General features: G+C 43.0%; 2 protein-coding genes across 3 annotated transcripts; one reads left to right on the top strand and one right to left on the bottom strand.

Annotated features, from left to right (window-relative positions):
* Positions 1 to 39,372: 39,372 nt before the first annotated feature.
* Positions 39,373 to 58,433, top strand: SMAD5 (SMAD family member 5). 2 transcript variants are annotated; one of them, XM_054288180.1, is made up of 7 exons: positions 39,373 to 39,440; positions 48,820 to 49,434; positions 50,669 to 50,920; positions 52,081 to 52,200; positions 52,836 to 53,057; positions 55,364 to 55,620; positions 56,527 to 58,433. In XM_054288180.1, exons 2-7 carry the CDS (start codon positions 49,032 to 49,034, stop codon positions 56,668 to 56,670), a joined length of 1,398 nt encoding a protein of 465 aa, XP_054144155.1. In that variant the 5' UTR covers positions 39,373 to 39,440; positions 48,820 to 49,031; the 3' UTR covers positions 56,671 to 58,433. The 2 variants fall into 2 exon arrangements, with proteins under 2 accessions (XP_054144155.1, XP_054144156.1); XM_054288181.1 differs by having other exon boundaries at positions 39,402 to 39,440; positions 48,902 to 49,434.
* An 8,975-nt stretch (positions 58,434 to 67,408) lies between these two features.
* Positions 67,409 to 70,214, bottom strand: SMIM32 (small integral membrane protein 32). Its single transcript, XM_054288185.1, has 2 exons — positions 70,127 to 70,214; positions 67,409 to 68,874 (listed from the first exon to the last, which is right to left on the bottom strand). Exon 2 carries the CDS (start codon positions 68,084 to 68,086, stop codon positions 67,766 to 67,768), a length of 321 nt encoding a protein of 106 aa, XP_054144160.1. The 5' UTR covers positions 68,087 to 68,874; positions 70,127 to 70,214; the 3' UTR covers positions 67,409 to 67,765.
* Between the last annotated feature and the right edge of the window lie 941 nt (positions 70,215 to 71,155).

The following is a 71,155-nucleotide window of genomic DNA, read 5'->3' as shown; positions in this document are numbered from 1 at the left end:
GCATTTGAGCTCCCTGGTTTTGAGGGGGACGTTGGAAGCAGTGTCTGACTCTGCTGTGTCTCTGCAGGCTCCAACCATGCATGTCAGTGCTCAGATCTGAGGGCAGCTGTGCTGCACAAACCTTCCCACATCAGAATGACTCATTAGCAGAGCCTGGGCTGAGGCCATCAGATTTTGAGTCCAGCTCCTCTTGTCTTGTCTCCAGCAGCCAGGCTGTTCCAGAGGCTGCAAAGGCTGGATGACCTTTCCTCATTAACTACCACACGAACATCTCTTCCCAGCAGTAGCCTTCCACATGCTGAATTACTCACTTGACATCTAAATTTTAATGGAAAATGTCTTTTTTAATACTGAAAGCTATTCCCTTCTCTTATGTTCATGTCCAAACTGTAGCCTTTTGGATAAGCTTCTGGCTGGTTTCTCCAAAGCAACCATTCCCTGCAAAGGGTAAGCAGCTAATGGAAAGAGAATGTTCTTTTGAAGCACTTGGAAAAGGAGGTCAGGAAGGGCTGCACACAAAAGTGAAAATTTTAATGACGGGTAAAGAAACTGGAGTTTCTCCTTGGAAATGCCTATTGTTTTGCACTGGCTGTTCTTTCCAGACACTGAAGTGTCTCCTACAGCAGCAGGGCAGGGAAGGTAGCTGTTGCAGAACGTTGCTTGTCACAGTGTTCTGCACATTTTTGTGTTGTTTCCCTGGGATGGTCTCTCATGCCGCCTGTTCCTCCTTTCTGCTCCATTTTGAAAATGAAAACAACTTGCTATATCAATCCTCACAGCCCAGTGCCATCAAAAATGGCAGTTTTGCTAAAGAAAATATAAGCAAGTTATTTGCCTATTTACATAGGGTTCCTTCAAGCATGTCAAGTATTCCAGTTGTGGAAAGAGCACAGCAGATTTAATATATTCAGACTGTACATTGACAGCCGAGGGATTTCAGAAAACATTCCCTTAAATTTATTGCTGTTTCAAGCTCTCATTTTGTCTACAATATTTAGTGTCCAGGGCTTTCCTTTGCAGCGAACTCCCCATCCACAAAGTTGTTTTAGATATGCTACTGTACTGTGATCCCCTTTAACCAACTATTAACCAATGTTTCATAGCAAGTAGAAGTACCTTGCTTTGCCCTGCAGAATCAGGACTGATTTCACTGAGCCTCAGCCCAAGAGCTGTCAGTTCCCTCCCTTCAGATGTGGCTAATTTTTAATTTAAAAAATTAATTGATGGCATACTACTTGAATAATAATTCTTGGTCAAAACCAAAACCAGGATAGTGCCACTAGGTACGAAACCCAGTAGGATTCCTCTATCATGTGCCATTTTTTCCTTGTTTGTAGTCAACATGTTAAATTCTAAGCGTGACCCTAAGGTCTTGAAGAAAGCATTTAACTCTGATTTTATTCACAAAATATTTTGTTTCTATTGCAACCAAAAAGCCCAGGTCTTTGCCTGGGCCCTGTGGTTTTCAAAGCCTGCGGCTCTCTGTGTGGTTGTGTTATTCCACTATGCAATCTGGAACGCTGGTGCAGATGGAGAGCCAGGCAAGGGCCATGCACCCACCCAGCTGGCTCCTGATTTCACATTTCTAGCAATCACTGGTGGTGGTGTTAAGGCACACTGGAGCCTCAGTCTCTCTGGGACTGAACTGTTCTGGAGTCAGCACTGGCAGTCTCATCAAGAAATCCTTCAAAAATCAACTACAAATCTCAAGTTTCAATTCCTTTATCATCTGTTAAACATCAGCACAAATATGTATCTGTTGCCATGTAATTAAGATTATTTGAATTTATTTAACAGTATCAGGACTTGCTGGACTTTCTGTTACTCCACTGAAAAGTGGAACAACTTGGGTGTGGGCTGGTAAATGGAAAAAATATTCTCTTAAATCCTTTAAATCCTTCCTCTGCCACCAGTTCAGCAGCACCATGTGCATAATAAACTGTGGGGAGAAACTGAGCTCCAGTGTGGACAGATGTAGGTCCCTGGGCATCACCCTCTCTGAAAACAGCCCAAAGGGATGAAGCTCCTCAAGTTTTGGGGGGTTTTTTGGGCTTCTGTTTCTCCTCTGGACACTTTAATATTTTAACAATGGGTTTTTAGCTTTAAAGGCTGTTCTTGAGCTTGTCTGTCCTGCCATTAGTGACCACAGATTGCCTCTGTTCTTGTGTGATGGTAGAAGAATTATTATCATTATTATCTGTGTTCTCCTCTGTGCACTCGGTTTCTCCTGTAACCTCTTGGGCTTTTTGCCCTGCAGATCCTCCAAATCTCAATGAATTTCAGGGTTAAAGAAATTACTCTTTCCTTTGCTATTCCTCTGCTGTACTGTCCCACACAGACTCAGGAGTTGTCCCTTGGCACGACCTGCCCTTGTAATCCACAAACTTTCAAACAAGAGGTTACAGCAGGAGAAAGTGAGGAGAGAGAGACAAATGCGGCTTCCTTTAAAATAAAAATAAAATTAATGGGATGCTGAGAGGATGTAAAGATAAATGTCTATTCTCCCAGCACTCTTGGAATTCCTGGGGCTGCAGAAGGTGAATAGAGAATTAAAGATGCATTTAGACATTGGCCTCCAGGATGGATTTCTCTCTGGAAGGTGTTCTGGCTTCTTCCCCAGTTTAACAAACCTCCTTGCAGTCCTGTTTCATGCAATAGTCTCTCCAGCTAAAAGTGATGCCAAAACCTTCTCTAAGAGTTGAAAGAGATGCAAAATAAAGTTATTTCTGCATACCTGTGCTGGTCTAAATTCTGCTGAAATTACAAGTATTTTACAAGATTTCAGTATTTTGTTTCTGTGTATTTCTGTAGTTCTGTTCCCTGCCTTGTGGGAGAAATTAGAACTGTAAAAATATCAAGGCAGTGGGATCCTCCAGTCTTCTCCTCTAGTAAAATGATCCCACCTTTTATATGACATTTGAATTGTCCAACCTTTTCCTATGATGTGAAAAACATGTTGACAATAATGAAATCTGCTTAGTTTCTGCAGGAATTATTGCTTGAGTTTGGTGCCACTGTAAATTCTGGCATGCTTTTACAAGGAAGATGTCTGGAGTTTCGTTTATAGAAGAAAACTAACAATAAGCATGTAAGACTGATAAGAAAAGATCTGCTTGCTTTTGAGCCAAGCAATTAAAAAAGAGGAAGAATTGTAAATGAAAGGAAATCTCTCCAACTATCTAGATTCTAATTTTGTTGCTATAAATGAATTTAATTTAATTTAATGGAATTTTTCAAAGCTGAGAATTACATTTAAGGTGGAAAATGAACTGTCATTCAACTATTCTTTTAGAGGTAATATTACATTAATATTGATATTTTAATATGTTTTTCTCCCTCAGAGAAAATCTGAGCTCTTGTTTTTTAAGGTGAGGACAATTTCACTTCCAACACCAAGAAATGAGGTGTGGAAGAAAAGCACTGAGGTGTGCAGGGAAGCTGATCCAGGAAGGGGACAGGATCACATTATACACCCAGTTTCCATAGCCTGAAAAAAGTTACTTTGACCATCTCTGACATTATATTGAGCCTCTGGCTGTAGCCTATGAAAAATGGGAGTTCAACACCTTCTAGAATTACCCTTGGCCAATCATGCCGTTAAGCGGAATGGCAGAGTCACCATCCAGAGTCACCATCCCCAGAAGTGCTCAGGAAACAAATGGACGTGGCGCTTTGTGACATGGTTTAGGTGGCAGAGGGGAATTAGGTCAAAGACTGGACTTGCTGATCTTGGAGGTCTTTCCCAACCTTAACAATTCCAGGATTCTAAGCCAAGTAATGCAGGAATGCAGCGCAGCCAGCGAAGTTTGGGCAGGTCCAAATGGGCAGGGATGTGTTTCAGGCACAGCAAGCAGCCAAGCACATCTCTGCTGGAAAACACCCACTAAGGAGATGGAGCTTTTGCATTCCTTCTGTTTTCTGAATGTGAAATTCCCTGACAACACTGCCATTCCCTGACAACACAACATCCCATTCTGCACTGGGGCTGTGAGTCTTTGAGGCCATGGGTCCTCGTGGAGGGAGGGATGTGGCTGGAAAAAGCCTTGGCTTTGACGTGATGTGCTTGATGTACAGCAGCACACAGGTTGGCAAATGAGATGATTGTATTTTCAGGGCACAAATCATTTGCCCAGAAGGATCCCTCAAAGTGGGGGTTGGCTGTGAGTTTCCAGAAGTCCGAGGTTCTGGCAGAAAATGTTGTTTATAGAGGGCCAGTTCAGGAATATGGAGTTGCTGCTTGTCCTCAGACCTGTCCTGTATTTTTCTGCTTTTATTTTAATTGGATAATTCTTGGCCCTAGAAATGTTTCCTTTGAGTAATTACAGCTTTCATTTCTTCCTCTGCCTCAAACACATGGTCTGAGGGAGGTCTCATCACTTCTCAATGCTTCTCTCTCTATTACTTCTCCCTGCCAGTGTCTTCAGCAATCTGGTCCCAGAACACATCAGGTGTTTCTAAATTACTTCAAATTGACTTGAGCGGGAATTTGGGGAAGCAGACAGAGATTTATTTCCCATGTTTGATTGTTTTTCTAGGTGTTCTTGAAGAGCTGTCTTGGTCTCACTTTGCTTAAACCCTTTTAACAGATAAGGCTGCTTATTTCTTTCAAACGTTTTGAAGCTCTCCAGCCACAGATTTTAATTTCTTTTGTCTGGATTTACAAAGCTGGGGGTGTAGCTCCTTCCCTGCTCCCTTGCTGCTCATCAGACTTCAGGTAATGGCTGAGTGCTGTGTTCTGACTTTGAAAGCCATTTCCCATCATGAATTCCAGACATCTTTTTCCAGACTCCACACTCTTTTGTTGTTGTTTAGACAAAGTTATCAGTCAGGGAGGATGCAATAGCTAGCTGGCAACTCCTGCAGCTGGTACAAGCACAGCACTGCTGCAGATGCCAGGGAGCCCCACTCCTCCTGAGTGTGCTCCCAGGAGAAAACATTTGTTTTGGTGCCATCTAAAAAAACCTTTATAAACCAGTGTGGTCTTCTGAAACCCTCTTTCTTCTTCATGGCAATGTGCTGTGTCAAAACAGAAGGAACACATTTTTGCTGCAGAAGGCGATGCTCATAAGGAAATGATGGCATCAGGGTGAACCCATTGCTCTTTAACAAGTCCCTGGAAGGAAGTTGTAGCCAGGTGGGAGTTGGTCTCTCCTCCCAGGTAAAAAGTGACAGGATGAGTGGAAACGGTGTCAAGTTGTGCTAAGGGAGGATTAGATTGGATATCAGGGAAAAAATTCTTCACTGAAAGTGCAGTCAAGCACTGGAACAGCCTGTCCAGGGCAGTGGTGGAGTCACCATCCCTGCAGGGATTAAAAAGTCATGTGGCACTTGGGGATGTGGTTTAGGTGGTGAACTTGGCAGTGTTGGGTGGGACTTGATTAACCTAAATGCATTTTCCAACCAAACCAATTCTACAATTCTATGAAGGAAAAAATAAATTCATGTTCAAGCAGAAAGCTGGGAGGTGATGCTTCATGTTCTGCAACCCACGTTCACCACCCTGAGTGTGATGCCAAGTGTCTGTCATTAAAGTGTTGAGGTGACAGAAGGACAGAGCTCCTTACATAAACAGAAACGACAAGACAAAAGACCTAGTGGAGAAAGAAGCTAAATTTGGCTGTACATATAGATGACTCACACAGAAATATCATCCATTTATAGGTTGTCTCCCGGATAGCGACTGGCCTGGAGCAAATTCACCCTGCAGTCAGTGGAAACACTTACAGGGAATTCAGTGGGAGTTCAACTTGGCCACAGGGAATGTTTTCCCCTTTGAAGCTCTTTGGTTTTTGTTGAATTGTTTCTTTCAAGCCTTCGGAGTGCTAATGGGCAGCACTCAGTGTGATGAGGCAGACACATAATCCTTAGAGCATCACTGCTCTAGCTACTGATGAAACATGACTTTGTGCTGAAATCACATCTGGGGCACTGAGGGAACAGGGCTTGAAGCAGATGTTGGTGCAGGGTTGCCTGGAGATTGCTGCAGGGAGATGTTGCTCAATCACCCATCAAAACAACATCTGCAAACCTGTGCCACTGAGTGAAAGCTGTGGGGCTGGAGAGGGACCTGGAGGGTGCCAAGGAGGAGAGGTAAAATCTGGAATAGGGGTCACAGAATCACAGAATGGTTGGGCTTGGAAGGGACTTTGTCAAAGTCACCTTGTGCAACATCCCGGTAGTGACCAAGGACACCTTTTAGACCAAAGTGCTCAGAGCCTCATCCAATCTCACCTTGAATGTTTCCAGGGATGGGGCATCCACCACCTGTCTGGAGAGCATGTGCCAGTGTTTTATCACCCTCATTGTAAAAATCTTCCTTCCATCTAACCTAAACTGACCTTTTTTAGGTCAAAGGGTAATGGTTTTAAACTATCAAAGGGCCAGGAAAGGATGGGGTGCTTTGAGGACACCAGGCACTGCTGGTGAGGAGAAACCCTTTGCCCAAAGAGGCAAAACTAAGACTAAATATCACCTGAGCTTTTCAGTGGGCCATTGAGGAGTTGGCAAGAGCCTGCTGTGTTCACAGAGCAGCAGCCCCTCAGAGACCCCCCCTGTGTGGGCAGCAAAGCAAGGGAGAGCTTGGGGGCTTTGCTGGGGTTTGTGGGGTGACTCCCCCAACACCACACTGTGAAACTTGGGCAGCAGAGAGCTGGGAACAGCCCTCCCCACTCCAAAATCACCCTCTCCATGGCCAGTACAGAGCAGCCCTGCCCAGCTGCACAGGGATGGCTCCCGTCCAAGTCCAGCAGTTAAAGGAAATTATCATATCAGGAAAGGAAACCCCCTTAACATCAATACAAGAATTAATCTGCACATATTGCAGAGCCCTGGTGATTCTTGCTTGCAGTTATTATTTCTCACTCATGGAAAGACTGCTCATTTTGGACCTTATCATTCAGGCAAGAAATCACAAGATGTGTGCAAAGGCTGGGGGCAATTTTGAGATTGGAGTTTTGCCATCTTGCTATTAAACAGTACAAAGTTTATTATTAAACAGGTGGAGTTGTGCATATGGGTGACTAGCATTTTTTTTGAGGTACTATTTAGAACTACCATTCTTATCACCACTGAAAATTGTTCCATAGCAAAATTACCTTTATATTTAAAAATCTAGACCTGATTTGTGGTGCATGTTTGAATTGTGATGCCATTAGATGTGAGAAAAAAAGTCCCAGCAACTGGTGGATGTTTTAACAGCAGAAATAAAATTTGAAACTCCCAGCCAACTCTTTGGTGATGATGTATGGCAGAGGGGGCATTTTAAGCTAAATTCTGTAAAATCTGGTGATGTGGTTGGGAGATGCAGCTTGGATGGAGGCACCAGGTGATGCTGGGAATGTGGATCTGGAAGGAAACCTCTGTGCTTTAAGCATTTCCAGAAAAAGGTTTTGAAGTGGTGTGCTCCTGATAGCACCACACATGCTGTGACAGAGCACAACCCCAGAGCCTTTCCAAGGAAGCCAGCTGGAATCTGGGCCTAATTGCAGACTTCTGTTCATAAATGTTTGTGTGTGTTACTCAACCCTGAACCTCTTCTGCAAACAGGGTCAGCAATTAAAGCCCATCCCAGCCTTCCTGCTCTGGGGCTGCCTTTGCTAAGCCAGGCTCAGGGAGGGGAGGCAGTGGCTGCTCTGGGTGCCCCTGGGTCACACGTGCCCTCTAACGTGACCTGCAGGGTGCTGCAGGTGTCTGCTGGCACAAACTGCAGCTCCATATCCTCTCCTTGTTCCTGTGGCTCTCCTGGGGATTTGGGGAGGCAATCTCACCTCTAATCTAATTGTTGTAGGAGCCTAATTATACTCAGATTCATACTAGAGAGAAAAAAAATCTCCCACCAGAGCAGCTGGGATTGAGGACTGCTTCCATGGGAGGCTCCTGCTGCCCCTGGGCCCCTTGCCAGCTGAGGGTCCTTTAGGAGAGGCAGGAGGAAATTTGCAGCCTTAAACAGACACTCTGATAATGTCCCCTTGGTCCATTCAGCCTCCAGTCTACCCATGGAGGGGTTAATTGTATCTGACTTCTTGATTCTGGGCATTAATGGGTGTTCCATCTCTCCAAGGTGTGGATGGGAAGATCCCACAAGAAAGTGGGTTGTAATGGGAGATGAGGAATCCATTTACTTAAACCCTTGTATGCAAATGTGCTGATTCAATTCCAGTCTGCAAATCAGAATGAAATCCCTACACAAATGTTATGGTGGGGAGTAGATGTTCTCTCTCTCTCCTTGGACTTAAACTGCAAATGCAAAGTTCTGGTCCAAATGGGGTAGAAAAGGAATGTGATTCCCAGTGAATGGTTATTGGATTTTGGTCTATCTCATGCACTTTCTCTTGCCCACCAAGGTTTGGTTTGGGATGGGTGTGAAAGGGTATAAATTGCTGACATGTTTAAGTGCCTGTGCTCTTGCAGTGGTGGCTCTTCAGCAGCTTTGCCAAGCTGCGAGGCCAAGAGCACCTTGTGACTCCTGCACCTCCTTCCTCACATGCACTGGGGCAGCTGAACAAGGAGCATGTGTCTTTTCTTTGAAAATGAGAGCAGGGCTTTGCTCTCCTGGGGCTTGGCCTTTGTATCCAGAGATATTCACCCGAGCTTAGGCTCAAAGTGAGGGCTGCAGCTCCTCGGCATCACTGCAGGAACTTGACTCCAGCCAACAGTCACGTTTGGGGGATCTCCAATAGCATCGTGCAGAGGGGGCTCAGCCCAGGTGGGGCTGCTCTCTCCCCCGTGCTGCAGGAGATGAGATGCTGCCGGCATCAGCGTCCCACCCCACCCAGAAAATCCTGGCCCGGGAAGAGCTGAACCCAGGCGTGACCCGGGGAGGAGCAGGACAGCACAGAGCCGGCCCTGGGCAGCCGGAGCGGGGCGCTGGGCACGGGGGATGCTGCCATGGGGCACTGGGCATGGAGGATGCTGCCCAGGGGCACGGGGGATGCTGCCAATGGGCACTGGGCAAGGGGGATGCTGCACTGGGGTACTGGGCACGGGGGTGTTGCCCAGCCGCACGGCCGGAGCGCTGGGCACGGGGCCCGGAGGATGCTGCCCAGGGGCACGGCCGGAGCCCGGTGCTGGGCACGGGGGATGCTGCCCAGGGGCACGGGGGATGCTGCCCAGGGGCACTGGCCATGGAGGATGCTGCCCAGGGGCACGGAGGATGGTGCCCAGCCCACGGCCGGAGCCCGGCGCTCCCAGCCCTGGGCAATGGGTCCCTCTGGTGGGGATCTCCGCTGCACAGCCCGCCCGGAGCAGCACCGGCACCGCTCGGCCTGGGCTCCCCACGGGCAGCGCTGGGCACAGCGGGTTTGTCCTTCTGGCCCCACGGCAAGAGAGGCAATCCTCGGCTCCGGGAAAGATTCCTGCCAGCCCTTCCTGCCCGGGTCCTTGGGCCTCTCGCTGGCCCTGCCCGGTTGGTACATGGCGGCTTCACAGAGCGGGGATGTGCCCACAGCCCTGCCAGGCCATCCCGGCACCTCCAGGCTCCGTCCGAGAGCGGCACAGAGCGGGATGTGCCCACAGCCCTGCCAGGCTCTCCCGCATCTCCAGGCTCCGTCCCAGGGCGGCACAGAGCGGGATGTGCCCACAGCCCTGCCAGGCTCTCCCGCATCTCCAGGCTCCATCCCAGGGCGGTGGCGCTGGCAGCATCCCCTCCTTGCGGCACACGGTGAGGGCAGCGGGTCCGCCCTGCCCCTCTCCAACCGCGGCTTCCTTAGCGCAAAACCAGCCCGGGAGGAAAACCAGCACTGGCTTGTTTGCCAGGAAGAAAGCCACCAGGGAGAGGTTTGCGCTGGAAGGAGCAGCTGTGGGCAGCATAGAAACAATCCCATGGCAGAGGTCAGCGGGGAAGTTTATCCCTGTTGCAGTGGGAGGGAGAAATCACCTCTCCCCGCCTTTGGACGCGCTGTCGGTGGAGCCTTGAGCCTTGTGGCTTGCCTGGCTTTGTTTATGATTTCTGCGATGTCCCCACCCTGCGTCCAAGGGCTTGGCAGCCTCGGGAGGGCAGGGAGGCAGGAGCGGGGTGGGAATGCTGCGGACAATGCAGCACGGGCTGCGCAAGTGCCGGGCCAAGGTCACCTATTGTTCCAGCGAGTATAAATAGCTGCGCTGTAACAACGCAAAACCCAGCCTGGAAATCAAAACTTGATTTCTTCTTCAGCTCTCTGGTGAGGAAAGTGGAATAAGTCACCAGGAGAGAAAGGAGCGTCTCCGGGAATGCCCTGTCCACAAAGCAGATGTTTGAAACATTGTTATAAAGTTATGCCCAAATTTCCTGTTTGTACCAGTAATAAGGTTTTTTCCCCCTGCAAACCGCAAGAGGTAAATCTGCTCTGAGCAGAGATGTAAAATAATGTGTTACCCCCTGGATAAATAAATGTGATATTTCTATGTCACAAACACAAATGACAGTATTACTTCAAAATCAGGTTCAGAAAAAAAACCCATCAAGTTTCTATTTGACAGCTTTTCAGATACAATATATTTATTTAATATATCTTTGAATAGCATGGCTAAGCCTCAGCAAAATCCTTGCTGTATTCATCTCGAGTGAAGGTATTGGTTTTGCTGCTTTGGAGAAGGACTGGCTCTGCAGGGAGCTGTCTTCACCAGTGCAGGTTCAAGGGCATTAAAAGTGAAAACATTCTTGTTCAGTGGCTCCTGGAGCCCACTTGCAGCCTGTTCTATGAGGTCTGTGGTTTTAATCTCATCCCCAATGATCTTGCCTAACAGGGTTAATCCCTCCTTAAACCTTTATGTGATACTGTCTGCCTCTGGACTGTCCATGTTGCCCAAGCTCAGGGGCTTGGCTTTGGGACACTAGCAGAGCAGGATATACCTTTTGATTAGTAGGGTTCTCCTTTCAGAGAACAGATCTGAAATCAGTTTAATTGAAACAAAAGAAGTTGTAAATCTAGTCATCCCCTACCCCAACTCTCATATCTTCATTTGGGAATTTCACTTGAAAGTATCACCCTAAAACCCATCCGTACTTTGTAAATGATATATGCATTGAAGGAAAAAGGCACCACAGATGAATTTTCAGTTAGGTAAAGGGCAGGCTGTTTGTGCAGATCCTAATATGGCTGAGAAAAAGGCAGTTTCAGAGAAGCTGTGTAAAATGAATGTCTGTTGTTGTGACAGTGTGAAGTACTTTCATATGTCTCAGAGTCTTTATCCCCTTTCATTGTGCCATTTTCTTCTATTAAAGCATTTATTGTTTCTAGAAATTGGCTGAAAGGCTAGGCTTGCATGTCCACTCTTTTTGTGAACCAGAAGTTTCCAGGGTTATTCAACAGTTTGTGCCTGTCTAACTGGATTGAGGAGTGATGAGATGAAATGGTCTGCGCCATTTAGCATCGATGCTGCTGGGACCATGTGTGTGACCAAATAGAAAGCTGTGCACTTCAAAACTCTGTTTGCAAGCACACAGCTCTGAATTGCGCTCTGGAGTGCTTTGATTGTATTAACGACAGCATTACTGCACCTTATAGCTCCAGTGCATGTGTTAGTTTATATCTTGTCTTCCTCTGTCTTGCAAGCCCAGAACAGATATAATTACAGCACATCTTTCCTTTTTAAGTTTCCTGCTGGGATATTTTCTGCTTGAAATCAATGCCTGCCAGTGTGCCTGTGAAATTTCCTGAGGAAGTAGTTTAAATGGTGCTGTAAAAACCAGGACTGATTTAGTAAGCAGGAGCAATCCAACATTGTTTCCAGAAATCCATTGCACAGAGGGAAAAGGAGGGCAGAGGGGCTGGGGAGTTCATGCCCATCAGTTGCTGCCTGCACTGCCCTGCAAATACCTGCATGGGAAGGAAAATAAGTGGAGAAAAAGGAACATGGATATGGAGCAAAGCAGATGCAGGACATCAGGAAGGATTGTGCTCTTCAGACAGGAAGGTCTAATGAAACAAGGGAAACAGCATCATAGCTTCAAACTGCTCTGCTTGCAGGTGTCCTCATCTCTCACTAGCACAATCTAGACTTCTGTTGTGGGAAATAGCAGAGTAATTCCCTCTTTAACTCCTCCAACTGTCTCCTGTCTCGTGTTAGGATGCACCCAGCCCAGTAGCAATTGTTTGCACTGATCTTTGCTGCCACACACTTGGCATCAGCAGCAAGTGACAGAGTGAGCCCTGGCCAGCTGGGAGAGCCCCCCAGCACTGCTCTGTCTGGAGAGCACAAAGGCAAGCAATAAAGATCTGTCCCTTGCTCTCCTGTCATTCTCCTCTTGCTGTTGTGGTCCCAGGAGCAGAGGATGTCCCTTTGGCAGCATCTGGGGGTGGTGCTGCTCTCTGCACACTCACCAGCAACATCTCTGATGGGGTCAGGCTGCATCTGGGGGCACTGCCAGGCTTGGGGAGGAGGGGATAGACATCACCTCACTTTAAACTGTCACACAGGTGCCAGGCTGCTGCCCTGGGGGTGTTGGACTGGAATTGGTGATCAGGAGGGTCCCTTCCACAAGCAGCTGTGCTTGGAACTTTGATAACATCCCCCTCTAAGCACTTGAGCCTCTGTGCTAAGAGGTGTTTGAACAGCTGGGTGTGGGCATTGGCACCCTGCTGCAAGGCTGCCAAAGGAGCTGGGGTATGGGCTGGAATATTAGAGCAAAGGGCAATTCTAGGGAATTTTACATCAATTCACCATCAGATGGAGCAGTTTTGGAAGCAAAGACCAGAACTGTTCCACTTGCACTCTGCCTGAGGCCAGGATAAGCAGTGCTATAGCATCCTGCTTTCAGATCAGTGAATCTTCAGTTATTTCAGAGCCTTTATCTGTGGGGTAAAAGAGTGGGCTCACAAGTCACTGTTGGTACTCACTCTCTTGGGAAGTGCAAGAGGCAGCTTTCAGTTTCTTCTTGCAAAAAAACAGGAATTCAGCCTGGAGCACTGAGTGCTGTGTGAGTGTGGGGCTGGCAGTGACTGCACCTCGTGGGGAGCTGGGTCAGCAGGAAGGAAAATGGGAGAGGCTGCGCTGGGTCATGGCACCTGCAACAGCTTTGGGCAAGTACAGAAATTGCAGTGGTGTTTCAGCTGAGGTGTTAAAGCAGGTGAGTGAGAGGACAGTGAGGTTTTCTGTGCCTCAAACACAGACCTGTCCTGTCTCACCGGTGATATTGCCCTGATTTTGCCCCTGTGGACATTGGTTCACTTGAGCCAGGCTGTGCTGCTTTGCTCCAAGAGCAATAATCAGCTCTTTAGGGCAGATATTCAAGCTGTGTTCCAGAACATCACTTAGTATTTACTCTGACACTGCAAGAGTAGTACATAAATAAGTGCCTCTATATTTAGGCATTGGTCCATCAAGGGAGGTTTGCTGGAATGGGGTATCTGTGTGAAGTGCACAGTGAGGTGGGGATAAATTCTGGCTGAAGCAGTGGAGAGGAATAAAAAGCCTGGTTTTTGAGAGACTGAAAAAATCCCTTTGCCTCTACAGACCTCTGGGGAGAAGAGAAAGAGTATTTTTCCTTCCAACTGTGTAATTCCAGTTCTAGCAAGGCACAGGCTGTTGACTGCATGCTGTCTCCATTAGCATCTCGAGGGCTTCCCAGAAATACACCTGCTGACTCCTCTGAATAAGAGGAGTTAAATGAAGTACATTAAAGCCACGTTTCCTTGCCATGAATTTCTAGGAGCTCAATAATGCTGTTTTGGCAAGTTAATCTGGCAGTCCTTGTAGTGATGTCTTTAAAGGGTCATTAAAACCTCTTGGTTTTTTTTCTAAACAAAAGACTGAACCAAAGATTTTTTGTGAATAATGACCTGAGTTAAAAGACTTGGTAAACCTGCTGTTGCATCAGGTAGTACATCATCATCTTTATGATGCTGGAACAAACACCCTGATGATGCCTCAGTGTGGGACAGCACCTAATTTTCTGGAGCTTCCCCAGGCATTCCCTGCCCTCAGCAGCTCTCCTGCCCAAGGTGTGCCCCATCACCGCAGGCATTTCAGATTTGATATCACTTTTGGTGACAGACAGTGGTAGGTGTTAGGGGTTAAACCCTACCCAGCTCTGAGCACTCATCAGGAATGAGGACCTTTTCAAAGTGAGCTGGAATCCTCTCCCTCCTCCTTGCAAAGGCTGCTGCAGCTGGGATGCAGACAGGGAAACATGAAGCAGCCCAGCCAGCACAAGGAGATGACAACCTCCCTCGCATGGGCAGCCCTGCCCCCCCTAAATCCACTCTGCTGTTTTTGGCCAGTAAATGAAAGCCAAGCTGAGGCCTTGATCCAAAACTCGGTCCCAGGCTGTGTGGGAGAGTTTGTATACGAACCTACAAAGGACAGACTGTTTTGTTTGCGAGGTTTTTTTGGTGGGTGGTTGATTCCCCTCCTTCCCCCCAGTCAATTCATTTTAGGTTTCACAAACAATATTAAGCCAATAATGTCTGTGCCAACAAATTGTGATTCTAATCCTGCTTCCTGATACTTGCAATCCTGACTGTTTGTCTGGGTGAGCAATTTGTGTCAGTTGGCTTCTTCCCTGCCTCCCAAGTAACTCTCCCACTGTTGGGAAGCCCTCTGCCCAGGCAGGCTGGGAATGGCTCCTCTGCTCCAGCTGCCAGTGGTGCTCCAGTTCCTCTGTGGAATTAGCAACCACCCTGCAGGGATACCCATCCCTGCCCTGTCTGCTGGGGGCTAAGGACATACTGACATGGATACTGGGCTGAGAGTTTGGGTTTAGCATCAGGGGAAATAATGGGAAGGCCACTGCACACGACAACTGGTTAATTTTCAAGCGGCCTGTAGCTATTTTAGTTACAGTCTCTTTTAAGGAGATCAACACTGAGGGCAAATTCCTTCCCAGATAAATCATGCTCATTCCACATGCACGAGAAAGTGGGGAATTTTGTTTTTCAAGTGGCTGCTTTGCATGTTTCCCTGGCTGGCAGCTCGTGTGCCAGTGCCAGGGCTGGGTTCACTGGGAGCCAGGGCTGCTGCTCTGGGGGCAGAGGGGAGGTTCAGCCTCACGTGATGCTCATGGGATAACTCCCTAAGATAACACTCTGAAAAAGCACAGGATTCCTTTAAAAATCCTTTTAGAGAAGGTGTCACCCCTGTGCTCTTAATAATCTTTTGAGCCTTGGAATAAGATGATTTTTTGTTTAGAAAGGAAGGGGAAGAACAGCTTTAGGGCACAAGCTGCTTTTCCTTTGCCCTGACAGACTCATTCACATCCTAAACCTTGGGCAGCTGCAGCCCCTGCACTCCCTGCATGCCCTTTGGATGCCCTGGGCAAGGCAGGCAGCCAACAGCAACACCGGTGCTGTGGCCACCTCCCTGCACAGGACCCAGCTGCTTCCCAGGGCACTTCTGGCCTGAGCTTTGCTGTTCACCTCACCCTGCTCACAAGGCACAGCAGTGGCTGCACAGGATCCCACAGGAGATCCATGGAGGCTGGGAGTGATGCAGTGGTGAGGAATCGGGGTGTAGATGCCTGCAGCTCCTTGCTGAGGCTCTGAGCATCACCTCTTTGTGCTTGGTAATGACAGGTGAGGAAAAGCCACCTCCTTAGAGCTCCAAAATTTCACTGCAAATACGTTGGTGTGGGAGAGGAATGGAGGCCCTGAAATGTGGTGACCTGACCTTTCCTATTCCTACAGGCAGCTGTAGCTGTGTGGAGGTTTTTTCTCTCCCATCTGTAAGCTGTGTGCACAGAAAACAATGAATTCCCAACTGCACACACAGGGGAAGCTCCATGCCTTCCACCAGGACCATTCATGGAGATAATTCCTCTGGAGATGCTCATGAACACCATGAACGTAAACACCACCAATATTTGTCTATTTTATCTAGTGAGATTTATCTGTCTTTCTTTCATGGCTGAGCTGTGTGTTAGCTCTAACGCAGTTGTAAACATGGCTTAAATTTTCCACGTCTGTTACTCTGAATGCGGAAGAATGAAGATGTTTTTGCTAACTCCCTTTAATGCTAAAAGAATTAAGATGTTTTAGTTGTCAGAAACAATGCTGCTGACTTCCATGTGGTCTGCACAGCTTTGTACTGTATGAGGAGGCCAATATTGCCTTTGGATGCTTCTAAAACTCTTTGCATCTTGTATTTGGTTTATAAAATTATGGCAGGCACTGTGAAGGTGACTTCAGTAAATCATTTAGTCTCTTACACTGGCCCAAAGTTAATCTGAGTCTCTAGCCAAAGCAATGGATTTGGCACATATTAAAATCCAGAGTTTTTCTTACATTTGCATAAACAGCTCTAGATTTGAGGATTAAAGTAAATTTGTCTTTGGAAGAGTCAAAACCACTTGGCTTGGGGGGGGATTTCCCCCCTCCATGTGTCTCAGGGACTCTTGTGCTTTGTGTGAGTTTTTAATTTTATACGAATGAGCACCAGCTGAAATGTTCTGCTCCTTGCTGTGGATAACTGCATCTCCAAGAGGAAATGCTGCAGGATTGTTCCCACATTTTTCAGTAGCTCCTGACCTTAAGCCAGGCCTTGTTTCTGTAGCTGGCTCCTTTCTCACCAAGAAGCTGAACATACAGGCAAACTCAACCAGGCCAAGTGAACTTAGGGCTCCTGGGGTGAATTCTGCCTCTTGACTCTGTCACTTGGTTCATTGATGCTTGCTGGAAATGCACTTTCCATGAGCTCTTCTGACTCATGAAAGGGCTCTGATTTCCTGATGTGTGTTGTGCACATTAAACTTCACAAGCAGATCCTGCTTTGGGCAGCATCTGCTTTTCCCAGTCCCAGCCCTGCTGCAGCCCTGGTATTGTTTTACACGAATCTGAAGGCCATGTGTGTTTGTCCCTTCCACGGATAATGTCATTTCTGTTAAGAACCATCATGTCCTTTTTGTTTTGATCCTTTTCCCATGTGCTTGGGATGTACTTGGGGTCATCTTCACTGCAGGCTGAAGATCACTTCCAGGGCATTGAATATTTATTCGCTGGATTTACAAGGAAGGTACTGACTGCAGTTACCATGATTAGTTATTAGTCTGTGTCACTAGATTTCATGATAAAGTATTTTCTTTGCTAGCTCTTATTGCTGTGAATTTCCTTTGTCCAGAGTAATAGGATGTTCCGAGATAAATATATGGCTTCTGTTTCTGTTTCACTTCTAGCAAGTCTGAAAATTTTATTTCCACATGTTCATAGGCTGGCCTTTGATTCTTTTGGGTCATGTTTTTTGTTGGTTTTGGTTATTTTGGTTTTTTTTTTCTCGTTGATTTTCAATCTGAAGGTTTCCCTTTACTCATGTTTCAAATACCCGCGTGGATTCAAGACCTTACATGGAATTGCCAATAATGCTCTTTTCCCATAGATATTTGTTCAAAAATAAGGATTTGGTGCATATTCTTTTTCACTGTGTGTAGATGGGTAGGCACAGACTAAACCAACTGAGAATATTGAAGTGGGCTGGTTATGGGGAGCTGCTTTTAGGGTAATTATGCTTCCCATACCCCACCCACACACATGATGTCTGTCAGCAAGGCTGCATGAAAAATATTCCCAGTGACAGGTCACACATGACCAGAGATGTAACCAGTGCCAGCTGAGCTCTCTCAAGAGCAGCCAGAAATGCTGTGATTGATCAGAAGTACAGAGATACTCAATGAAAATCTTCTTTATCTGAGTTTCTAATTGGAATTGCTGGGGTGCCCTTCTTTGAACAAATTGCTGCATGGGCCTGTGGAGGCAAACCCAGGGTGACACTTTCAATATGTGTTTCTGAAAATCTCCTTGGACCCTGTCTGTTGCTCTCAGTGCTTTTAAAACCCTTAAAAATCAAATTCTAGAAAACCAGTTCTTCTGTTGTCTGAACTTTTCCATGCTCTTGAAAACCTTCCTGTGTATCATGGAGCCAAATGCTCTGTTGAAGTGCAAGTCTGTTCAGAATTTAGTTCCAAGGGGCTGGAAGGAATTCCTGGTCCTGCAAAGCAGGCAGTGCTGGAGGCCAATCACAGCCCCTCCATTGCTGCACGGGCCTGGCCAGAGCCCAGGGGTGGCAAATTGGTGACTCAGAGCACTGGGTTAGTCACAGCCTGATGGGGAATCCAGTAAGATGTCCTGGAGGATTGCACTAGATAGGATGTTCTCCAAACATGGCAAGGAAAGAACAGCTAAAACAACAGAGAATTCAATGCATGCCTTAATTTAACCATGCCTTAGCAACCCTGGCTATGTATTTTCATGACAACTCCATCCACATTTTGAGAACAATCACTCCCAGCCATTAAACTATCAACTATGTACTCAGTGTAACAAAATAATTCATAAACTGATGGACTAAGTGCCAGGAAAAGATGTGATCAAGCAGTCTCATGATACTCCAGAGAAATACTGTCTTGCTCCAATGTGCATTTGAGTTTATTTTTTGTTAAAAATAGATGGAGATGAACATAAACTGAACACAGTGAATGTCTGAGATAATTTACAATGAAATGCTGGGGGGGAGATTGCAGCACCAAAAGGAAAAGCATTGTGAGATCTTACACTTGGATACTAAGATACGATTTGTGGGCTCAGCATTATTCTAGCTTTACTCTCTATATTTCAGTGACCTTGGCCAAATGAGAGCTGATCTCAGAAGTTCTCCATCCCAGTGCCCCCTCAGGAGCACTCTGCAGGGGTTTGATACTCTCAGGTACAGCACTCCCAGTGTTTCTTCCTTACAGGAGTGGAATGAAGCAGCAAAGCCTGGGGCTCCCTATGGGAAGGGTTGGTCACTGGCTTCTGTGCCCAGAAAGCCTGGGACCACCCAGTGAGGGCACCCAGGTCTCTGTCATCCTGTGTCTTGGGCATTTTCATGGTGAACAAGGATGAATATGACTTGATTTCTGAGGGGTTTCCTAAATATATCCTTGGTAGCCTTTACCCCCACCTAATCTCCTAAATTTTTCCAGGGCATTAATTTCTCCTTGCTGATAACTCCCTGGGAGCTTGGCTATGCAGAATGAGACCACTGTGTGCTCTGCACCCCCAAACAAAAGAGGTCTGGTGCAGATGGGGGGCACACTGGGGCACCCCAACGTCCCACGGGCCACGAGCCTGTGCCAGGGTGGCCAGCCCAGCCCCACCTCCACAGCCAAGCATTCCTGCCTGCAATCCAGGGTGAGACTAACCACCAGATGTCTGACCTCCTCACCCTCCTGGCAACACTCAATGTCCCTTCCTGTAAAGTTCTGCAGGGTTTTATTTTCCTTTCTTCCCCCAGTCTCCAACTGCTGGTTATTATCATTATTAAGCATAAATGGGTTCTTTCACACTCTGCAAGGCGAGTGCTGCTGTGAATGAAGCCTAACTAGCGTGAAAGGGTTTGCATGGTGATACTGCACAGGACTCAGAGAGCGCCTTGTAACTAAATTAATAAGAGAAAGGAACATTATGAACACATCCCCTTTCATAAGTGAGGGGATTTTCCCATAGGCTTGGACCAAGAATGTATCCCATACTTTTGTAAATGAAAAAAAAAAGACCAAAGTGAAGTATTTTCTTTAGGATAAGGAAGCTATCTGAAGGGCAGCTAGGAAGAAGGTTTCAAAAACTGAGTAGTGGGAAAGTATTAAGATAATAAATAGTCCAGCTCCCAGCCCAGATGAACAGTTGTTTTTTAGTGGTGAGTGCAATTGCCTGAAAAGAAATATGGCAAAAAAGGCATCTATCTACAGAACCTGGAAAGGAAAAAAAAAAAAAAAGTTTCTCTCTGCCATGGAACAGATGAGTATTGTCCTTGCACTGCACTTTGAATTTATCATCCATCACATCTATGCACTAAGGGCAATCTGAATGCAAATGTTGCTTTTATTTGCATGAAGGGCTGAAAATAACTGGATGCAGGTTACAGTTACGGGCATGTAGATATCAAACCTCCCCTACCCTCATCCTGTTACAATTAATGGGCTGTGTTCCTACCTCCTCCTGCTGCAATGCCCTCAAATATCACAAACTAAGCAGAGTCAAGCAGGATCATTACAAGGAAAGAAGAGCTCTGAAGAATCCTCCTGCATTGGCAGCACGGGTCACTCTGAGCTGGTGTTGTCCTGATTCCCAGCACAGATAAAATAGAAAATACACAACCTGAGATTGGAGTTCAGCAGTCTTACATATATTATATAAAAATTTTTGTCTGTTGCCTTAATTATGATTTGGTGCACAGCTCCTGCATCACGGTATTTCCTTGGTAAGGCCAGGCTGATTCATTTCTACCCCAAAATCCTGCAGAGTTCATATCCAAAAGAGCTGATTAGCTCCTGTCCAGAGGGAGCTGCCTCTAGAATTACATACCACCATCCCTTCCCCCCTGAACACAGGGGTGAGCTGTGACCCCCATGGGTGAAGAGGAAGGAGCACATATTTTTCCAAGAGGAATTGAGAATATAAGTACTGTTTTGGAAAATGCATCCCAGGGAAATATCAAATACAGCATTCCATGGCCAGAGGTAGGTTCAAACCAACCTCTCAGATCTGTAAACCCGCAGAATTCAGGCCCAGGAAGGCCCAGCCTGAGCTGCTGCACACTGCAGGGTGCAGGGATTTCCCAGGGCTGCCAGAAGTCCCAGTTTCTCAGTGTGCTTCATCCACCATTTCCAAACCATTTTGTAGAAGTATCAGGACACATCTAATCATTGAAAAAAAAAGTGGACATCACAATCATTTAGCAAGATTTCCCCCCCCTTTCACTTTCCTTTGTTAGAGTAGAATGAGATTGGATGGACTGTTGTTTACAGTCCCTTACAGGGGACTCTTTTACTGCCAATGCCACAAATGATGTCATTTGTTTAGCGGGAGACTGACTATTAGAAATGCCAAATGTAATTAGGATCTTTCCTTTCAGCTGGGTCTCACAAACACTGATAGTGAGAAATGGCTCCTACCTTTTGAACTTTCAGACTAGTGGCAGGATCCTTGCCCTGACAGGGTTCTTGGCAAGGAATTCAACCTCGGGTGAGAAAAGATTTCACACGGTATTTGCAATTCTCCTCTGAATTTGGAAAGTTCATAAGCTTTCAGCTGGGAGTGACATCACTGGAAATAACTCCTCTCCTGGGTGAAAAAAAAAAAAAAAAAAAAACCTCATTAACCCCTGGAGATCGTAGAGCTGAGGCTCTGCCTGCTTCAGGCCCTCCAAGTCTGGGAGAAATGGGGCTGAGCCTGGCCAGATGCTGCCAGCTGGTTTGGAGCCAGCGTGCTGGGATCCTACTCCACCCATGACACTTAGAGAGAAACAAAGGGTGCAAAGGGTGTGTTAGGGACAGGAAGAGGCGTGATGCTTGTGACTGTACTCCAGCTATTCTCTACTGTCAGAAGCCCCCTGAGGGAGGAGGTGGGAGGAGGCCAGGGGAGGAAGGCCAGGAGCAGATGGCATTAATTTAGCACGGCCCAAGGCTGCTGCACAATATGCAGAACATTGGTCCTTGTTTAGAACCAGCCTAAAAACCTGCAGCCCTGTCCTTGCAGGCTGGCCTTTTACCCATCATAGCAGGAGAGGAAACTGGGCATCTGAGCCAGTCCTGAAATTCACCCAGCAAAGCTCCAGCTGACATTAGTCATGATGCTGTGAGCACCCAGCGAAGCTCCAGGGGCCCATCCAGAGCTTGCTAACATCAATGGAAACCTTTTGGTGGACTTCAATAGACTGTGGATCAGGCCCCTGGTTTGTAACTGGGGGTATACATGGTTCCTTCTGACCAGAGATGTCAAAAGTGTGTACAAGACATGTCTTCAATGGCTCTGGCTGTCCAAGCACCACTCTTGCCCTGATGAGAGGAGCGTGTGACAAGAGTGACACCACACAGACACTTCCACACTTATGGCACCTGCTTCATTGTGGTCACTGCGATTTAGTTTCAGCACACTCAGCATGAAGAATGCCACTCACTATGGCAGCTGGCACTGCTGAGCTCTGGGTGTCCAGCCCTGCCCTCTCCACTCCCCTTCTTCACCAAGAGTTTGCTTCTCAACCTGATGTTGACTTAACTGTAAAATTTACAACCAAGAAAACCTCAAAGATCCATTTTCTATATTAGGTCCTATCTGTTTTTCTGGTCACCCAGCAGAGAGCCCAGCCTGTGACTGGGCAGCTTTGTATTGATGTCAGGGAATTTAACCCAAAAAGTTTTTGCTGCCTGTGATCCTTCAGTGCCAGCTCCATGCTCTCCTCAGACTGTTTCCTTCCTCTTCCAGAGTCCTCCCACCACCTCTTTCAAGGATTTTCGTGTAGGTTATTTGAGGATAGGGGTACTTGAGTGAAAATATGGTGATGAAGCACCTGTGCTTTGACTATACACTATCTTCTGCTGCTGGTTTTAATGCTCTGTACATTCCTGTGTGATTACTTTTTCTGCATTCTCACTCTTTTATTGAGCTTGCAAATGCAAATCAGTTCTGGGTTTTTATTCATTTACTTCCAACTGATAAAACGTCTGTGAGGCAGGAGGGAGCCTGGAGTCTCGTCTGTGTCCTTTAAGCACACACTGCATGCAGCCAGTAATTTTTCCTGCTGTTCACAGTTACATCCATAACAAATGGATCAGAAAAGAAAAGCTGATTTTATTTTGAAAAAACGGAAAATTTGAAAAAATGGAATTTTTCTCAAAATTCTCATAAAACTGAAAAAAAGAAAAGGGATTTGTTACCAACATTGTGGAACTGAAAAAATCCCCAAGTTACTCTTACCTTCATGCTGCTAAATTTACTGAATAGCTTTTGCGAACCTCAGACACTATGTGGACTTCTTAAAAGAGCAGCCTGGCTACATGGTGAAGAACTTCCCCAGAATTTCTCCCTATTTTATGTAAATTTGCTATTATATTTTAGGGTCCTCATTATTACTTCCTTCAGGTTTTGAGGCTAAAGTCCTTTTCAACTCTTCCCATTACAGCAAATCAATAGCAATGCAGCTTGAGGATAAATCCAAAATGTTTTACTGCTTTTCTAAAGCTTTCTGGTATTATTTTGGTGCTACCCTTTAGCTGCACATCTGTGCCACTGAATCCACACAGCCATTTATTTTAATCAGTCCTGAACCTTTTTCTACTCTGTCAATAGGATAATATTGTGTTACCATGCTTAGGTTTTATTAGATAATATTGTGTTATTCTTAGGTTATAGTCCTAGCCAAGGGTGAAAAAGGATTTTCCCAATTCAAGTCATAAGGGGAATATTGTTAATAAACTTTGTCTTTGGGACTTGTAAATCAGCACAGAACTGCAGAGATTTAGGAAGAGGGTTCTCAGTCTCCTGTTTCTGTGCAGGATGCCTAAATCCAGTTCACTGCCATCTTTTCCAAAGAGTAATGGACTGATTTAAAAACTGTGCCATGCCCCTCCTCCCCCCTAGTTTTTTGCTTTAGGAGCAGAAGGTGAGATGGGAAGCTTGTCATTGCATGTAGGTACTTTGGGGTCCACTATCCCAGCCAGATTGCTGCGCACCCACTGGGAGGCAGAGCTCTGGTTTCAGTGTGGGGGTTGATGTGAGACCATTGATTTCTGGAGGTCCATCACAGTGTCCCTGTGACTTTAGGCAAGGCACAGCCAGCACAGTTTGCAGTCTCTGCATGCCATGACCCTGCTTTTCACAGCTGCTGGCTACCAGCTACCAGCATCCTGAGTGAAGTGAAGGAATTTGCACACAGTGCTGGTCAGGTCTGGATTTGCTAAGCACATCCCTGGACAAGCTCCTTGCTCCTGATGCTCCTGATACTAACACCAGGGCTAGCACCAAGGTGAGCAGTCTCAGCAGGGCAGCTCTGTCCCTCCCCTGGATTTCACAGGGACTGATGGGGCTGTGTGTGATGGAGCTCTTCTCCTTTGCCAGAGGTTACCTCGAGATGGGGGGCACGCTTTGTTCCAGGCAGAAAGCTGGTGTAGGACCCACTTCCTGGACACAGGGAGGAAGGAAACCCTAAGGAAGGAAGATGAACAGCACTCTGAGTCATGACATAAGTCTCAGCCTGCCTCTGGGCAGCATGTGTCATGCTTAATATGAGTGGGGCTTAGGGCACAGTGATAACACATGTTCCAGATTCAAGTATTGTGAAGATATTGCTTTAGGTTTTCAACTTAGCATTCAATAATTTATATCTTGACTGGTTTAAAGGTGAACATCTGGAGGAATAATATATCATGTTGTGGCTTAATTAAGCAATGTTAACAGCAAGCACAGGTCAGTGCATAAGGCAAGATAACGAAGGCTGTAGTGCTGATCATGTGTCCTCCTGGTTTGATGCACCATCAGAGCTGGTTGGCTTTGGCCAACCCCTGAGAACTTCCAAAAGCAAATGCAAAAGGGAAATGAGTAAGCCAGAAACTTCTCAGATGGAGAAGACTCTGCAACATTTCTGTGACTTGACTTCAACTTGTGCATATACAAAACCCTTTCATTGCTGATGTACTTGCTTTAGAGATGAGGAAGAGTCAGAAATACTCAGTAACTTCAGGCTTGAACTGCACTGTGAAAAGTTTTGAGGGGAGGAAAATACCCTTTGCTCTTTTCCCTGATGATCCATTCTTGACTGTGTCACAGTCCCTTCCAGACGGGGCCACAGACTAAGGTGAAATGACCTTCACAAATTTGATAACCTAAAAGGAAGTTTGAGTATTTAACTCATCAGAGATGTTCATTAATAAAAGGCTTGGTGCAGTTATTTAGCTGGATGTGATAATGAGATGAACTCTTACAACAGAGTAAAAACGCCAAAGCTGACATTTTCTTGTATTGGACACAGAATTTTGTGAGAAAAATTTGAAGATTTTCAGTAAAAAGGGTACCCAGTAGGGTTTTGACACTTGTTTGGCCATTGTTCTCTCCACCTAAATTCTGACAGATTCAGCCTTCAAAGAAATTACAAAAGAGATAAAATTGTTACAGTTTGAGAATCATCAACACCCAGGTGAAAACAATAAAAAATTTTGAAAACAAGGGTGTAGCAAAACCTTGAACAAAGGTAAAAATTCTTTGCTAACATTTGCTAAAATTCTCTGCCAGCCTCAGATGCCCGCAAAAAGTTTGATAACTTTACATAGAGATGTTCTTGTTTATTTCTTCTCTCCAATCTTTCATGGTCATTTGGAAATTAAAACAGATCCTCCTCCTCCTCTGGACAGTCTATTACAGTGAAAGCAGCTTGTTACAAAACATGGCTAGGAATGTTTAAATAAAAATATGTAGAATAAAGGAAGGAACTATTCATGATGCATCACTCCTCTGACAGGCTGTGAAGTTATTTCACCCCTTCAACACAAGTGCTAAAACATAATGGAATCCCTACTGAGTGTTTTCATGCTTACCAGAACATAAAAAAATGGCATAACAAAATGCCCAGTGTGCCCCTAACTATTAGCTTGGATGAGTAAAGAGGCCAGGGGAAAACAGTGGCACTGTGGGAAATATTTGTGGCCAGGGAGGGAAACAATAACTGAAAGTGATAAAAATGGATTATTCCCCCAGAACCACACACTGGCCAGGCAGCTCTTTGTGCCTCGTGCAAGGAGGACAATCTGTAAGCACAACAGCAAAGTAGATTATGGGGTTTTTCTCTTTGCTATCATAAAGAATTTTAAAAGCCAGATTCAGATTCGGAAAAGGCCTTCAGTCAGGAAAGGAGGCCATTTTTTGGTTACAAAAAAAGTCATTCAGCTTATAAGCAAGACTATGTGTGAGATATTTGTAATGCAGCATTTCAATCTATTCTTTTTGGCTTTTAACTTAGCTGAGAACATGAAATGGGCACAGATGCAGCATTGCAGTGTGGGGCACTAAATAGTGCATTAACGTAGAGCTGAATTCTGTTGCTAATCAGGCCCTATTCAGAAAGAAACAAGAAACTTTTGCCTGCATAAAAACACATATGACTTGGTCTTTAATATACAATAATTCATTTAAATTTACTGAACCCACTGAACTTTATGAACTCAGAGTGGTGCAGGTACACATTAATGGTGAACCAGCTGTAAATGATGATTTGCTCCAAAGAAGTTATTAACTCTTACTGCTTTATTTTCCTCTGATTCACAGCACAGATTTTGAGTGCTTCTGAAGCCTTGCATGTCATTTGATGTTTAAACGCAAAGAACCTATGAAGAATTGTCCTGAATTATTATCATTTACAACAAGGAAGTGAAGTTTTATGGAGGTTCCAAAGCCCTTCTGTACTCAGAAGATGGGATGGTTTAACTTTGTTCTCCCTTCGCATTGATGTAGCTTCAAAATCACCCAACGGGAAGTGATGGTTATAGTGTTGTAAAACTGGTGGAAATAACAGGATTACTTTTGACTAACCACAGGGTTTTCCATGTCAGGAATCTGAACAGCCTGAAATCATTCTGTCCTCAGACTTTTTTACCTTTTAAAAGAAAGGACTAAACAATATCTTTAGGGCTTATATGGAGATTATACAAAGCCTGTGAAAGTAAGGGGAAAGGACAAAAGGCAGGCAATGGGGAGCAGTCAGCCAGAGGGACCTCTTCAAACCAAACCCAGTGTTCCTTCAACTTAGAAAAAGCTGTTTTTCATCAGTCAGATGAAGGGCAGGACATGGGGAAGCCATCCTACTTAGCATTATGCTGTCTGTAAATTTGTGAGCCACCAGCAGCACCAATATGTTGTAATTTGAGAGAAAGCCCACAAGTGCTCAGGCCAACTTCTCAAAGTCTCACTTCATTCTGATGCATATGAACTTCCTGCAGCAATACTGGCCTGGAGGAGGGAAAGCCCACTGTCCTTCCACCTCTCTGGGCTGGCCCATCTCCCTGGGGTACACAATGGATATGCCCAAGTGTGTGTGGCAGGTCAGGTGCTGGTTGTACCCACAGCCACCTGCCAGTTCTTGCAGAGGTGAACTGCTCTAAACTGGCTGTGAATCACTCAAAACTCTTGGTTTTGAAGGTACCAAGTTTCCTGTCTGACATTCTCCCAATACCTGTTCAGTACTGTTGCCCTTCAGCCAGGAACATATTTTCCTGTAGGTGAAAATAATTGCAGTAATGTTTACAATATAAAAATGGAAGTGTGCTTCATGTGTTCAAGGTATTTTGAGCCTTTGCTAATATTATTCATAGAAGTAATTGTATGAAAACCAGAAATTCCAATTTTGCTGGGCTTGCTTTTGGTCTGGTTCCATAAACACTAACAGCATTAGAAAATACTGAAAGTCTTTTATTTCACATTAATTGAAGTAACTATGACAACGTAACACAATTTATTTCCTTTAACATTGAATGGTGGTAAAATTGGCATTGTTTTAGGCCAGTTCACAATTTGCATCAGAAATAGCCTTGCCAGTTCTGTAAGCTGGTTTATGCTCAAATTTTTCAATTATTCTTTTACTTCTTTTTTAAAATGGTTAACTTCTCTGGTGAACGGATCAAGTGTTAATGACATTTGAAAGGGTTTTTTTGAGCCACATAAGACTTAATAAAACCATAATTTTTCATTTTATTGCTTCAGTGGGGAAAAGCTGTTAATTAGGAGTGCCATGGTAAAGAAAACTGCTTTTTGGCTCTGCCTACCAACTGGTTTATTCTGCTTATAAACAATTGGTCCCACTTAATGACTAGACCATACTGTATTTACTAGCTACCGTCAAGCATTCCTAGGCCTCATAGTTTTATGTCTGTGAAACACTTGCATATTATGATCTCACCTCATGATACAGAATCTCTCTATTCAAGTTCATACATGACGTGGAAAGTCTCTGAGATGTACTCTGAGGTGTAAAATTAGTGTAATTCCCCTGGAATGAGAGAGACGTGCCAGTTTCTGTCAAGTGGAGCTATGGCCCACAATGTCTCAAAGACATTTGCTTTTGTCTAGAAAACAAGCAAACAAACGTCCTTCATTTCAATGGAAAACAACACTTATGTCTCTCTTTGCTCAAGTACAGAAGGAGATCAAAGATGGCACAAAGGCTCCTTGCAAGGCAGTGTTTCACTTCCAGACAATTAATATGATAGTATCAGGGAAATGAAAATCTATTCCGTGCCTAGGTGTTTCCCCTCATGGACTGGAAAACTACTTGGTTTATCATTTTCTGTCTTTAGGCAAAAAGGTAACTCTTATTTGCATGTTTGTCAGTTTGTGCTTGAGAGTACAAAATTTACTTAAAAACAAGCCTAGCCAGCTAAATGAAATGCCAATGGTCTTATTATCCTGAGAGAGCAGAGCACTTAAGTCCATTATTAAAATGAAGTTAATTGAATTTAAACGTGGGCTTAAAGTAAAGCACAGCCATAAATACTTCACTGAATAAATGGGAGATTATTCCTATGCTTAAATGTAAGTATATCAGTATTTTCCTAAAACTAAAGTTTATAGCCTTCTATCAGCAGTTCCAACTATCCCACTAATAATACCTGGCACTAAAACCAGAATTTTTCCAAAAAATTTGTTCAACAGCATGAAAATCAAGACATTGCTCATACAATAAATTAGAAGAGTAGGTTTGAAACAAGAACACACATATTAAAATCTGGGTGTGATGAGTTATGTATAAGAAAGGCAGGAAAGCTTATTTCAAGTTGAATTGTGTGGCTTTCTCAGAAACAGCTCTTTGGCAATCTAGAATGGAAAAACCTCCTTGCCCTACAAAAACCCAAAATGTAGAGAACTGTAGAGAAATGTGGGAACTGCAGAGCAACTATAACTGCTCTGTGTTTATACACCCAAGATCCTCTGCATCAGAGCAGTCTTTGGAATCAAAATTAGGGGTTGAATTAAAAGCTTGAGCCCTGAATTTGCCCCTGATATATCTGACTGATTTTGGACATGTGGCATTTTCTAGCTGAACCTAATATTCTTTGTATTTCTAATAGCAATGAAAATGTTTTCTTATTAGAAAGTTTAATAATCAAATATTCCTCAAGTATGTATATAGTACATATGTATATGTGCAAGTATATATCCTTTTGAGTTGGACCAAAGAATCTGTGGCCTACATCTCTTCCACTGAAGAGATGTGTCTATATAAATTGTCATAAATTGAGATGGGTCTATATAAATTTGTTAAAGTACCTCATGAAATACGTTGTATTTTACTGCCAGTTTAGATAAGGAGGAGAATGGACAAAAGGAGAAGTTCAGCTGCAATCCCATCTCATCATTGTCAAAATTCAAGTTTTGGAAGTTGCTTTTCCATTCAATGGTCCTCACTGGCACTACTGTTTCAAAAGGATTTTTCTTCCATCAAACAAAACTCTTCAAATGCCAAATGATTGTTCTGCCTGCTACCATTTTCTCTCCAGTGATGGCCTGGAATCCTCACCCACCAATTTGCAACCATGGACTTCCAGAGCCAGAGGCCAGTGTCTTGTATTTAATGACTTTTAATGGGCTTTGCTTTCGTGAATTTACTCTGTCACCAGTTTTGATTTTTGAACTCATACTCATGTAAAACTTTAATATCCACAATGTTTGGGGGCAGAAATTTGAACTCGTTATTCCACTTTGAGTGAAGAAAGACCTTTTTCTTCTCAAAAGCCTGCAGCTAAGCTTTCTTCTTCTAGAACTTGAAGACAAAGGCTTTTCTTTCACCTTTTCAATCTGGGCTTTGTGCAGATGTCTTTAATATCCCTTTTCAGCTGTTTCTTTTCCAGATGGAAGAGAATATTTAGGCCTGCTCTGCAAGGGACCCATTTGATCTTCAGACCACTCCTTTTGGTTTGCCTGTACCTCTACCAGATGTAGCATTCCTTCCTTGAGATGGAGAACTGGCCCTCTGTCTGGAACCTGTGGTGCAGGTGCACCAGGAATTCCCAGCATGGAATCAATCTTTTCTTTGTTGGCTACTGCTTTTGTAGCAATTCCTGATGTTCAGTGCATTCCTTGGTGATCGAAAATTCATCCAATACCTGCAGTGAACTATTACAAAACATAGCATGGGTGATAATATGTTAGATCATGTAATCATGGATGTTACTTCACCCCCACGTGTGCTACTTTGCATTTATATCTAGACTGGATTTCATCTACCTTTTATTTCCCACTAAGGATGGGAAACTCGTCCTTCAGTTCTTCACACCAAGTCCTCATCTTCACTTTCATACATGACTTCGTTATCCACAGCTCATCTAAGTGCCTTCTTCAGCTCACCCAAGGGCACACTGAGCAGCACCAATGGGCACTCTTCCCTTCCAAATTCCACTTCCTTTGCTGTGAAAAGGAACCAGAAACCACCACTCTTTGCTGCCTTCCTTTTGACCAGTTATACCTATTAGATGTTACCTCCTCTTCCCTGGCAGATAATCTCTAAGAAAAGTGGGAGATGTTGCCAAGAACCTTTTAGAAATCCAGGTTGAATACATCAAGAAGAATGTTATCTTCCTCACACTCTGGCTGAATCCTTCAAAGAAAACCAGCAGTAATCTGCAAAGTCTGACTTTCCTTTGACAAGCCAACACCTCACAGGGGGTTATAACCTTCCTTTCCACTGCTGGCTCAAATCTTGTCAGAACATTGATGTTCTGGCAAGGGAACTCAAGCTTGCAGTGTGAGGGAGGCACAAAGTTTTTCCCAAACTGGGGTTATGAGAGGGTTGAGCTGGTCATTCACAGATAGTCATCTTCATGAAGAGCAAGGGCTAATGATTAGCATTATTTTAATAATAAATGTTTTGATTCTGCAAGCATCTAATTGCATAAATTTGATGTTCTGTATTAAGCGGCTCTTCTAGGGGGTGCAGCTGTTAAACTGTTCCTGTTGACTGGACTTTGGAACCTCTGTGAGCTCTGTTGTCAACAAGACTAACCCGTTTTTATGGTGTTTAGCTCAGTAGATACACACAGAACAATCTGTCTTTTGCAGACCTGTATTTTCATTTACAAATGTTACTCTCCATTTCTGCCATCTTGTTTATACATACAGAGTAGTAAAATGCAAACATAGGCCTGGTATAAAGATCATTCATACTTTATAATTTTAACATGAAAAACACCATCATCCTAATTAAACTTCCCAATTTTGAGGTGTGTGTGTTGATGTGAGCACAGACATAGCATGAGAATACCAACAATATGTGTATACATATGTATTGATATGTATTATACATGCATATACACATTTATATCCATTAAAAACTCAGATTGTGCCTATTCTTTTTCTGCAGAGAGACTCAATGCAAAGAATCAATACACCGTGACTGCAGTTCCCGCTTTGCAAACCGGATAAATTAACCACCAAAAGGGATCAGCGTGCTCTGGGGCAAAGCCAGGATTTACACCGGCAAAACCCAGGGATTGTAGGAAAGGAAAGCACAAAAGATGGCTGCGTTGCATCGGAGCGAAGGGCGGTATTACAGGAGGAAAGAAGGAAGGGAAAAAAGACCTGACACACGAGTTTTGCAGAAAGTTCCGAAAGCGGGGACGAGGTTTCTCCGCCGGCAGCTCGGGGGTGTCACTGGCCCGTCCCTTCCACCGCGCCGGGACCGTCCGCAGGGACGGGGAGAGGGGACCGGGGGTCCCTGCAGGGGAGATAGGGACAAAATACAGGGGGAGGAAATGGAGCTGCAGTAATTGCTGGAAGGTAATGCTGGGTTCGTTCCTTACTGCTTTTTTTTTGATTTGCCTTTTTTTTTTTTTTGGTTGGTTGGTTGTTGTTTTGGTTTTTTTTTACGCGAGCCTGCCGGGCCGGCCACTCCATTTGTTCCGCTTTGAAGTGCGTTGTGCAGCAGGGAAGGAGATCCGCGGAGATGGCGTCACTTTATAAAAGTTTCCAGATTTTACCGAGCTTCTTGGTTTGGTATTTTTTTCGGTTTTCCTTTTTTTTTTTTATTTTTTTTTAATTTTTTTTTTTTAGGAGAGGGGGTTGTACTATTCGACTATTCGTAATGCAAGTGGGCGATGTGGCCGAGATCTAAATATACCCCTGTGAAAGCAGAACCCCTGAGATAGCGACACCGATAGCTCAGGCTATTGTTAACTTTTGGGATTCCAGCTGAATCCCGCAATGTTAAATATTTATTTAATTACTGCAGAGAGAGCAGGAATTCTCGTTGACTCCACTGAAGGAGTCAGAGCAGTGCAGTAGGGGAAAGTTTTTTCTCCTGCCCTCCCCATCGCCCCCACTTCCAAGTCTAAATAGCTGTGGACAAGCACAGGCTGGAATACGAACATTAAGGGGAAAAAAAAAAAAAACTTTAGCTTTGTTTTAGGAGTTATATTTCAGTCGGGTAAGCAAACTATATTGCATGTATTTTTCCATATCTTCAGCTCACTCCAAACACAACATTCCAAAGGATAAAATCTGTTACAAAATAAAACTGACTTTGTGACAGCTGAACTTCTACACGGAGTCTAAAAATTATCTAAAAGCGCCTCGAGAATCCTAAATGTCATTCCCAAGATGTGGCGAATTGTAATTATGGTTGTGAACTATTTTAGTGCCTTACACAAGGCTGGCTAAGCAGCTGGAGCATTTATGAATTTATTTTTTGCCCTTTACAGTGTTACATATAAAGGGATTTAGACAACAACTATACTAATTTGTATTGGATTATAAAAAATGCAACTAAATTAAAAGCTTGTTGTTTGCCTTTTGATTTTCCTTCCTGTACTTCCTTTTAAAACACATGTCATAGGGCAGTGCTTAGAGAGTGCAAGACAACTCATCAACAATAAGATAGTGAGTGAGAAATAACATCATCATTACTATAATGCTGTTTTATGATTTTCTCATCTTACTGGCTTTTCCAAAAACTTTTGGGTTTAGAAGATGATCCAGTTCCCTCTTCTCCTAACAAAAAAACAAAACAAAACAAAACAATAAAAAAACCCACAAAAAACAAAAAACCCCAGAAAAACAACAAAAAAAATCGGTGGAAATTTTGGTAAGAGAAAGCAAATAGCTTGGAACACACTGTCCAAAACCTGTACTACACTATGCCCAAAAGCACTTTAATTTATAATAGACATTATTATGCTTGTATATGCAGATCTTGATATGGCAGAGGAAATTATTAAACCCAACTATTTGGTCATGAGGCTGGAAAACAAAATTGTGTCCCTAAGTGTACCACAAAATTTAAATGCAAGTTATAAAGGCTCAGCACCCTGTAACTTGGTGACTCCGTTGGAATTACATCCAGAAGGAGAAAGTCAGGTCCTGTCAGTTCCTACATGAGAAAGCCTGAGTGCTCTGCACTGCCATCACTAATTGTTTTGTGTTGGGAAATCCTGAGGTGATAAAACGGCTGTTAGAAAGTTGGCTTGTGAGTAATTAAGTGTAGGTCTAGCTATTAAAACCTGATTTGTTACTCATAGGTTACACTCATCTGTGTTGCCTTCTCTTAAGATAAAGATAAACTCAGTGTTCTTTTCACTAGTCTAGGCCAAAAGTGGCTGTGTAATGAATGGAGAGATGTCAGCTCTATGGTTCACACATATACAGGTGGGAAGAATTACCTTTATCACAACAGATACAGTTACTGTAATAGAGAGCTTCTGTTTCAAACAGTTCCTGTCTCCTTTCATTTATTTCCAGAGGAAATGCTGGAGGATGCATACCCTTCTTTATTGAAAGTTTAAAATACTTATTTTGCTCATAAGCAAAACTTCACTTAAAAAAAATTAATTTCTGTTTCAGAGTGTCTCTGTTTACTATACTCAAGCTTCTCCATAGAGTGGGTGTAACCAGGAGAAGAATTTGGCCCATGATGTGAGCTAAATTTTCAGTGCTTCCACTATTTAGAGCTCCGTTGTGCTAAAAATAGTTTTCCTGTGGTTTTGGCCATGGAGCCACAAATGCAAGTTTTCAGTGCACAGTTATTGTGGATGTTGGGTCCTTCTATTGCTGGATGACACAGCTCATGACTGTGTCAGCAGATGATTATGTTGAGTGAGGTGATTATGAGAGGCTGCATGTCAGATCTCCTCACTGTCCTGGAGTGAGCACATGTCCCACCCAAATGCCAGGGACCACCAAAAGGGACCATGCTGGGAAGGCAGTGCTTGGGCTGGACACTGAAAAACCCTAGGAAAAACTGAGACCGTGCAGGAGATAACATTGAGGAATTCACCCAGAAACTTCCATGTTTGACTAATGATATAGGATATAAAACAAATGGAGGGAATGGAGTAAACCTTTAGGAAAGGAAGACACAATTTTCTTCATGGCTAATTTGAAGCCAGTTTTCATCAAAGCAAAAAGCTCATGGTGTTCACACAGGGTTATGGTACATGTAAGGAGTTCACTGTGATGTCAGGTTCATCCTATTTCTGTACTACATATTCTATCCCAATTCCATGGTCCATCTTCTCAGTTATCCATAGGAAATGGTCTGGTTGTTGCAGACAGCTTTGAGGAGACAAGGGCCAACTTTTTTCTGAGCTTAGTAGCAGGTGTCAGACTCCAGAAAGTGCTCTTGTTGAAAATCACTGATTTAGAAGAATGAGAGCACTGCATGTTTCTGTGCTGCTGATGTGATGGTGAGGCCAAGCTGGGGATGGTCCAGAAAAATAACACCAGAAGAATATTCAAAGGATTCGAGCTGTTTCAAACTATCTTTATTGTTTCCTCTCTGAGAGCACTATAATACTTTGTGTTCATCAGCTGGGACATTTTTTCCATTTCTCTGGGAAGGTTTTCACCCCATTCCAAGAAGAAGATCTGATTTAGGACTACTCTGCCCTGGCTGGACTCTATCCACAGGTGTCAACGAATGGTGGTTCCCACTCTGATGAGGACTTTGTGACGGTTCTCAAGCAAATGCTCTTATTCATACCTTCATACACATCTTACTCTTCCTGCAGTGTCCTTTTTCCTTTCTTTTTAATATGTTTTTCAGGCTTTTTTTCTTGAATTATGCGTTCAGTTTTGCATCCTAAGTGACTCTCAGGTCTGTTGGACTGGATATACCATCCCCAGTATATTCACAATTTTATTCTGTGCAGTGGAGCTGAACTTACAAAACTTTTACATAATTATGTCTTTGTTTCTAACATCTCCATAGATGTCCCATAGCATTATTCAGGTATGTGTCTCAGCCCAGTTCTTCTTTCAGTCTAGGAAGAGAAGTTTGCAGCTTTAAACTCGCTCAGAAGAATACTTTTGGCTTGCCTTCCCTCCCCTGGCCTACAATTTCATGTTAATGTCTTCTATCTGTAGCTTCAGGAAACAAGGCTAATTCTTCTCTCCCTTTCTCTCTGTGAGCTGTCATGCAAGGTACCCAGAAGTGTGGCTGTAACAATAACAGGCTACTTAATTTGAGAATTAGCTCTGGGGATTCAAAGGCTGTGAGCCATGAGTGTAACTTCACAGGAGCCTGCACCTCTGAGGGCCTTGCAGATAAACACTTTAATATCTTTCCTCCAGACACTAAAGGTTATTTCCATTTTCTTACATATGTGATGCAAGGTACACAGCATTTGTATTGTCTTCTTGGGAGGCAGCCTCTCACCACCTCCTGTGCCTGTTCTCAGCCTGCTGTCAATTGTGGGCTTATTTAAGAGAACCAAATGGCCAGAGTGAATGTCACCTCCCTCTCCACTTGCTGAACTCTGCTTAAACACAACACTGTTTTTCTGCCTCAAAAATATACATAAAGGTATGTATAGTATGTTAGCCCCTCCTTAGCCTTTCCCACCCTGAAACTTTTCAAACAGGGATGGCATGTTCCTCTCTTCACTGCCAAAAAAAAAAAAAAAAAAAAATTCCTTTCTCAGCATTTCCCCCTTCCCCCATTTCTTCTCAGCTGACAGCTGTGAGAGTGGAACCTTCTAGAGCTATCCTATCCATTTCCCCCAATTCTGTTTTTAAGATAGATTTGGTTTAAATATCCAAGCCATCTTTCACACTACAGGATTTTTTTTAACATAAAGTGGCTTTGCAAATGCATAATGTGGGTAGAGACACGGCAACAGTTTACATATATTTATTTTTCTTTTTTAAACAACATTCCACCTTCTTCCCCCAGCAATTTAGAAAGTTGATAGAGAATGAAATTGAACAATACAGCCATTTAAGAAATTACAGGAAGGCCAACGTTTTGTAATAAAGCAACTTTTTTTCAAGACTATTTCCTTATAATTCAAACCATCTATTTGATTTTCATACTAATTCACTTCTAACCAAATAAAAATTTCATTAAGAAATATAGGAATAGTATTCCATATCTGGAGAGTAAAATGAAAACAATGGAATTTAAGACAGTTCTGGAACTTCACACTTCTCAACCACTGAAGGCCTGATAGCTGTAGGCAGTTTTCCTGTTGGTTGTTTTGTACTTTGATCGGACTTTGAGGTTATCTCTCACCTACTGTAACTCAGCTTTGTGGGAAGGTGCTTTTCTGCCCTCATTGCCATTAGCCTGTGCACAAAGGAATCAGACATGTACTTGTACTTCAGCTGACTTTACAAGGCGAGACCCAAAGTATAAACATGTGCAGTTGTCTCTGCAGAATCTAACATAATTTAATTATTAAAACATTCAGGTAGTCATTTTTCCTTGGATTAACACAGCTGCATGTCTGTGTGCTGGAAAATCTGGGTTTGACAGTGATAAAATAGGATCGATGGCTCCATGAGTTGTGAAATTCAGGAATTTGTGAAATCACATGATTTCTGGAAAATGTGTTCAGGGTGCTTTGAGTCTCCTTGTTGTCCTTTTATTGAATTTGATATGTTATTAGAGTGGACCCACTGGAATGTGGCACTAACTAGAGATCCAAATGATGGAGACCCTGTATGAATAGGTAGTGGTGAAAGTGATGTTAAATTTCCTGTGGCCTTAAGGGCACACAGACTTGAATCATCAGATAGCAAATGTCACTTGTTTTGTATTTAATCAGTCTCATCAATTATCAAAGAGATAATTTGACTTCAGACATTTGGGGGTTACCCGTTCAACATTAGTCTATGACAAAATGGCATTGAAAAAAAAAGGAAACCTACTTTTCAACCAATTATCATATTCCTTGCTACCACTCCAATAGCCTCTGTATTATGCTTAAAAATCACTGTTTTCTGAGAAGGGTGTGCTACAGACATGTCTCCATTGCCTGTAGTTTTAAATAGAGAATTTTTAGGAAAACTTAATTTTGGAAATCTTAGAGTTCTCCTTGTCTTCCCCACACTCTTGCATGCACACCTTCAGCTTCCCTCATCCCTGGAGCCCTGAAACCTCCACAGAAGGAAGTGCATGGGAGCTTTGTGATGTAGATTCACCCAGCACTATACAAGTGTTTTGTAACTCCTCAACAGAGGAGAACATATTGTTTTCCAGAGACATGATGGTTGGCACATGAACAACACCTAAAATGCCTGCTGCCAATTTGTTGTTTGTTACTTGGTTTATTAATTAAGTTACACAAAAGATTTGGAAAAAAGCCAACAGTTATTGTTTTATTTTTTGTCCCATATTTTGGACTGCCTGGCCAAAGCAGAACAATTGCTGGTGCAGAGATACAGAGGAGTCCCCAAAGGTTAGCTCTGTTCTGGGACTAAATTACACCAAAGCCTTGCTCCTTCACTGCTGCCGTGAACTTTAGTAGAGATATCCTGTTGGGCTATTAATTGACTTCTTAAGAACTTCTGTTTACATCCAAGAGCCATGTAGTTTTGAACCAGAAGAAAATTTCTTCAAAGCTCAAATATACGTCAAATCGAAATTTCAGCTCAGCTCATTTGATATTTTCCCCTATTTCTATGAACTTTACATTGCTTTTTCTTGATTTCTTTTTTCTTTCTGGTAGATGTTTTACCTTTAAGTGACATAAATAAAACACAGGATTTCATGTGGCTTCTTTGTAACTTAATTATATATGTATTTTTATACATTTATAGAATCACTTTCAACTGCATTTGCATGCTTCTATTTTTTTTCCAAAAGGAATCTGATAGCAAGATTCAGTTGGCATGCCAGATACAATTGGCATGCCAGATTTCTAACTGTAGTTACATGTTCTACAACAGACAGACAAATTTATGTACAAGTGATGGGTTTGCCACATATATCTGTTCCTACACAAATTTTTTTGACCATAGGAAGAAACTCTCTGTAGGAATTGCTGTAGTTATCAGATGAGGATTTAGCTTGGTTCAGTAGTATGTCTGAAGCTGGTCATGATCAGCCTGAGGAAAGCAGCCTTTGTGTTGTGAAGTGAGTGAAGTGTGAAATACTTTCCTCTAATTGTGTACATTCCTATTGCCCATATAAAGTTAAATTTTTCAAAGTCATTGGAGTTCAGACTTCAACAATAGTTTGTGGTGAATGGTTCCACCTGGTCCTGAAGAGCAGAGTTGAGTGTGGGTCAGCCTTGCACTCATTGCTCATTCTTCCTTAAAATACCCTCATATCTAATAATTCACTCAGTTAAAAATTACAAGAAACACTTGTGCCTGCAGTATGCTTAACCAAGGTCAGACATTGCTGTGCCACACTGGACGTGTTTTTGGCCCAATAACTCTCTGAATTTTTCTTCGGTGCAGTCCAAAAACAGCTTTGAGGCAGCAGTGCTCACTTCCATGTCACACAATGAGGACAGCAAGTCTGTCCCATAGTGGCATTATACACAGTAGGAAAATCATCATCTGTGCAATCCTTTCTAGTGCCACCCTTAACACCGCTGACACATTTTCTTGAAGCTTCACTGGGTATTTTAGTAATTTACTCAGAGACACAGCCCCCTGAAGGACCTCAGCTGCTCCAAGACATTGTGGCTAACACCCAGAGATGAGGCTGGGGGGACCATCCCACACTTTACAACACCTTAGAGGGAGGTTGTAGCCAGGTAGGAGCTGGGCTGTGCTCCTGGGCAGTGACAAAACAAGAGGACACAGTCTTAAGCTGCACCAAGGGAGGTTCAGGTTGGGCATCAGGAGGAATTTCTTCTCAGAAACGGTGCTCAGACATTGCAGGGGGCTGCCCAGGGAGGTGGAACTTCTGTTCCTGAAGTGTTTCAGGACAGACTGAGCATGTCCCTCAGTGCCGTGATCTGGTTGGCACGGCGGTGTTGGTCAGAGGTTGGGCTCGGTGACCTCCAGCTCTTTTCCAGCCCAGGCGAGCCAGTGGCTCTGTGAGAACAGCCCCGGTGCCTAGGGCAGCAGCGCACGGCACTGCGAGAGAGCGCCGGCCCTCGGCCCCAGCAGCGCCCGCCATCGCAGCGGGACCTTCGGGGCCTTTTGTACCGCTCCGTTACGCGGCACGTTACTTTCTGTTCACCGAACCCCGCACACTTATTCACTGATTCATTATTTACATTTATTTCGCTCCTTTTCACAGCGCGGAGCCAATTCCCCACAGGGCCCCTTCCCACACGCACCCGGGCCGGGCCCGGCCCTTTTCCCGCTTCCTCCCGCCGCCGCCGTGGCGCGCGCGCGGCCCCGCCCCGCGCACATCCGGGTCCCGGCGCTGGCCCCGCCGGCCCCGCCGCCGCTCCCGTCCCGCCGCCTCCCCCGGCAAAGTTTCGCTGCAGCAGCAGCAGCAGCGGCGGCCGCGGCCCAGCCGGTGCCTCACGGACACCCGCCCCGGGGAGGCCGCCTGCTCCGCGCCGGGTGGGTCGGGGCGGCGGGATGGTTGGGGCGGGGAGGTTGCGGGCCGCGGGGTCGCGGCGCTGCGAGTCGGGTTCCGGGCGGCCGTGGGGGAGCGGGGGGAGACGGGGCCGAGGCCTCGGGCGGGCTCGCGGTGACACCGGGGGTTACAGCGGGGCGGGAGGGCACGGGGAGCGGCCTGCGGGGGAAGGAGCAGCCCCGGGGGGGAGAGGAGAGCGCGGGGCCGCCCGCGGGGCTGCTCGGACACGCGTGGTGCCGGTACGGGAGCGGGCACCGCCGGGCTCGGCACAGGCTCGAGAGGGTTGTGTCTTATTTTTATTGTTTGGGTTTTTACGGGTTTTTTGAGGAGAATTCGAGGACTCTCTTAACTGGAGTCAGGCCTGAGCGAGCGAGGGGAGAGCAACAAACACGTTTGCAGGCGGTGGTGAAGAGGCGGGAGGCGATGTGCGGGCACACACACACACACAGCGATCACAAACTCACACACACAGCGATCACAAACTCACGCTTGTCCACCTTGGCCTTCCTCTCGTGTAGCCCTGACAGCTGCCTGACAACAGATGCACGGCTTCGGTGATTTAGAATGGCAATTTTTGTCTTCTGCGGGTTGTAAATTTAATAGAGGAAATATGCTCTTGCGGTTAAAAGCACAAGACTGGAAATCAAATGATCTGTGCTTTGTTCCAGTTGTGGGGTTTCTAATGTGACCTTAAGGTGATTGAGTGATATTTCGCAGGAAAGTGAGATAGGGAAGAACTGATTCAGCAGTAGTGTTGAATGTATTATTGAATAAGTTCAATAATAGTTGTTGAGTCTGTTGGTAGAGTAGGTAGGGATTTAGAAATTCCATGCAGTGAATCACTTGGGCTCACTGCTGTAACAAAACCTCCAAGGAATAACTGTCAGAATTTGCATCAGCAAAGTTTTGTCTGTCACGGGAAATTAGATTGTCAGTGTATGATGGGTTTAGATGAAATCTCATGCTGTTTTCATTCCTTCGTTAATTTCAGATAATTAGCCTTCCATGGGTGGCTTTAAAAAGAATGGAAACTGAAATGAGCGTAGTTCATTGCGTGTGTCAGTTACAGAAGTTCTGCTCAAAATATCTTCCTGGTATTCTGAGGAATCACAGTTTGACTGGAGTAAAGAAAAAGGTGCAAACACTTGCAGGCATGTGCCTGTGCTCATCAAAACCTGTAATGCTTTATGAAGTTGGCAGCTAGTGGTAGTGGAAGTTAATAGAAGCAGCAAATAACTTAATTGAAGATGTTTCATAATTAGTGTGTTGTAACTTTTGAGAGTGCCCTGTCTGTGTTGGATTTAATGTCTTAATCCCTACCGTTTGATAGTGGTTTACTCTTACCTCTGATATTATAATTTTGTTCACTTGGCCTTGAAATTGCTGCTAAGTGACTAATGCCACTTATTTCTGCAAAATAAAACCCCAATAAACCATGTGCTTATTGGGATACCTACCTTTTTCAAACCTTTGTTTTCCTTTCAAATGTGGAGGTCATACATTTGAGATAGGAATTTTCTCTTTTTCTGGAGAGGACTTTCCAGGTGGAAGCCCAGATGGACAATCATGATGGGGCTGACAAATGGAAAAGAAGGAAGAGAGGTTTCCTCATTTCTTTCTATTGGTGACAAAAGATCACAACAGGGTGTGCTGCTGTGTACAGTTGTGGTGGGTGGTTTTTTTGGGTTTTTTTTGAGGTTTGTAGTTTTAACCTCTAATGGAACTTGAAGGAACAACTGTAATTGTTACCCTGTACTATTTTGTACTTGTTGGAAGTCAGATTTTTAATCTTGCACCTGGAATCAGTGATCTGTGCAGAGTTTTTATGATCACAGAATATTATTTGAGCTGGGAAAAAATGTCTCCCAAGATGGAATGCTCATGTTCAATTAAGGAACTTTTTAGGCTTATTTGAAAGTTCTTTACAAATTATATTGTGATCTTTAATGCTTTGGAGGACATATTTAATTGCAGAAAACTGTCCTCTATTTTCTTTATAGGTGTCTAAGGAAAGTGCTAGGGACTCTTTTATTGCTCTTGGCTGAATTACATACCTGCAGAAATACTCCTGTGGCAATTCTGTGCAATCCTGTGTCTTCCCTTCCTTCCAGTTAAGGCCTTGCTGGTTATACTCATGTTTGTTTGGGTTTTTTTAATTAAAATACAAGTTTCTTCGAATGTCTCTGTTAAATTTGGTGGAATGGATTTTATTTTAATCTGTTAATGTTTCTTTAAAGATCTTCACTGATTTTTTTTTAATAACAGGTAAGCAGCTCGTGTTCAAAATGAGAAGATTTATTCTTGTGTAAGCTGGGTGCACTTGAGATATCTTCACGGCTAACGATAAGCAGCTCATTAAAAGCAAGCTGAGCAGTAATTTAACACTTCTGCCGTTATCATTAGTCACAGTGCAAGTTCCTGCCCTGTTTTCTGGAAGGCTTTTTAGCCGTGTTCCTGTGACCACGTAGAGGAGTTTGGCTGGCACTGGGGCGCGCTTGACCAGCGTGGGTTGGCGCGGTGCAGGGCGCTGCCTGCCAAGTCCCTATCCCCACTGACCTACCACCAAGCTTGTGCTGCCAGCACTGTCATCCTTGACAGAGGATCTTTGTCAGAGTCCCTGCTACTGATACACCAGCTATGAAGTAGTGTCTCTGAATTCTGGGTCAGTGCATGTCACAAACTGACAAATTTAGAATACTTTGCCATTCATTCATTCTGAGCGAGGGGAAAAAAACAAACTTGCTGAATTACTATTGTCAGTGTTCCCTCCAATCCTGTAGCTTTTGTAAACTTGTCACAGGCTTAATGCAATTCAGTTGGAATGAAGTGTATACACACACACACACATATACATCTTTATTTTTTGTCTTCTTTTAAAGCTTTTTGGCTGGCCCATTTTCCAGGTTATACTTTGTGTTGCCAACTCATAGTATTTAGAATCCTGGTCTCTAATGAAGGTCTTGCACATGAGCATTTACATTTTTAGAAGGCTTTGTCCAGCTTGTTAATTTTTTAGCATACTTTAGGGTTTGTGAAAAGCACAAGATGCCCTTTATTTTCCCATTTTTGTTTCCAAGTGTAGTACTGAGGTCATTCCTAATCACCCACTTGCTTGTCCATGTCCAACCTACCAATGGAGGCATAGGCCTTTGTTTTCATGTAGTGAAATGTAGCAGTGCTTTTCTCTGGAATTTTAATTAAGAAATTGATTGTAAGTTGTAGTTATCTGCTTTGGTTAGAGTAGATCTTAAATAACCTTAAAAACAGGAGGCAGTTTCAGGGCTGTCTGCTGTTGATGGTGGCATTTTCCAGCATAATGCTTCTGCTGGAAAATGCCACTTAGCTGAAACAGAAAAGTGAGAAGATGTACAGTTGTGATAAAACACTTAAGGAAGACAGGTTTTGGTTCTAAGATGGAAATTATAGTTTTCAGTATTTCTACATAAGCTAATTGCTCAGTAATTAGAGCAGCTGCAGAGACCAGGGCCATGGGAGCATTGGATTTTTTTTGTTGTAAATGTGGATGCTTAGAGAAATAGACCATTTTAGGCATAGCAAGTTTTGGTGTTTTCTCTCTCCCTCTCCCTTCCCCTGTATCAGAGTTAAACTCAAGTTTTGCTATAATGCAGAACAATCAAAACTGTTCTTTGATTATAATTTTTCTGAGCTTTTACTGGCATCAGATGGAAGTGAGGATGCTTTGGAAATGCAGTGGAGCTCTCTTGGCCTGGACCTCTTTTGAGGTATAAATCATTATCACTGGTACTATTTTTTGACAATAGTTTTTGAGGAAACTTTAAGAAGAAGCAGAAGCATCACTTTGCTATCTGAGTTAAATCTTCCTTGTACATTGTATTACTTGCTGCTTGTGCTTGGCCTCAGAGTTTGTTAGGTTTTTTATAAGAGAGTGCTGGTTAAATACTTCTCAGCTGACAGAGCTAAATGCTTCAGCTTTTTTTTTAAGCTATGTTAGATGGTGTACAGATGTGGAAATTAAAAGCAAAAGTATTGTGTGAGACAGCCCTGTCAGCAATTGTCAGTAGATTTTTCTGTTTGCAGGGCAGTCACAGTTAGTAAAAGTTTTGAAGATACCAGATAGTTCTTTTCTCTTCTTGTTTACATATATTATCAGTTAGATTATATTGCCTTACAAGGCATGCTTGAAGCAAGAAATCAAGTGCTAGGGTAGAAGCCCTTATCGTAGAATTTGGTCAGCTGGATGCCAGTTCTCATGAAAATACCACAAGTTCCTTTTTGATATAATTTATAAAAGCTCTTTCATCTTTTACTTAAACTTATGGGGACAAGAGGCAAAAGAAGTTTTTTCATTGGTGGTATTCCTTGTGGCTGAGATGTTGCACAGGGTAATTGAGGAGAAATCTTTTCTGTGGAGAGGCTTTGGCAATGGTTTGAAAGACACAAGCCCTTCAAGTTCATTGAACAAGTTTTTAACCACAGTGTCATCTTAGGATTTGTTCTGTGCTTGATGTGTAGAGAAACTGTGGAGTTAACATTTCTCCTGTGTTTGTTTTCGAGAAAAGACTCTAATATGTGCCATTGCATGGGACTGTGTGCTGGGCTACAATGTAAGCTTGGGAAAATGATAGTAAAACTCAAGCACAATCCTGCACAGTTCCTGTCAGGAAATTTATAAGGAAAGAAGGATTTTAATAAAACCAAGTGAGATGATGTGTGAGGTTGTAGTTTTAAAGAAAGTATTGATCTGTGTATATAGCATAACACACTATAATATACCACTGCAGTTGAGTTTCTGAGCCTTCTGTATGAATATGTATGTTAATGTGTGTATGGAGTCAAAATACTTGAGCATTTCTGAGTTTGAAGGGCAATAAAGTTGAGCACAAGGGCTGACTGCAGAACAGCTTTAACTGCAGATCTGCAGCAGCTCTAATGAACTCCCAGTTGTGCTGCTGCTTATAAGTGGTGCTTTGTTTATTGTATGAAGTTGAGCCTCAAAACAGCTTCTAATCATCAGCAGTGAAGTTCCTTGTTTCACATTGGGTATGATGCTGCAGGAGGCTTCCTGAATTTGCAAACAAGTAAATGAGTGGGAAGAGAAGAGTCCTTGTACATTTGAGCACAGCCTTAGTACCGGCTGTAGGAAGGGATGAGGGTCGTTGATTTTACCCATTTTAAAATGGTTTTACCCATTTTATTCTTGTGCATGTGAAAGCATCATTCACTGCCCTGCTGTTTGGGATGATGGTTTGCTTGGTTAATGGTACTTCAAACCTAGATTTTGCAGCTGGGAAATTAGTTTGGAATCAATTGGAGAATACATTACATACAAAATGCATCTCATGAAAATAGGTTCACCATATTTAATGTTATTTTCTGTTCTGCAGTGACTCTTGCTCAGGTCCTTTTAGCCAGAAGGAGATTCCTTGGTATGGCATCAAATGGACCTACTGAACTTGCCAGTTTGATGGAGTAGGCTAAGGAAATTTCACAAGAATTGATGAAGTGAAGTCAAGTTGCTCAGTATTTGTGAAGGTGATAGAGTTCTCCCATCTGCAGAAATGAAATATAGGTTCTGTTGTTGGCGAATTTGTTTATATCTGGCTGGATGAAGTATTAAGGAGGGGGTTCAAACAATGGACCTGTTCACCCAACTAGTTTCCTTCCATTTGCTGTAGTCATTACAAGAACTTTTAAATATAAATAATGCATGCCCCAAAGTCTAATTTTGATGCAACGATTACTTCCTTTTATACTTGCCCTTTAAAAGCCCCCTCATGCTGCTCCATGTAATTCATTACACTCCTCCTAAAAGAGTGTTTGTAGCTTTTTTAATGTAACAGTGTGGTTTTCAGTTGATATTCTCTTGTAATTCAGCTGAAAAGTTATTTAATAAAAGAAGGTAATGCATAATAGGCCCTCTGCCTCTTAAGGAAATTTAAGCAAGCTTTTTTCCCCATGAAAGTTGTTACCAGCTGTGTCTAGAGGTGCAGCAGTAAGAGTAATTTATGCACCACTGAATGAAAATGTGACTTTTTAAAGCATTTGTTTCTGTATTCAAAGCTCAGTGATGCTCTGTGGTACTGCAATCACAGCTCATAACTTGGGCTTTTAAGCCTCAGAAGAAATTGATTGTAAGTACAGATGATCAGGGGAAGCTGTTCCTGGCAGATGTCAGGATTACTTAGGAACCTTTCATGAGTTAGATGCTGAAATTACAGCAAATGCAAGTAAATGTTCTAAATGTGGTTTATGCCACACATTCAGAAATCTAAAAACCCTGCATGAATTGCAATTTCTACATGGAAATGTTTGGTTTCTGCTTAAATACCTGAACCTACAGCTTTGTGGCCCTAAATAGCTCATGAAGCCAGCTCATGATTCATGAACCTTTTTAACTCTGCCTTGTTTTCTTAAGAAAGGCAAAAGCTGTAAACCTTCAGTGTTTTGCCATCCAAAATGAGCTTTGGGCAGGTGTGCAATGGGATAAATTCAGTGACGTTTTTTACTTCTCAAGGCCTATTAGTATTTTGTTGCATTTCCTTTCTTGCCCTTGATTTTCTTGAACAGGTTCAAATACACTTCTATTGGAGAGTGTTTAAAGCCTCATAAGTGGCCAGAATGGAGTTACAGTGAATGATATTAAGGACTTCAACAGTCTCATTTTTCAGTGGTTAGAGTTACAAGCATGGATGTGGAAACTTGTTTTGAAGAAGTTGAAGCAGTTTTGATCAAATCTGTTGTGATGCTTCTGAAATACTTGTTGTACCAGGCTTTGCTTTTGTTATGGGCCTCAAATGTAAAGTTTTTAGAGTTAATTATGTTACTTACTGTGAGCAGATTATTTCTAAAATGATAGTTTTTAGGACAGTCATTTATCATAATTCCCTTGCCGCTTGCTCTTCAAATACTAATTACTGCAAAGTATCGTCTTAGTGAAGCTGTTCCAACTTCCTTTCCTTTTAGTGAAGTTGTTTATTCCATGAGTGTACTTGTGGGTAAATGATGTTAGAATTGTATAAAACAAATAAAGTATCTTTCATAGTCCATCCATTATGTTCAAAATAATAAAAAACAAAATGAAATTTTACATGATCATAGCATAGAATTGTAGATCTTTAAATTTGGTTTCTTAATACAGATGTGGCTCCTGTAATGGGATAGATCAGGGGATGTTTGTTAAGATCTCCTTTGAGCTCAACTTAACTAGAGGAGTTTTCAGTGCATCTTCTGCCTTGATGATGTGTAAGATTCTTTGAAAGCATAGCTGAAAGCAAAAATAGAACATTTTAATTGTCTCTGGTCTGAGATTCTAGGTGGGTTCATTTCCTTTTCTAGGGGTGTGAGCAGTTGCTGATCTTGCAGCTATTGAATGTATGCAAGGCTTGAAAGTAAGTTAGTTGCAACCATAAACAGCTTTTACTTTTTGAAACAGTAAACTTTTATCCTCAGTAAAAGAAAAAATTCAGTCTGAGTTCCTGGCCAAGTTTATTTCCCTTTATGTATTTCCTGTTACTTTGAAGGGTGCAAAGATTCTCATGTGGAACAGTCCAAGGGATCTAAATTAGTCTGAAAGTGCAGACATGGTGATATTTCTGAAGAAAACAGGTGATACGTAATTATTTGAGTTTTTTCCTTTAGTTTTTTCTCAGTACCTTCTTCTAGGGAGTTACTGAAGCAGTGGGAGACTTCTATTCTCTCTTCTTTTTTTTCCATTTTGTTTTTTTATGAGAGCTGTAGGAAGAAAGACCTCCAAACAGTTTTACTGTTTGTTTTGCTTTTCCGATTTTTTTCCATATTACTGAAACAAAGTTGAGTAATCAAAGAAGTACCAATGGGATTAAGCTATTACATGAAATAAATGGATTTTTTTCCTGTAAAGAAACACCAGGTGTCCTTGGGTTGTTCCCTGCTTTCCTCACCCTCTAACTCCATAATAGAAAATATGGGATGGTTACACTTGGGACATGAATGGCTTGCCTAGGGATGTTTGCTGTAGCTTTGGCTGCTGGTGCTTAGCACATGGTTTTGTTACATAGAAGGATCTGTCCAAGTGCCTGAGTGAGCCTGTAAATGTGCCGACACTTAAAAAGCCTTATCAGATGACTTTTAGTTTATCAAAGATGGGAGGAAAAAAGATCTTCGTGATTAAAGGTAGCAGTCTAAGAGAACCAGCACAGAGATATTTAACATTTTGCTCCCCCCACCCTCTTTTTCTCTTATGTGCAGATTTGGTGGCTTGGGCTGGGGTAGGTGTTCTAATTCACCGTGGTTTATCAAAAGTGGAGAGACAATGTTGTTTGGCAGTCTCTGTAGCAAGAGAGGAAGCATCTTTTGTTATTGACATCCTTTCTCTTAGCTCTGCTCTTGCTTTTTGCCAGCTGCTCATTGTCTATACTTGCTTATTTAGTATTCACAAGGGATTTTACAAGTTCTTATCAGTTCGTTGCCACAGCACATCATTTCCTCTTGTCATCGGTACTCCTTCAATTGCTGGGGGGAGGATTTGCATTAGGGCTGGTGAGTGGTAAAACACCATTCATGAGCCAGTTGTTCTGCTCTTCTCCTGTCCGAGGCACTTTGTAGTAAAGGTCACATTTCTAATGCTTACTCCACCATGTCTTTTCCCCCCTTCTTTTTTCTGGGGAGAAGAAAACATTTTTTTTTTGCCAAGGCTAAAAATATCCAGCTCTTCAAATACTCTTCTTAAAAGATATAAGGAAGTGCAGCATAAAATTAGCTACAGCTAAAAAAAGGTTGACCACCTCTCTGGGTGGCTGGAGAAGGTTTGGTTTGTGCTTTTTATTGGGTTTTCTTTTAATTGTGCTTTGTTTTCTTTGTCTGCAGTTTCTTTCTAATTTCTTTTCATATTCTCAGAAACATGGGATAACTAATTAGAGCTCAAGAAAAAGCAGATGCTTTAGGGTTTTTTTTCCTTTTTGGAAATAAAGATCCGTTTGAGAAGCTGAGTATTTCCATGCAGTATTGGCCTTGGAACTGGTGGTTCCAGCCTGCCTCTTCCCTGTTCATAGCAAATTTAGTCTTTTAACACAGCACCATGACAGGGATATATTGCTATTTTTAAAGCATATTCTTCAAGCTTATCTTCTGAGAGAAAATTATCAATTTAAGGAGTGTTAATGGGAACTGTGCTGTCCCCACTGACCATCATCCCTTGATGGTCCCTTTTCTCACTAATCAGCAGTGCAAGCTTTGGGAGCTGATCACTTTTTTCAAGTGTACATAGTACTGCTGGGATTTTGTTTTGAATCAAAGGTGCAATGCTAGGGTTGAAACAGGAACTCTTCTCATATATGCCTTTTGTTTTATTTATCACAGCCTTTACTTGTTTACTAATTCCTTGTTCAATTATCTTTTTACTAGAACTAAATTGGAGGAATCCATCATCGTTTTTGATGTGAAGGCTTCATCACTGACATCTCTATGTTCATTTGTCATCCTCCAGGAAATAACACGGCTCATCAGCTGCAATAAGTACTTTGGGTGTACACTGACATTTATTTGGAAAAAACCAAATTAATTAACAAAAAACCCAACAGACAAAACCCGACAAACTTTTTGAAGACTTGTGTCAAATGACGTCAATGGCCAGTTTGTTCTCCTTTACTAGCCCAGCTGTAAAGCGTCTGTTGGGCTGGAAACAAGGAGATGAAGAGGAAAAATGGGCAGAAAAAGCTGTTGATGCTTTGGTAAAAAAGCTGAAAAAGAAAAAAGGTGCTATGGAAGAACTGGAGAAAGCCTTGAGCAGCCCAGGGCAGCCCAGCAAGTGTGTTACTATCCCCCGCTCCTTGGATGGACGGCTGCAGGTGTCTCACAGGAAGGGCCTTCCCCACGTCATCTACTGCCGTGTGTGGCGCTGGCCGGATCTGCAGAGCCACCACGAGCTGAAGCCCTTGGATATTTGTGAATTTCCTTTTGGATCCAAGCAAAAGGAAGTCTGCATCAATCCATACCACTACAAGAGGGTGGAGAGCCCAGGTATGTTTGAAAGTTACTGTCCGAAAAACTGAACAGAATCTTTAGTAACCACTTAACTATTCACTCCATCCTCCTCCTCCTCTGGTGCTGTACAACCAATTGAAAGTGGTGTATGAGGCAGTTTGGGAGAGGAATGTTCAAAGTGCACATTACTGGTGGGGTTTTGGGGAGGTGTGTGGTCCATTCTGTACTAATGGTCCAAACTGTTTTCTTTGGGATTGATCACCTTTTACTCACAGACTTCTTAAAGTTAGTAGCAAACTTCTCCTTTGTTGTGAAATAGAAAGCAGTGATGTGTTCTTTCAGATTCACTTTCATTGAGAAACTTGTTTCAAAATCTCAGTCCTTGCAACTGGAGAAACTTGTTTCAAAATCTCAGTCCTTAAAAGGTGGCTGCCTTTCGGGAGCTTGCTATTTAATCAATGTGTGACATGAACTGAGGAGATGAAAAATAAAATTAATAAAATTTTAGGGTGGTAGAGTTCCCCACCTGACTTCCAGTTAGGAGACAGCAGAGATGAATAGAAGCAGGAGATGTGATCAGTTAGAGGAAGGTGTGTGTCAGATGTGTGTCAGGTAAGGAGCCTGCTCTTAAAATGTGCTGTGGGAAAGGTGAGGAGGATTGGGATTGCAGTGGGAGAGATGAAGAATGTTGCTCTGGACAGTGTGGTGAGGAGTTGCTTCCCTTGCTCCCCAGAGTGGTTGTAACTCTACTGCATTGACTGTAGTGCTCAAGTGCACTGCTGTAACACTGGAATTCCAGACTCCAGCAGTGCTGAAGTTAAAAGATATGGCAGTGCAGATTTTGTTTCTCATCAGTGGAAAGGACAATATGTAACTCTATAGTTTGTAGTAATAGAGACTGTATTCTCATTTTCTCTGATTTGCTAACGTGTGCAGATGTAAGTTTTGCACTTCTGCATCAGTGTTTCAGTATGTGCCACATGTAGCCTGGTTCGGTTTATTATTTTTTTTAAAAAGGTCATCTTTGAGTTGTGTGAAATGTGTGTGTTTTTTTGTGATTCTTGCAAGAGTAAAGTTTGAATCTTTCATTAAGAATGATGTAAAAAATAAAGGAGAGAGGATGGGGCAAAGGCATGCCAGATTCATCCCCTTCTCCTCTTTCCACCCCAGCTAGAGTTGAAATTATCACGATGAGCAGAATATTTGTATCTCTTACCTTATATCTCAGGTTTTAACCTAAATGCATTTGGGATTTGTTTGTTTTTTGCAGTTCTACCTCCAGTGTTAGTGCCTAGACATAGTGAATTCAACCCCCAGCACAGTCTGCTGGTTCAGTTCAGGAACCTGAGCCACAACGAGCCGCACATGCCTCACAACGCGACGTTTCCGGACTCCTTCCAGCAGCCCAACAGCACTCCATTCTCCATCTCACCAAACAGCCCCTACCCCCCTTCTCCAGCCAGCAGCACTTACCCGAGCTCCCCAGCCAGCTCTGGGCCATCCAGTCCCTTTCAGCTGCCAGGTGAGTGCAGCCTGAATGGCAGTTCAGTAAAAATCACTGAAATGTCACATGTTGTTGTGACCCGCGACCTCAGGAATTCGTGGTGTTTGCCATAAATGGCTTTTTCTTTTGTATTTTATGGGATTTATTTCCTAGTTTTGTCATTGGTCAGAGTTAATTGTTACAGTCTTGTTTTTCCAACTGCTTTTTGTCATGGATGTAATACTGGTGAGGTTTTTTTTGCACAGCTTCACTACAGATTAACTAATCCATATTTTAGAAGAAGAATTAGCAATGAAAAGAAAGCAAATACAGGATGCTGAACAGGAAGTTTACTGATGTCTTTCACTGAATAAAAACATGTAAAACATGGTGTTTAACTGGAAAAAAGTACCATTTTTGTTGGGAACAAGTTGGATTAAACTGAATCTGTTTAACTGAGTTGAAAAATACAGAAAAAACAATTGATAGGGACCAAGGAAAGAAATCTTACTGATTCTGTCTGATTATTGGTGTGGTTTATACAGCCAGGAATTTAGTAAAGACTTTATTTTTCCACTAGCTCAGTGGCCTAATCATTGTAGTCTGGTTGTTCAGTTCCCCAGAAGTGTCCCAGCCAGAGAATACCTGTGTTGGCCAAGTACTGGCATCACTGGGGTGGATGCATTTATGGGGCACAGTGGGGTGTTGCCACACTGAGTGCTGTGCTGATGGAAGAAAACAGATCCACACCTCTGTAATGAACTCAGCCTGCAGGAGCAGCAAATCCCCCAAATTCTTCTAGGCCTTTGTTACACTAAGCAAATTGTTATTTCTTCTACTGCTTTGTTTTCGAACACTGAGAAGAGAGTAGGCAAGAAAGTTCATGTTTGTGTGACAAAAAAGGGGAAGCAGAGTCATCAAACCCAAGTGCAGTAGTGCAGGTATTAAAAAAAGAAAGAAAAAAGAGCATCTCTTATTTTTTTCAAGTTTCCAATCTTGTTATTGGTTCCATAGGTAAAATTTCAGCTATTGAAGGAGTTTACTGTAAAGACAGATGGCTGTGTTCAGATTTCTTTGAAAATGAGGCCAAATTTTTTAACATTTTGTTTGGGAATATTTTTGTATGTTTACAACTGTAGAATGTATAAATAAATACTCTAAATTGTTGAAGTTTATTCTTATTTTTTTCATGTTTGTAGCTGATACTCCACCTCCTGCATATATGCCCCCTGATGAACAAATGGGGCAGGATAATTCACAGTCTATGGACACAAGCAATACAATGATCCCTCAGATCATGCCAAATATATCTACCAGAGGTAAGTTGTATAGTCTGGTGTAAAATTACTTAGTTTAGTGTCTTGCAACTCATGACCAAACTGAATGAATAACTTCAGATGGGCCAGTAAATCTTGCTGGTAGGTGGAAGCAGCCTCCTAGGCAAACTGGGGCTGTAGGAGACATAATTGAGAAATAAACTTAAATTGCTTCTTTTTATTTTCATCTTTTCCTTTCAAAGTTTCAGGTGCATAATATTGCTTACAGTGAGTTGAATTTTTGTTCATTTCTTTTCTGCTACGTTTGCCTGTTGCTAGAATAACATTTGCACAAAGGCTTTGAAAATTGAGTCCCAAAATACCAGTTATGACAGATTTTTAAAAAGTGAACAGAAGAGTTATGTTTTACCTGCTATCACATAGTCTGTTCTGTGTGTGTACATGTAAGGTTGTTTTTGTTTAATATCAGGCTTAAAATTGGAAAAAACAGTAAAATCAGCAGGCCAGCTAAAATGCACAAAGGTCAAAATCTTTAAGGTTATAATCAGGACACTTCTTGCCCATCATAATTGTTTACTCAGATTTTACTTAGCTTGGTGTTTTGGAAGGTCTGCTTGACAGTTGTAGCTTTAGTGTTTTAACTCTTCCCTAAACTGTTCCTTCCATTTGTTTTTCAGATGTTCAGCCCGTTGCCTATGAAGAACCCAAACACTGGTGTTCCATTGTGTATTATGAGTTAAATAACCGTGTTGGGGAGGCTTTCCATGCATCTTCCACAAGTGTCTTAGTAGATGGCTTTACAGATCCCTCCAATAACAAGAACAGGTTCTGCTTAGGTTTGCTCTCCAACGTTAATCGCAACTCAACGATCGAGAACACTCGGCGGCACATTGGCAAAGGTAAAGCTGGGTTTGTCTTATGGCAGAGGTAAAGCTGGGTTTGTCTTATGAACCAAGTCCTTGGTTTTATTTCTCTACACTGCAGCAGTGGTAGTTCTCAGATGAGAATGCTAGAGGTAATCTGAGATGTGATACATTATCTGCCTCTCCAGTATCAGAAAACAACTTAGGCATGGTTTGATTCTAATTAGTCAGGAATTGCATGCATTTTTCTTTGTCATTAATTAAAAAGACTTAATATTACCCCTACCTTAACAAAATAGATTGCCATTGGGGCTTGCTTGTTAGGGTAAATGTAGTAGTCTGTGTTTCAGCACCAAGAAACATAACAGGATATGCCCTGATACTCCACATTATATCTAATTCTTAAATTCTGCATACACCTTTGCAGTATGTCAGAGATTTTTTTGTTTGTTGTTGTAAGGTATTACCTTCTGTCTACAGTATGTTCAAATATCTTGGTGAGTTGGCAGCAGGACTTTGAAGTGCTAATGCAAAACTGCAAGGGCTCATTTGTCTGAGTGAATCCATGGGGCGTGGATGTGTGTGGGAGGGATTCCTGGAGACAGCAGGTTTTGCAAGATCTTCTAGTTTTCCTCTGCTGTTTTGGCTGATAGTACATAGAGATGCACTGTTTTCATCTTTGATGGAATGTGCCTGGATTATCTTAAATTGTAGAACACTTTTTCTGAACATAATTTTTTATTTTTGTGATTAACTCAGTCCTTAGAAGAGAGCCCTGTTTCTCTTGCACATGTTTAGAAGCCTTTCTACCACCTAAGAGCATTTGGTAAAGTTGGTCTTGAGTTTTGATTGATGAAAGTTCACCCTTTCCCATAACAATCTTTTAATTAGAAATAACTATAAATATGACAAAATTTTGCAGATAATTTGGAGACCAGAAGTTCTGTTTGTGTCTGTTGGAAATTTGGCACTGTGATGCAGTTGTCCAAAAAATTTATAAATAAAATAATATTATAAGGGAGAGCAAGTGATTTGTGGGGCGTGGGTGGTTTGTGAGGCTCTTTTGTTTTGGCTCACCCCTTTTAGTGGTATTGGCAGAGAAATCTTGTGCATCTGCCTAAGGTCAGAAGTGTAACCAGGACCCATCATCATATTGTAGAATAGTAATGAGCTTTAAAATGGCTGCATCTCTAATAGCAATTATTGAACTTAAGCTTTCCTTTATGGTGACTCTTCTGACAACAATTAAGGTTATTTAGAGATAAAATACTGTTTATTTAAGGCTTTTGCTTGAAAGGTCTTGAGGTTCTGCCTCCTTAGAGCCACCCAATCCTGTGTGCTAAGGTTTTTTACTGTAGCTGGCAAGTGGTGTTGACTGTCTTTTTAAATAAATAGGGTTGTGTTGTGGAAATGCAGTCTTGCCCACCCCAGATTCTGTGACAGCTGCTTGCAGTTGTTGAAGCCAACAGTTCCTCTGCAGCCTCCATCCTACCTTAGTCCCCAGTGGCTCTAGCACTGCTCACAACAGTGGCTGCTGTCTGAAAGATTAGCTTGCATCTGTTGACTTGCTGCAGCCTGGCGCATCACGGGATGGTCCTTAGTGCATTCTCAGAGTATTGCAGGGATGACTTAAACAGAGCTGTATGCCAAGCATGGAAAACTGGGATAGGGAAGGGAAGGCAGGGGTCTCAGTGAAGCAGCAGGGAGCACCTGAGTTTGGGTGCTGAAGGGATGGGCAGCTTTTGTATATTAATTTTTAGTCAATAATAATATTGTATAGACTTGAAAACATGTGCATAGCTGAACACAGGCAGATATGATAGATCTGGGGTCTTTGTTGATGTTAAGGTCTGTAAACCCTGATGGTAATTAAGTGAAGCAGCTAGTTGGACTTACCTGTCCTTCAGCTTGATAAAATGTACTGAAAATCAGAGCAGACTGTGGATATTCTTTGTCATTCATGTCCCATCACTGACCCTTCTCCCAGAACCTATTTCTGTTCTATTTGGCATAGGTAAAAGCTGCCAGATGTATAAAACTGGGGTTTTAATTCTAAATTAATATAAATAGAAAAATAGCTTGAAATAACAGTTGAAATGTGGCAGTAATTTTTTCATTCTATTCTGTAATTGATCAGAGAAGGACATCTAGTGGCTGGTGTATCATGAACCTGCTGTGTTGAAGTGAGACAGTGTGTTATAATGCAAGCAAAAGCTTTCCTGAAAACCTCCTCAGGCAGAAATTTATTCTTTTTTTCCCCCCAATAAAATAGAATTTAAGATAACCACCTCAAAATCAGAGACAACAAAGTAATTTGAAATGTTCTTATCTTTGTTTTCAAGGAGTTCATCTCTACTATGTTGGTGGAGAAGTCTATGCTGAGTGTTTAAGTGATAGCAGCATATTTGTACAGAGCAGGAACTGCAACTACCACCATGGCTTTCATCCAACAACTGTATGCAAGATTCCCAGTGGATGCAGCCTGAAGATTTTTAACAATCAGGAGTTTGCTCAGCTTTTAGCTCAGTCTGTCAATCATGGATTTGAAGCAGTCTATGAGCTCACCAAAATGTGCACCATTCGAATGAGTTTTGTAAAGGTAAATTATTCTGAGAGTATTTAAGTTTATTGTGGGTTTGGGTATTTAGCAATAATTCCATTAGCACTGTAGCAAAGCTGTTCTGGCCTGATGGGGTTCTTTTCCATTATAAGTATATTTAAAGTGATTAACTGAGGGAGAAGGAAATCAATGCAAGAAAGGAAAAGCACAGATTCTATATTGAATGTTGGCTGTGTATTCAGTTACTTTAGTATTCAGGACAGGAATTTATTCATTATGGTTGCTGTAATTTTGTTAAAGGAGATTTAAGTTCATGGTCTAAATTTAAAGGAGTAAAGTGAATAACAAGTCCACTAAAAGAATGGGAGTAGAAAGGAGCAAAATTATTGAAGAAAATTTTCAGCTTCTTCAAATTGATTGTTAGTTTAAAAAAATCCCTGGATATGGAAAAAAGACACGATTTGAGTTCCTGAATTCAAGGTGTGCTGTTACTGTCACAGGAGTGTTTCCTGAGCATTATTTAATCAAGATGTTGTCTGTCTCAGGTTTAGTGTGGAGTCCAAACTTGGGCTTTCCAGGTGTTTTTTTGCATCTTGTCCAAAGGATGTCTCATTGGTTTTGTCAGTTATGACAAATACTGCTCAGTTTGAGAGTGTGGAGGAGAGGGAGCAGGAGGTTGAAAGAGAAGAGAGATGTGGCCATGGCCAGGAGTCATCCTCAGGAGCTGCTCAGGAGGTGTAGCATGCAAGACTTGATTCAGGATTCCAGGTGCAGCTTCCCTCCTGCTCCTTCCCAGCCTCAGGTTTGTTCCTTTAGATCAGTGTGACTAGACTGGGAATTACCTTCAGATAAGTATCTTGAGATCATGATTTCCTGTTTCTTGTTGGTATTTTAAAAGACAAGCATGTCCTCAAATTGCTCAGTACCCTTTTGTTCATTTTCCAGGGCTGGGGAGCTGAATATCACCGGCAGGATGTCACGAGCACCCCGTGCTGGATAGAAATTCATCTTCATGGGCCCCTCCAGTGGCTGGATAAAGTACTTACACAAATGGGTTCGCCTCTTAATCCCATCTCATCTGTTTCATAGTGCTGCAATTCCACCTTCAGCCTTATTTTTAGTGAACTTATTCTAATTCTAGAGAAACTTCCAGTGGATACTGTGAGCTATATGGAGAATGGATCTTATGATTTAACTTTTTTTTTTTTTTTTTAGATCCCTTTGTGACCAATTCCATTGTGTATAGCTAATCAGTTTTACATTTCAAATTGTTCTTGTGATGCTTAAGTGACAGTTGAGCCCTAAGGGAAAAAATAGTCTATTGAAAAATTCAGAACACTTTTCCCCTTCTTCCCCTTAAAACTTAAACAGACAAATGTCTTAACTGGAAAACCTTTTTGTCCTGTAGGGACAAGAATTAATGAAGACTGACTTCAGAACATAAATACATATCATAATTTGGGATTTTTTAATGTGTTTTAATGAAACTGTTTGAACATGTGCAGCTCCAGCTTGCAAGCTGTATTTTTAGCTTAGTGTTTTAACATCTTAAGGTTGACATCTCTCATAAGCAAAATTAGACTTTATTATGGCTAATTTGCCTCAGATTGAACAATGTGATTTTTTTTTTAATGTACACATGAAATATACTTTTTACAAATATTGGAGTGGTGTACAAACACTTGTATTGTATTTTCTATTGGAAAATGCTGTCATAAACACATTGTATATTAATGCAGAATAGCAGTTCTTAGCCTTTTCCCACTTTGGTTTTGTAATATCTCTTTTAACCACCATTTAAAGTAGTAATTGATCCAAGGTAAACATCCTGCACGGTTCTGGAGTAGTGATTCTTGTTTTGCTTTGATTTACACTCATGCCGTTTGGATTTGGTTGCCAAGGCTATTTCTTTTTAGGTACCTTTCTCTATTTTAACATAAACACTACTATTTGTAAATGGCAGTGCTTACTACTTTTTGGAAGGAATAAGTTTTTTGTTTTCTTTTTGGTGTTCTAGCTGTTTATTTTACCTGTCTGGAATTGATCTGTGTTAGGCCTTTTTAGTCTCTCAGTAGACATTATGCAGTATTAGTGATTACACTGTATTTAATTCACTTTCAAGTATGAGTTTGGGTTTCTTTGAAGACTGTGAGTGGCTTAGCAAATGAGTAACTGAATGCAGAAGCTTTTACTTCCAGATCATGTAATTTAATTCAGACCTCTTGGTAATGACCAAAAGTAATCACTTCTTTGTAGCCTGCATAAAACTGTGCTCTTGATCCTGTCCCTGATGGCAGGGCTTCAATCAGAAGACTTGTAGCTGTGGTTGGCATCTTTATGGGATTGAAGGACTGTGTTAATATGACAATGGAATTTCTCTCTCACATCTAAAGAATCACAGAACGTTGAGGGTTGGAAGGGACCTTAAAGATCTCCCAGTCCCAACCCCCCTCTCCATGGGCAGGGACGCCTCCCACCAGACCAGGCTGCTCCAGCCTTTCTCCAACCTGGCTTTGAACACTGCCAGGGTTGGGGGCATTCACAGCCTCTCTGTGCAGCCTGTGCCAGTGCCTTACCAGCCTCACAGTAAAGAATTTCTTCTGTATGTCTAAGCTAAATTTGCCCTCTTTCAGTTTGGACCTGTTACTCCTTGTCCTGTCACTACAGTTGTAGACAAAGAGTCCCTCTCCAGCTGCCCTGTAGCCCCTTCAGATGCTGGAAGGTTCCCATGAGGTCTCCACTCAACCTTTCTTCTCCAGGCTGAACAGCCTCAACTTTTTCAGCCTCTCTCTTCAGGGGAAGGTGCTCTAGTCCTTTTACCAGAATTGTGACCTCAGGACTTGCTCCAGGAGTTCCACGTCCTTCTTACACTGGGGGCCCAGAGCTGTGCTCAGCACTGCAGGTGGGGTCTGACAAGGGCAGAGCAGAGGGGGCAGTGCCCTCCCTCCCCCTGCTGCCCACCTTCCTTGGCATGCAGCCCAGGATTCTGGTGGTTTTCTGGGCTGTGAGTGCTCAGTGCCAGCTCATGGTGAGCTTTACAGCAGCCATCACCCCCCAGTCATTCTCTGCAGGGCTGCTCTCTGTCCAACCTGTAGCTGTGTCTGGGATTGCTGGATCCAGGTGTAGGACCTTGCACTTGGCTTGGTTGAACTTAATGATGTTTGCATTTGGCAAAGTAGAGAATTTAAACACTGTATTGAATACTAAAATCAATTACATAGCATATGCATATTTCTGTCCTTTATATAATAAAAAAGAGGCTGAGAGAAACATGTTAAGATAATTAGAAGTGAATTATATACAAAATTTTGCATGCAGAAAGACCTTATTATATTTTTTAAACTCACCTTGCTTTTTCTCTTTCCTGAACACCTTTTCAGAAAAGGGTTCAGTGTTTGGGGGAGAGGCTGAAAACTATTATGCAAATACCTATTAAAAATGTGTTGCAGTTAATTACTGCAATCCTGAGAAAATTATTTTTTAAACAAATTCCTGTGTCTTCTGTTGAATGACAGTTTCTCCTCAAATGTGGAAATTGTGCATCATATGGTACCTAAGTAACAAATGATCTTAGAAGATAAAAATTGTTTACGTGTCATTAAAATGTTTTTTATGAATTGCCTTAAAGGAATAAACTGTAACACTTCTGCAGAACCCTAATGTTCTCTTGTACAGGAATTTCTGTATTACTGTTTTGGTTTTTTGTGTTTTGTTTTGTTTTTTTAAACAGTTTCTCAAGCATGTTTGAAAACAGATGAGTGCATCTTCAGGAGAAGGGGAGTAACATTTATCTGCCACTTAGCTTTGGTTTCTTCCCTTCCATTATTTGGAGCTGCAACCCACAGACAGTTCTTTTGATTGAATAAGATGCCAAGTCAGTTGGCCACAGGATCCTGCTTCTGTTTTCTTCTTGGGGCCTGACGTTTGTCAAGCTGCTGAATATGTATATTTAACACTACAGAATATTATATTTCTTGACTAGCTTATGTAATAAATGACATGGCACATTGAATTAAGGAAAGATTGCAGTTGTAGGTACAAGATTTTACTTTATCCAAAATGTTTTTCACCTGGCTTCTCTCTGTTCACTTGTATGCTTCTATGTGGCCAACTGAATGACTCAAGAATGGGTGCTGCAGTGGGTGCTGTGAGCCAGAGCTGGTGTTTAGTGCTAGTATTGTGGTTAGATTGGCTGCCCATGCACTGAACCATAATTTCTGCAATAATATCCAGTTAACCCACTTCTGATGCTGTCATTAAGTACTGAAGTGCTCTGGCATTTTTCTGCTTGTGTGCATATTCTGGAACTGCAAAGGCTCCAGTGCTGGGATATCCTTGTGACTGCTGGTTTTGGCAGGGCAGGCTTGCAGGGGCAAACCCAGTCAGATTTGTCTTTTTTCCTAGTAGGGCTTTTTGGGAGCTTTCTGGTTAGCAGATTTTTTGTGCTACTGGTTCACGGTGTTGCTAATCCTGTTTTGTTCGTCTGTGCTGCTGATACAATATTCAGATCTGGGTGCATGGATGGATTGGATAGAAAGTTGTTTGGTGCCAACAGTGTAAAGTGTCACCAGAGCAGGGAGTGCTGCTCCTGGTGTACAGCACCCTGCAGAAATCACCCCTTGGTCTGGAGAGAGGGATGGGGAGATGGACTCAGCCAGTGGTGTGGGAGTGGTGCATGGAGCATTTCCAGTGTAGCCCAGCTTAGACTGAGTGTTACTCCTCTGTAAAAACTCATTTGGCTCTTGTAGTGTATTTTCTTATTTCTGGGCCTCTTCCTGCTTTGCACCAGCCCCAGCACTGTTGACAGCTTTGGCAGTACCAGCAGAGAGCCTGGAGCAGGCTTATCCTGGAGGCTTTCCTGGCAGTGCTTTCACAGCCCCTGAGATAAGGCAGCAGCTTGGCTCTGGTTCCTTACACACCTGGGCCTTGCTGGCAGCCAGGCAGTGCCTTGTGTATCACACTCATAACTGCATTAGGCATGAAGGGCTGACACTGGGTTATAGAATCTACAGGACCAAAATAAAACCACCTAGCATGACTGACCAGTGAAAGACAAATCTGACAGAACAACCCAACAGGCAAAAGAATGATGGAACAGCCCAGGTGTTACAATTCAGGATGGAATTGTTTAAAATGTTGGAATTCTTTTAGTTTTGCTTGAGGCAATGATTTGGTTTTTTTTCCCCCACAGAATTAAAATGTGAAAGTTGTCAATTCTTGGGTGTAAGATTAACTTGGATTCTTGCAGTCTAACTCTAGAGGACATTGAAATGTGTCAGGCTTCCTCACTAGTCTGAAATAGTCACTTTTTCAGGATATTGTTTTACTTGCTCAAAGTGCTGGTGATGGTTTCTGGAAAGGCAAAGAAACAAACAAAAACCAAAAACAAAACCAAACCATTTTCTAAATGTTTTGCTTCAAATGACAAACATGTGACTAACTTTCTTCTGGAGTTGTGAAGTTTCTGTTGAGGAGGGTTTCCCATTCTGAATTCAAATCAATAGACCAAACCATCAGATTACAATATAATGTTGCTTTCTTGTGCTGCTCCATAAACCTGCTTCTGTGTTTGTTGCAAGCATAACCTTTATGCTTTTGTTTACATTGTAGAAAACACAGTTCTAGCAATGAGGTTTTTTCATTTAACTCTAAACATCTTTTTATTTTGTTAATTTTAAAATTACTAGGTTTTGCTATGTTATGTTTTTAAAGATATTTTTTGCATACTGCTGCTCATATTTCAATAAACAAAACAAAAACCCACAGATTCTTCTGATTTCCTTCCTCTGTAACTCTGTGTCTCAAGTGTTACAAGGGTTAATTTATCCTGTGCTGATGCCTCTCCATGTCCGTATTCCTCCTCACACAAAGGTAATCTTGTCATTTAAAAAAAATTTTCTGTAGCTTTTAGATAACGTGAAAGCTGCTGTGCTCTCAGAAACAGAGACCTAAATTATTTCATAACTTCATTTTAAAGAGTTCTTTTTTCTTGTAGAATGCAGCCAGCCAAAATGGTATCATTTTGATAGTACTTATGTAACTATTTTTTGTACTACCAACTGAAGTATTTCTGTGAGACCTCAGCAATCTGCTGACTTGGGGGTGGTTGGGGTTTTTTCCCCCACTGTGGCCAACCGTAACATTTTGAAACTCATTGTGCCTGAATGTGTTGAGCTTGAACTGCTGACCAAGAGCCTTTCAGTGAATTGAAGGCTGCTCAGATATCTCTTGTAACTCAGTACTGCTGCAGTAAAACGTACATTTAGAACTTTAGTGAGCTGTATATTAGCTTCTTTTTAAAGATTGAGGGGAAGAAAACCTTTCCCTTGTTTACCAAGATACTGCAGAAATAGAGAGTGAAAAGTGGTGTGCATATATTAAATCTTTTTTTGGCAGGATGAGTACAAAAACACTGAATCCCAATGCCACAATGACAAGTGATTTCTTTAGTATAAAGCTGAAATGAAAATGTTGATACAACTTTATCTTGTCTGGGCTTCCTGCTTTGGGATTTAATTTTACCAGCAGACTGTCACCTGCAGTAATGCTCTGAAATTCTGACATTTTCTCAGTAATAAGAGTTTTTTTCCTCTGAATGAGAATCCAGTCACTCAGGTAAAAATGTAATTTTTTAATTAAACTCTTGATACTGTACTATTTTCATGGGTTTGCTTCCAAGACAATGATTGCCATGAAAATCCCCAGAAGATTTACTGTGGTAGTATTACACAGATAGTACAGGCTAATTTTTGAGCAGGATCTCAGATGAAGTTTCAGTGGCTTATTGGCTTTCCAGAAGCTTTATGTGGATTTTTATGAATAGTCTTTTAAGTAAAAAGCAAGCAAACAAAATACTTAGTTTATTAAAATTTTAATAATGTAGAAATGAAGAAGGTTGTTTTTTTTTTGTTTTTTTTTTTTTTTTTTTAATCTTACTGGTCTTTCTGGGGAATTTGGAGGTGCAGTAACAACTCTGGGAGTAGGTAGCCAAAGCAACCTCTGAAATTCTTTATTCATGAGATTTTTACAGATAGAAAAAAAGTTTTAGTTGAAAACAGCCCTCTTCCACCCACTCTCCAGCCTACATGTGTTAAATAAGTCAGAGGCTGCTTCTGTTCACTGTATGTGAAAAGCAAATTAAAGTAATTAAACACTGGGTGTCCTTTACCCTGTGACAGGAGAGATCTTTCTTGTCCTGGAGTACAGAGCAGCTTTCTGCCAGCTCAGTCACTTTCACATTTAATTGCTGAATTCTCTGGTGCTGTTTGATTTGCCCCTGCTCTGCTGGAAGGAAGAGCAGTGGGCAGCATATTGGAGGTGTCACGGGCAGCTCTGTCACTGTCACCTCCTGCATGCCCCTGCCTCAGACATCCAAAGGGATGCTCTGAGTTAGCAGAGACTGAGCTGCTGCACTGCCAAGTGGGGATTGCACACACAGGGACCATGGCACAGCAATGTTCCTGCTACAGGTGATGTGGGACACCAGGGGCAAGGTAAAAGTCTCATAAGGACAAGTGGGATTTATACACACCAGCAGATTAATGTGAAATCAATTTTTTTTCAGATTTAGGTCTTGAAAATATGTTTCCAACTTGTGTTCAGAAATAAGAGTACTTAGATAACATTTCTCCTCCCAAAGACAAATTCTGTAAAATTACTTCACTCCCATGGAGGTGTGACGTGAGGGGGTTGAAGGGTGACTTTCTGGGGGATAGAAGCTGTTGGGTCATCTCCAGCCATTCTGTGTTCCAGCTTCTTGCAGGGCTCCTTTTTACCATAAGGCATTGGAAGAAAAAACAACCCCACATCTTTTAAATTAGCAGCTTTTCTGTTCTAAGGTCAGTTTTATTTTGTTGTTTATATATTTTTTCCATTCTCTTTTTGAGAAATAACTTTGTTGTTTGCCATAACAGAATTTATTTCCAGGACTAAATTATAAGTGCTGTGTAACCCAGTCACTTCTGCAAATCCTGATTTTCTGAAGTCTCTTAGAGAAACTGCTGATGGCAAACTCAGGAGCCACTTGAGAAGCTGTGTGTGTGACTTTGACTTCAGACACAGACAGAATGGGCTCTGTTCTGTAAGAACCAAATGGAGACTATTTTTTTCTAAGATTTCAGATCTCTGGCGAGCAGTGTCACTAAAAAAAAAATTAATAGAAGCAATTCTTAAGTTTCCTCTAAGAAATTGAGGTAAATGCAGTATATTGAACTTAAAAGTGCAAATTTAGGAGTGACCAGGCTGTGTCCATGAATAGAATTCAACAGTGGTGCTCTATGCAGATGCTCAGCCCTGCAGGAAAGAATTTGATGATACCAGGAGGGCAAGAAGAGGAAAAAAAAATCCTCTGATCCACATCCTGAAAAAATGGGACTGTGTACCTTGTTGCCCTGGAGACTTTCTGTATGGATTGATGGATTTAGAGCAAACTTCTCTACTTATACATGCAGTTTCTGGAAGAGAGAACCTCCTAAACGCAAACATGCTGTGAGCACAATCCAGGTCTTCCTTTCCCCATCTCAGTCTGATGTATCTTCCATTGTTTTAAATGTTTCAAATATTAGGTAAGTAAAGCTCCTGGCTCTCCAAATGTGTAGGAGAACAAGGAGCATGGGCAGAGCAGTGTTCAGTGGGGACAGTGCCTTGGCAGAGCTGAACTGAACCTTTTGATCTGTTGGGGTCAGCTTTGGCCACACTCTGCTCTGTGGGAGTGGGGCAGCTGCTGGTCACCAGGAAATCAAGGCTTGAACCTGCTAGAAAAATCTCCTTACAGCGAGTTACAAATTGCAGTGGCCCCAGTGGTTTAATACAGTTTGGAGAGTGTGATCATGCCACACAGCCTTGCTGTGCAGCACTGGCTTGGCTACCAGGCTGACACACCAGACAACATGGAATATTTAGCTCTTAGGTTTTATTCTTTGCCTTTTGTCTTGCTGTGCAGTTTCCCTGACTTGTGAGTCCTACAGGTGAGCTCTTTCCAGCAGAAACTGTCATGGCCATGTGGCATGGGGTACAGAAAACCCTCAGCTCCTGATTTTTTAAGGGGAGAGGGAAGTGCAGGAGGACCAATGCTCATGGGGAAGCCCACCTGCAGCAGGAAATGTGAGAAGAAAGATGGGTTCTGCTGGAGCCCCAAATGTCACCAAACCCAGTGTTCAGGCAGAGCAATGGGATGGGTGAGCTCCCAGTTTGGAATGCTCTCCCAGAGAAGCTCAGAGCCGCTGGTTCCTCCCTGGTTACTCAGTACAGGCTGTGGCAAACTCCCCATGAGCACTGCCTGTGCATTCAAACAGAATGAAATACCACAACAGAATGAAATATCACAATAATAATAATCCATTGAAAGAGTGGCATCAGCTTCAAAGCATCCACAAAGTGATGAGTTGTTTCCCTGGCCCAGAGGGAGGGTTAGAACCCTCTTTAACTCTCAGGTCCTGATTCAGCAGAGCACTTAGCCGTGCATGTGAAGTGTATGAATGCTCCTCAAAGTCTTACAGGGGCTGCTCATCTTTCGAAAGCAAAGCCTATAATAGTAAGAGTTTCTCTGAATGGTGACCACTCTGCTTCTCACAGCCTCTGGCCCAGATTTCCTGGTGTTTCACTCATATTTCATGTTTCAGTGTATTGACCTCCAATCTGCCTTGAGGAAAAGCCATCAGGAGGGGAAGGCTGCTGCAGGGTGTGTTCAGAGGCTCTAAAAAAGCAGAAAATGGGATTTGGTCAAAGACACAGCAACAGAGTGTTTGTGTCAGGATGTGACTGGCAGGGAGTGAGGGAAAGGGATCCATGTGGAATCCCATGTGTCATACATCCAATAAAACAGTTCCAGCAAGTGAACAATGCCTGTCAGGCCCTCCCTGGTGTGCTTGTGGTTGGAAAGAGGATTTTTTGGCCAGCTTGAATTCTGAGCCTGGTAAAACACAGAGTTTTCTACACATATATTTCATACATTGGCTAAAATTATGGTGGTGCCTCATCCCTGGAAATGCTCAAAGCCAGACTGGAAGGGGCTTGGAGCAACCTGGCATTGGAAAATGACCCTGCTCATGGCAGGGGGGTTGGTACTGGATGGTCTTTAAGGTCCTTTCCAACCCAAGCTGTTCTAGGATTCAATGATTCTGAATATCATTAATGAAGCTTTCTTCTGCAATAGAAATTATCCTGGATATTGATGAGAGCAACACAGGGCATGGATAAAAGCATTCCCAGAAAATCAGTTAGCGCTCTCAGCATGACAGGTTCTTCTGTAGTATTACTCTAACCAGGCTGTGGAGAAAAACAGGATTATTCTGGAGCTATTCTTGAATGTTTAAATAAAGAGTGGAAAGCAACATGTGCTCTGTCAGGTTCTGAGGTTTTTGCCAGCAGAAATTCTTAGACCAAACTCATTATGGCTGGTAGCTGAAAACAAGCTGTCATTACTTAAAAATAAATAAGAAATGCCTGATGTGATAAAACTTGATTTATTCAAAAAGGGCTGAGAGAAATACACTTGCATTTATTGTTGCTTTCTGCATTAATTGGAATTACAGCAGTTAAATTTGGTTCATAGGAAATATTGGCCACATATCAAGGAATAAAATATTGAAATCTGTTATGTAGTAGTTTAGCTTATTGGAGCAAAATAAAACATGGTAACAAAGACAATGACATGGAAGTGTTATCAACTGTGCAATTTTGGGGTTATAAAAGAAGAAGCTTGCAAACAGACTTCCATATACACACATTTTGTCTGTGTTCTTGAGTGCAAGCCTGTATGTGTGTGTAATCGCATTGTAAAATCTCCTCCTTTGGATGAAATAATTTATCTACACATATATACACGCAGCTCCCCTGGAGTACTCTGCAGGTCAAAAACAGGGTTAGGAGCAGCATCTGACACCACTTTGAACCCATTTCAGACGATCCAATACCCAAAACTGCAGCTAAAATAGGATTTAGGACTATTTTTAGTTAAATAGGATTTGGGATTTAGCTATCCAGAAAGACACTGTATCCAGGTGTTTCTGGATAGCTGCAATTCTGTATGTTGAGCCATTTGATTTAGAAAAACAAAAACAAAACCAAAAAAAACCCAAACCCCAAGCCCTTTACCTGCTGTTTGTGGGAATTATGGACACTCTTGCCACATTCATGCAGCTTCATCTGGAATTGTGCTGTAATCAAGTTTACAAGAAATCAGCATCTACAAAATAGCTTGACACCTACCAGTGTTAAGCAGAAGCTTTTTTTGTTCTGATTTTAGAACAAAATCAGATAGTAATTTGAAATGGTAGGGGCTGCCAGTGACCAGTGTTGAATCAAGCTGTTGTCATATTGATCATTTATACTTCTAATTGGGTTAGGTTTAGAGGAAGAGCAAGGAGTGGTGAAGTAAAGCTACTATTCCTATAAAGCTGTGTTTTATGGCTTTCAGAACTTACCCACTTTGTGTATCAAACTTGGAGCTCTCTGCTCACACTTCTCATTAGTTTGCATAATATTAAATATATTAATTTTCTTTCCCTACTTCTCTCCAGCCTGATTATTTTGGTTTCATGCTGTGGCAAATAATTTCCTTTGCAGCTTATGAAAGATGAAAATAAATTCATTAGGTAGTAAGTGTTTCACATAAGTAGTAACTTAAGACTTGATCAATGATGCATTCAAACATCAAAAAACACAGAATGACAATCAAAAATCTAAATAAACATTTTTCGTTTTCTCCTCCTGCCTGGCAGGCCTCCCACAGCATCACCATGCAGTTGGGAGAAATGGGTCTGGAAAGTAAACTCATCTCTGTGGAACTGTTAGGTAAATACACTGTTTTTTTACATTTGATGCTTGGTTTCCTAAACATGGGGGAACAAGCTCCACCAGATGCCCAAATCAGAAATTGTTGTTAATACAATTATCCTTGTATGGACACTGAATGGGTGGATGATGACATTTGCATACACACAGAGCTTAATCTGGAATCACGGGGCGATTTTTTTGCAAAAACTGTATCAATTTGCTAAAGCATTCTCTTCGGTTCATAACAGAGCTTTTTATTTACAGCTACTCAGATTGGCATACAGCAGAATTTTGAGCAACCTCCTCCAGCGCACTACTCTAAAGGGGCTCACATCCTTGCACTGGCACATGGCACCAACTCCTCACTGCACAGGGTTTGTGGTGCCTGCTCCTGCTGGCATGAGAGGTGTCAGACAGCTTGTGTCCTCCACGGGTTCCTCGCCTCCCTGAGCGATCTGTCGTAAGGAAGAGTAGCAAAAAAAGAATTTTTCAGCTGGCAGTTTATGAAGAACACAATGAATGTCACAGTCAAGAACAGAAAGAAAAATAGAATGATGTAAGTCACCAGGTCTGGCTTATTTATTTCCCCTTCTTTTAACACCCTGGCTGTCGACATGTAAAGAGCAGAGGAGCTCACGGGTCTCGGGGTGCTGCTCAGGTAGGGCGTGTTGGTCTGAATCATTAGGTGAGCTTCAGTGGCGCTGGTGGAATTGAGAAATTCACTATACATGTTCTTGCTTAAATTTCTTCCACAGCAGAAGTAAAACAGGAGGGCAAACGCAGTCAGTCTTTGGCATAGGAAAGAAACAATGTTCCTGCTTGTAAAGGGATGCAACCCAGCCGCATGTTGTCTGAAACAAATTAATTCACTTGCTCTGCTCAGCGACTTTCTTTTAAATCTTCTTGCCTCATATTTACAGCATTTACCCACAAATATTAATCAAAAATGATACAGGTACCTCGTGTCCTGGCCCTGGTTGCCCCAGCACTCCTCGTTTGGGGAAATGCGCTGGCTCATCTGCCGGTCAGCCGGGATGTGCTGGGAAGGCGCTGCGAGCCCGGTGCCACCGCTCCGGCATGGATTAGGGGACAGAGAGCCTCTTCAGCAGCGGGCACGGAGCAGGGATGAGCTGGGAGAGCGCTGAGAGCCCGGTGCCACCGCTCCGGCATGGGCTGGGGGACAGAGAACCAGGGAGCCTCTTCGCCCGGCTGGCAGCGGGCACGGAGCAGCCCCGGCTGGGCTGGCAGCGGTCACTGTCCGCCCAGCGGAGGCACGGTGGTTTTCCAGCGGCTCTGCAGAGGTGGGACGCACATAAATCCGGGGTTAAGCGGCATCTGCCTGCCCGGAGATCCGGCCGGATTTGCGGTTCTCTGCCTCGGGAGGCTCCGCGCTGCTGCAATCCCGGCGCTGGGAAGCATTAGTTGAGTTTCTTAATCCCGGTTAACGCTGGCGCTCTCTGGAGCCAGCGTGAAGAGGCTGAGCTTTCTGCTTGAGCTTTCCAGGCACTCCTTTCATTGCTTTGAAGAGAAATAAATTTAAAAAATAATAATTTTTAAAAAAGAGCGATGTCCCTTTGGTCGAGAAAGAAACCCCAAAAAATCTTCCCTGGGGATGGGTCAGTTCTTTGGCAGCCTCCCCTAGCGCTGGGCTCAGCCGAGGCTCGGGCTGGGGCAGTGCGGCTCTGTCAGACCCGGCTCTGTTGGACCCGGCTCTGTTGGACCCGGCTCTGTTGGACCCGGCTCTGGCTCTGTTGGACCCGGCTCGGTCAGGCCCGGCTCGGTTAGACCCGGCTCTGTCGGACCCGGCTCGGTTGGACCCGGCTCCGGCTCTGTCAGACCCGGCTCGGTTGGACCCGGCTCGGTTGGACCCGGCTTTGCCCCTCGCTCCGTGGGCAGCGCACAGGGCACAGGGTAGGGCTGGGTAGTGCCGCCGACCGCTCCGCAGCCCGCGGTGCAGCTGGCGCTGACACGATGCTAAAAAGGAAGAGATCTTCGGATAAATTCCCGTGAGTGCCTGAGGCTCTGGCTGGAGGTTTTGAGCTGGGGGAGGGTAGCAAAGAACGGGACAAAAAAGAAGAAAATTGCCTCAAAACCTTTCTTTCTTCTTCATCCCTTTATTGTTTAAATCTGGAGTAATCAATGTCCCTTCCTTTTTTTTTTTTTTTCTTTTTTTTTTTACTCCTCTGTGATCCCCAGCACCCTCTCCAGCCTGACAATTAGCATGTTAATTCTTTTTTTCCAGCAAATTGCTTTATGCTGCTATTAGCTCCTGGCTGCTCGCCAGCTTGCTCTCACAATCTCCCTTGCATCAGATAAGCGCCGTTAATACTTTTATTTTAACGCAATGGAACTTGAAAAATGGGCAGGGGAGAGGAAGAGTAACTGGGCAGATGAAAACACCACCTCCAGCCCCAGGGTGCTGATCCCAGCAAATGCTAAAGCTGCTTATGATGAGCTATTGCAGCCAACAGTGCCGGTGGTTAAACATTTCACTTAGCATAATAAATGTTTCTGCTGGGAGAGGGCGAATGAAGAGAAGAGAAATCTTCTAGTCAGTTAGATTTGAATAAAATAAAATAAAATCAACACCCTCTGAGGCCCTGGTCAGCGTGTTCCTCATCTCCTGCCAAGCTCCAGGTGCTCCAGTTAAACCCCTTGTGCCACCGGCAGCTCTGCTGGGTGGCAGAAAGCTGGCACATCTCTGTCACATTGCCGTTCACATCCTCCTGCACCCATCCTCAGAAGAGCCATTCCCTGTGTGTTTACTCACAAGTCCTGGGGACCCTGCCATCCACAAGGAGTTCTTTCTCTATGGCAGGTTTTCTCGACTTTTGTTCCTCTCTCTTTCTTTCTCTTCCTCCCGTTTTTCAGCCCCAGTGCTCTGAGTGCCTCCTGCTGCTCTCAGGATGGCAGCAGGGCCTTTTCCTGCCTGCCCCCAGAGCTCCTCCTGGGAGCACATCTCCTGCCCACAGAGCCACAGGAGTTACACCTATTTACTCTGCAGGTTCAAAGAACAGGATGCCCAGGCAGGCAGCCGTGGGGGCTGGAAAAATCAACAGAGGCACAGAGTTTGAACTCTCATGCTGAAATGTCTCCTTTCATGCCTCCTTCAAAGAGGGGACTCTGTGAGCAGTAGCACGGCAAGGCTGAATGCCTTCCCAGCACCATCCCATCTTCAGCTCTCTCCTCTCTGAACTGCTTTTGAGTTTAACAAAGCTTTACGTCCTTTTTTATTTATTTCCTTTATTGTTTTCATTAATATGTAAGAAAATCAAGAAGGCATCTGGGGCTGAATCCTACAAATAGTGTGCACAGTCTCAATGTTTAACATGCAGGCTCTCTGCAGATGTTTCCAACTCTGTAACAGGGGGAAAATGCAACAAAAGCTGCATAGGGATGTCATGATCATTGATGTGTTTCCTCCCTGAACAGGAGTGTGGTGCAGAAGAAAGGGCTCTGCCAGGGGCTCCTGGGCATCTTTCACCTCCATCCCTCTGTGACCGCGTTCACAGGGGTCTTGGGTTGAGTCTGTGATCTGACTCTCACATGGAGTCAGATCCAGAGATGAGGATCTGACTCCATGTTTCAGAAAGCTTGATTTATTATTTTATTATATATATTATATTAAAACTATACTAAAAGAAGGGAAGAAAGGATTTCATCAGAAGGCTAGCTAAGAATAGAATAGCCAGGAATGATAACAAAGGCTTGTGGCTCGGACTCTCTGTCCGAGCCAGCTGGGCTGTGATTGGCCATTAATGATAAACATCCAACATGAGACCAATCACAGGTGCACCTG

The sequence above is a fragment of the Melozone crissalis genome, unplaced genomic scaffold, assembly GCF_028551555.1.
Source record: "Melozone crissalis strain CALT ecotype California unplaced genomic scaffold, PUWL_Pcris_2 ptg000061l_1, whole genome shotgun sequence".
Classification (NCBI taxonomy): Eukaryota; Metazoa; Chordata; class Aves; order Passeriformes; family Passerellidae; genus Melozone; species Melozone crissalis.
This window is presented reverse-complemented; position numbering and strand designations above follow the sequence as displayed.

Excerpts from the sequence above, each read along its gene's own strand:
- SMAD5 (XM_054288180.1), top strand. The coding sequence starts at position 49,032 with ATGACGTCAATGGCCAGTTTGTTCTCCTTTACTAGCCCAGCTGTAAAG. Across the intron at positions 50,921-52,080 it reads CAGTCCCTTTCAGCTGCCAG|CTGATACTCCACCTCCTGCA; the intron begins GTGAGTGCAGCC and ends TCATGTTTGTAG. Across the intron at positions 52,201-52,835 it reads GCCAAATATATCTACCAGAG|ATGTTCAGCCCGTTGCCTAT; the intron begins GTAAGTTGTATA and ends TTTGTTTTTCAG.
- SMIM32 (XM_054288185.1), bottom strand. The coding sequence starts at position 68,086 with ATGTATAGTGAATTTCTCAATTCCACCAGCGCCACTGAAGCTCACCTA.